At 35.0% G+C, this 72,089-nt stretch overlaps 1 pseudogene across 1 annotated transcript; it reads right to left on the reverse strand.

The window, feature by feature from the left end:
• Nucleotides 1-13,395: 13,395 nt before the first annotated feature.
• Nucleotides 13,396-42,610, reverse strand: LOC309823194 (malate dehydrogenase, mitochondrial-like; annotated as a pseudogene). Its single transcript has 2 exons — nt 42,574-42,610; nt 13,396-14,494 (listed from the first exon to the last, which is right to left on the reverse strand). The product of its transcript is annotated as a malate dehydrogenase, mitochondrial-like (transcript).
• Between the last annotated feature and the right edge of the window lie 29,479 nt (nt 42,611-72,089).

Consider the following 72,089-nt stretch of genomic DNA (forward strand, 5'->3'; position numbering starts at 1 on the left):
AATTAAAATGTGCTTTGTGGAGTAAGGCCTTAAATTAATGCCCAATATTATGAGTTGTCTTGATATTTGGTGAAACCAGGCTGCTATGATGAATTAGAAAGCAATTTAGTTTTTAGAATAAAAATACTTTGAGAATACTGGAGATTTAATTGTCAAGTCTAAAATGGACTAACCATATACAAAAGCTTAAGTTCTCAGCTTTTTGTCTGATCTAACTTTTAATATTGACAGAGTTGGGAAGTATATATTGACTATGTCTAGTTTGCATCTGAGCACCAGTTGAATAATGAAATGTACATAAAATATAAGACATGCTTAATTGAAACTTGTTCACATTTTGCTGGTTTATAGTAGAATGTGTTTCTGGCAGAATTAGGAACATAAAACACACACAGACATTTTGATATATTTTTTATTGATGTCCAGAGGATGAATTCACAATGTATTTTATGTTGCCATAATTTTATGGTATGGGAGACACTTGTTTGCCGTCGCTCTTCTGATGGAAAGCTTCTGAAACAGAGAAACTTCAGTTGCTTTCACAAAAACATAATTCACTTGCCATTAGATTTATCGAGGGAAAGAAGCTGACTATTACATGTGTTCAATTTTTTACTTTCTGGGCTATATTGCTATTACATTTAAATATTTGGAAGGTAGACTTGTAAAACATAGCGTGATAAAATATTTATTCTATTAATTTTTTCCATCAGTTTAATTTGGTAAATGTTGAATCATTTCAATTTTTATTTTTCAAATACAGTATTTTTATTAATATTATAGCAGTGAAAACGTCCAATAAAATTTTCTCTTTTTTATAAAAAATACATAGAAGTGGCATTTTCTTACACAACAGGAACTATTAACAGATTTTTTTTCTTCCAGTTACATAAAGTTTTTCCCAGAGCCCTCTCCATTCAGCAAGAAAAATTCTCAAATTTAGTGATGTTTAAAACTCTTCTTCATATTCCTCAAATTCCTGGAAAGAAAAGGCAGTACAAAACTTTACCAAAGCTATGTATTAGCACATATTTTAAATCTATTTTTGCTCAAGGTCATTGTTTATATGCTAAAACTTTCTTTAGCCTTTAAACAGATGTGCTCAATAGTGCTTTCCACACATTCTGGCTGTAAACATATTTACTAAGTGTTACTTCTTATTTTTCCTCAAATGTTTAAACATTTCCTTTTTTATTTAACCTGGGACCTCTCCATTGATACCAGTCTTAGAAAAGCCTGCATGAGAATATCAAGAGCATTTTTATATAAGTTCTGCCAACTTCATTTTGTAGTCTAGAAGTTATATATCTGGTATTTTAAAGTGGTTGGAAACAGCTGATGCATCTTTTTTTCAAGATGATGCTAAAAGTCCCATGTAATTTAATGGACAGAATGGTTCTTTACAAGTTGTCGTTGTAAAAATATTCATTAAGATTGATGGAGAGTGCTACTCAAACAGAAAAAATGTGTCTGTAAAAGCTTATTGAGATTCAGAGACCCGAATAATGCAACATAAGAGTTTAAAAACTTCAGTGAAACTCAACTGCAGGGGTTCTAGCAGATGCACATTTCAAAAATGGAATTTGCTACAAATATGTTTCTAAGTAACAATTTGGCTGTTGTGGTTTTAAACAAGTGAAAAAGATTTTCACTTTGAAAATGACATTTTCAAAATAGCCCTTAATATGCATAGGCTACGTAGCTAATAAAAATTAAGACGGTCTTGCTTAGCCCATGAGTGTAGCATAGCATGCTATTTAAAATTATTTACACTAAGATACTTTACTTGGGCTATAAAAATGATATTTCAGGTTTTATACGTGCCTAACATGTTTGTGATGAGCTATGGAATCTCTGTATAATACCTGCTAAAATGAAATTGTTACATTTTATCTCCATTTTTGAAAATATAATATGAATTTTGTTTTTCAATGAATATACTTTTATTTATGTTTCAGTCTTTACATGTCCAGTACTCGCTTTTTGAATACACACAAATATTTTAAACCAAATAAGTTGAAACAATAATTAATGTTATATAGAAGACTAAACAGCACATGTTTTATTACTCTGGAGTAAAATTATAAATAGAGTGTTGCTTTGTGTTGAAAACTTTGTTATGAATTAAAATGTTCTTGTTATAAAGATTTTTATGTGTTTGAACAGAAGGGGAACTTCACATGTCAGTTCTGTCAGCCATATTACTGTAAATTTTCTTTTTAAAATATAGATAAGGAAATTAGGTTCAGGGAAGCTTAAAACTTAAAGGCAGAAAACTGTGAAATTTCCCAATATGGCTAAATAATTAAGAATTAAACTAGAATGATATATTGTGAGGAGCTAGAGTTATATTTTTAAAAGTCAATCAGATACTTTTTGCTGTAGATATAATTCTAAGGCCTATATTCCCAATGATAATTTGATGATTTAACAGCCTTTTCTCACCTTATTTTTACAGGAAATGGTGAAGAACATTTAAAAAAATATATTGGAACAGATATCACATCCTAATAAAAAATCTTTCTCCACAGAAAATAAATCATACATGAGGGACATAGAAGATCAAATCATAGTTTAGAATAGAAAACTAAATATCAACAAATTTATATTTTGGAGAAATCTTTCTCTATGTAACCCTCTACCACATTTTTTTAATCTGTAATTACTCCTAACCTTTCAGTGCCTTTTTTAAAAATAAATTCAACACGATTTGTTTATTTAGTTTTCTTATTTAAACCTTTTGCAACTGAAAGTGAGCAACTCAAAAGGCTAATCAAGGAAGTGACATTATGGTGCATTTGTATTTACCCATTTTTAGGTCATTGTATAATTTTAAGTAAACACAAACCAATTCATCTTTTTAAAAATTTCTGTATTAATCAACTTCTTTTCTGCGCATTGAATTAAAGAGAAATAATATGTCATGTTAGTCTCTTAAAACTCTGAGCTTAGTTCTCAACTAAGGCCATTGACTGAGTGATATTAGAAATGAAAAAAAGAAAGAGAATATTAAAAGTATGACACTGAAAACACTTTTATAAGGAGATTTTCTTAGTGTTTCCACCCCAACAGGTATTCCATGGTCCTAATTCTATGCTACTTTTTTCCCTGCCAATGTGTAATTATTGTAAATATTACATGAATATTGAAAAATCTGATCTGTTTAATATCAGCAGAAGCCAATGTATCAAAAATAAAAACACAAAGAGATAATTCAGAAGTGTGCCTATCCCAGATTTAAGCAAGCAAACATCTTCAAAAATAGTGGAAACAACAACAACTCTCCCTGTCTGGCTCTTAACTAGTGCATAACAAAGTGATGAATGTCTTTAAAGTCATACTTTCTTAGGAACAGCTGGCATTCTCATCACTTTGTTCTCTGACTTTATCCTTTATGGTGCTAAGGTCTGTACTTCAGCTCTTAGCCTATTAACCTGACATTATAAACTATATGATTTTTAGTGCAGTCTTTTTTTTTTGTGGTATGCAGGCCTCTCACTGTTGTGACCTCTCCCGTTGCGGAGCACAGGCTCCGGATGCGCAGGCTCAGCGGCCATGGCTCACGGGCCTAGCCGCTCCGCGGCATGTGGGATCTTCCCAGACTGGGGCATGAACCCGTGTCCCTTGCATCGGCAGGCGGACTCTCAACCACTGCGCCACCAGGGAAGGGAAGCCCTTAGCGCAGTCCTTTTAAAGTAAAGCTATTGTCTTAGTCTGTTCATATTGCCATAACAAAATACCACCGTGTGATTTAACTAATAGAAATTAATTTTCTCACAGTTGTAGACGCTGGGAAGTCCAAGATCACTGTTCTGGCAAGGTTCAGGTTCTGCAGAAAACTCTCTTCTTGGCTCACAAAGGTGACAAAGGACTCTGCTGAGTCCTCCTGTGTGCTTGTGGAGAAAGATCTCTGATCTCTCTGCCTCTTTTAAAGGACACTAGTTCTATTGGATTCAGGCCTCAACATTATGACCTCATTTAACCTTAGCTGTCTCTTAAAGGGCCTGTCACCAAATGCAATCACATTGAGGGTTAGGGATTCAACATATGGATTTTAGGGAAGCACAATTCAGTCCATATACCATCCATTTACAATGAAGGAGTGTGTTATACTCAGTAGATTCTTTAGCATCTTCATTTTATCTCAATTTATTTTCCAAAATTTTCCATTTTTAACATTAGTTCAACAAATATTTAAGTAAATACCATGTGATTGGGGATGCAGGAAAACAAAAAACAAAAACAGCTTGACTCTCCTGTTTACTTGAGACTGATACTCCAGTATTATTTATGGTTAGGAACATGTATTTTAGTGTCCAGCGAACATGAGATAGAGTACATATTCCAGCACATGAGTGTGCTTAATTTTGTTAAGCCTGTTCATCCTTTTTAAAACTGAGATTGATGATTGTGTCTATCCATAGAATCATTAAGAGAATTCAGTGTGACTAAGCACAGAATGTGATCAGCATGGCTCCCAGCAGAGAACCCGTGAATCACGGGTAATACCCATCATCACCATTTGCAAGATCACTTATGAGGCTGGCATTCATTCCACTGTGTCATGTTTGCCTCAGTGTTAGCTCCTCTCTTTCTCCACAGCACTGTCATTTTCTCTATTTATAAATGTATACACTGAGCAATATATTTTTTAATCAGTTTGTCCGACCAATATTAAGAATGATAATATCAAAATGTTTATAATGAATAAGGGTAACTCAAAAAGTTTTAATGCATCATTTCCTGTTCAGTAGAATTTTACTTAAATCATTCAAAGAAAGTTGTAATCAATTTTTATTTTTGTCTTTATAGCAACTTATGTTGGTATTTTTTCAAGTATTTGGAAATCATCCCTCATATGTAGTCTGTCATGTTACTCTTAGCTCTTAATCCCTTCCAAACTATAAAGCTTGGTGGAAGTGGCCTGGACACTACCCTTTGCAGAACATAACTCTTAGTCATCTTTCAGTATGGTCGGTTCTTATTTACTCTTCCTTTATTGAAGTTATTAATTAACAATTTATATTTCCTTTCTGCGTATCTGCCCCATTTTCCACAAAGCTCCTTGATTGAAGTGTAAAAAAAAGAAAGAAAACAGACAAAACACTGAGAATATAATTTGAGAATTTGCATTATCTCCGGGTATACTGTTGCTACTTAGAATTTAACACTACATTTGCTTTCCCTGGAGCTGATTCACTGATCATGGCTAGTTTGTTATCTACTATGACACTTAGCTATGTATCTGCCACACTTGCACATCTTATATTTTTGCATTTTAAAAATTATTTTCCTCTCCAGTTTTATTTCCCTCATCTCATCTTTAATGCATTTTGTTCTGTGTCTTTACACTCTTGGAGGTCACGTTAAATCGTTATCATAGCCTTTTAGTTTTAAGCCACTTCCTTTCCCCCTCTTGCGCTTTAATGTTATCTGAAGAGTTAATGAGCACAGTCCATATTCTATCATCTTGATTTCAGTGGTCCTTCTATTAAGTGATTCACAGTTTAACAGTGATCATACACTTCTAGTAAGAATTCAGTTAATGAAATGATCATTCTGGTTATCTTTAATTAACTAGAGCCTGGAATTTAAACACTCATGTTCTTGCCTGAATTCTTCTTAAAAATTTTCTGTGACTCCACACTGTTTAACAAATTAAGTCCAATTTACTTTTTCTAATATTTGTCATTGTTTGTTATTTGATCCCAATATATTTTTCAGGTTTATATTTCACTACAGTTATAACTTGCGAAGATTGGACTGTGGCATGCTTCTATGGAAAGGGGAGAAAACTGGGATAGATGGAACCAAGGGGTTTCTTTTATTCACGCTTGCATTCATTCATCTGCTCAGTATGAAGACAGACCTACTGTGAGCCAGGCATTTTGTAGGTGCTGGAGACACAATAATATAAAGAGATTATCATGCTTTGTTTGGAGATAAATAATTACAAATGCAATTGAATTACCAAAAGTTAATTGGAGGGGAGATGAGTATAAAAGTATAGAAAGAGAAAATGGTGTGGACAAAGGATTAGAGAATTAAGAGAAAATAGCCCCTTTGTAGAAGGGAATTTTTTTGTAAAGGGACTTTTGAATGAATGACGGGGGTATCATGAGATGCTATAAAAAAGTTCAGCTTATAAAATGCTTCCTGAGCTAAAAATTTGGGCTTGAAATAAAAATATCTACATGGATTTTTGTGTCATATACTGAGATTGGTAGTACAAAAAGAAAATTTGTCTGGTGAAGAGATGATTTATTTTAGTTTGCTCAAGTTGAAATAAAGATGCAGTCATTGTTTCAAATGGAAATGCCAAGTAGTTCATATACTGTATAATACTGGTACTTGATCTAGATTAGAGGTAAATTTTGGGACACAAGTTCATAAAGATGGTAATAAAAGCCATGCTAGTGGAGATGGTTCAGTGAGTGTGTTTGAATGTTTTCTCTCATGTCAAAGTCCAGAGGTTGGCAGTACAAGTCTGGAAAGTTCTCTCAGGGTTCCAGAACTCACAATACTTCCCTACTTATTACTCACTGGACTTGGCCACTGTGTTGAACAACGCGATGTACTTTCAGGTGCCCACCACTGAAGGATCTGTTTTCCCAGTTGTTGGTGAGCTGTGAACACACAGTTGTCAACCTCTGAGGGGTTACTTCAGCTGCAAAGAAGTTCCTCACTCAAGGTCTTATGCTTTCCCAGCGTTACCCACAGCCAGTGATTGATCAATACATGAATGTAAAGCTCTGGCCACTTTATCCCGCCATAGGACTATTTTGAAGGGCAAGTCTAGCTCCAAAGATCTCATAAGATTTCTGGAGGTTATTGTGGGACCTCCATCTCAGTTCAACTTTTCCCTGTGTCTAATCCTGTTTCCTTCTCCTAACTTCTAGTGTGTATGACCCAAATGGCACTATTAATAAATATCTTGCATGTTACACTTTATTTCAGTGTCTGCTTTAGGGACTCAACTTGTGAGAGTCTCCATTCACAAGGATTTCTCATGGTCCAGCATGGCATCTCCAGCTATAACCATTATGTACTCATTCCAACCAGCAAAAAGGAAGGGAAAAAAAGGATATGGGTTAGACTCATTCCTTATTCATTTCAGTAGTTGCCAAGGTTATGCATGCTTATATCTTAGTGTCCTGAACTTAGTTTCAAAACTATACCTCTCTGAAAACTAGACTTACAAATATAATTTTTATTTTGGTTGGCCATGTGCCAAGATAGAAGAGTCCCCAGGTAGAACAGTCTCTATAACATCCACCTTACCTCCTTCATTATAAGAAGCTGTCTTAAGCCTTGGCAAATCATCTCAGCAATGTCTGTGAATTCAAGTCTTGAGTATAAAGGATAGATGAAAAATAAGGAGGGTACATTCTTCAAATCACAGCTGAGTCTTATTATTTTTCCACAGAAAAATGTGACAACACCTTATTTGACTAAGCATTTCCTGATGTTGAAGCACCATTTTTTTGTGTGTGTGTACTCATCTCGAAAATAAATTATTTATCTGGGTACAGATTTTTTTTTTTACAAATTACATTAATGAGTTCTATTCTATATACTTTTACTGATTACATGCTATGTCTGAGGTGCTATACTAACCATTAGAATAGGTGAAAAAGTTTTGCTTGAGTGACTTTAGATGACAATGAATTTTGAACTCCTGGGTTTACCATTGTCAAAAAGGAGACAATATTTTTCTTAGAATATGTATTGCTATGCATGATTGTGTCTAACGCCTAAATATGCTATATCCCATCAAGGGTGAAAATTCTAGTTGAAGAGATATTATATAAACATACAAAGAGTTAACTAACAAAGATGACAGCACATAATAGCCCAATTAGTGGCACATAGACACTGAGACTCATGTCTTGATTAAGAACTTGTGAAGATCTGAATTGGCACAGTTGTCTTGCCACAATAAGCCATGTCAAAATATGGCTAGGTCTCTGTTTGCTAAGGCACAATTTTCCTTTCTCATTTGAAATTAAAGCTAAGTATATGCCACCTGCTCTTACTAATCTGTGATTTTAACAAAATATTTTAAACAGTATTTATGTTTTCTGCCATTGTTTCTACCAATTGTAGAGTGGATCCAATCAGTCATGTCACACATACTTATAAAATGATCAATTATTTATCTGTCTATCTATAGTTTATATATATAGTTGTATATATATATATATATATATATATACACATACATATACATATATATTTATGTATATATACATATACATATATACAAAAATATAAAGAATCCTAGACAATTTGTAGAGAGAAATATACATTATTCTCACTTCATTTTGGATATACCTGGTTCTTGATTTTCATTTGATCTCATGATATCCTGCTTATATTCCTACTCTTTCATCCATGGGCAAACACTTGCTAGGTAGCGTTTTTGACAGAAAAGTGCTGTGGCTGGGATATGTCCTCCAAGTTATCCATTCTTGGAGATTTGTGGGTGAAGAAAGTGACTGCTTTTAGAGTTTGAGTTCAGCCTTGTTTACCAAGGATTTGTAGAAGCATGATTTTTTTGACACCATATGCTCCTTTAAGTATGTAAGTTCTTAATTATTAATGGTTTTCCTGACAGTTTCCTTTTCATACATTAAAGTGAAAACACATTAGATACTGTGTTACAGATTATTTTATGCCTTATATGCTGTGGTAGGCTGAATAATGGATCCTCAGAAGATATCCATACCCTAATCCATGGAACCTGTGAATGTTACCATATGGCAAAAAACTTTGCAGGTATTATAAAGTCAAGATCTAAATGCTATCACATGTACCCTTATATAAGAGATATTTGACACAGACTACAGAAGAAGAAAGCCATGTGAAGGAAATAGAGGGAAGCAGAGTCAGAGAGAAAAGGAGCTATGCCACTGACTTTGATGATGGAGGAAGAGTCCATGAGTCAAGAAATATAACTCTAGAAGCTGGAAAAGGAGAGGAAACAAATTCTCCCTTAGTTCCTCCAAAGGGAGCTTGGCCAGGTGGACATCTTGGTTTCAGTCCAGTGAAACTGACTTTAAACTTCTGGCCTCTAGAACTGTAAGATAATAAATTTGTATTGCATTAAGCCATGAAGTTCGTGGTAATTTGTTATACCATGACATAAGAAATTGTATAAAAACTGCATGCTGTATAATAGTTGACCACAGTGAACTTTGTCCTTGAGGGCCATATTATATTTAAAGAATTAATTTTTATTTTGGTTTTAAAGGGTTTTTCTTGTTTGTTATCATAATTTTTCAGACAATACTCAGGTAGAATTTTGATAAAGAATTCTCATACATACTCAAGATAACTATCCTGTATATAGAATAATCCTACATTGAAGAAATAACCAAAATAAATGCTATTGCACACAGACAATGCATCTGTGACTCTGACGCAAAGAATTTAGGTGATATTCCTCTTCATCTCATCTCTTTGATTCTTGTGCAAGATTTGTGTCTAGATGTTTCTAGAACTCCATGGGGGATTCCAGAAACATGTGTTTTTCTAAAGCACCACAATAAGTCTACATTCCATAGAAACTTTAAAAATCACAAGCATACATTTTTCTAGTACTTTTCATGGAATCCATAATTCATAAAGAAATTATATATTACAAGGAGCAGAGTTGTTGTTTATTCATTTTTTCATGATTTTCTTATTTTGTTTTCCCTCAAGAGCTGTGTAGCATATTTTGGACACTCAAGCACGTAAAAAATGGCTTCACAAATTAAAGATTAAAATAAATAGAACTTAAATAGTTAGAGAAATTAAATGAGATTTTTAAAAGTTAACTTTTAAAAATCATAAGAATCCTATGGACACTAAAACATTCATTGCTGATAAATCATTTAATGATAGACTTTACTGCCTTCTCTGAGCTCCAATGTAGATTATGGTAATTACGATTAAAAATCCTTTTCCATTTAACATTTTATGATGACAAAAATCCTTTATTGGCCCATTTGAGAATTCATTCAGTCTTAGATTTTACCATTGTCTGCCTACTTAGCACAATGAAATGAATGTCAAATAATTGTATTACGATAGTGAAATATGAGCCTTATATTTTAACTTTAAAAGATTGAAGTGGGTAAGAACTATATTCATCCTAAAAGTGCTTGAGACATAAAGCTGACCAGTAGATGCCATAGACTTCATTGAAAATGTTTCTCTTCCTGACCCCTTAATACACTTCCTTACATGTCTATGCCATTTTTTTCTTCTCAATACTCTGCTCCCAGTCCTTATTCTCAGCATATTAATTTATTGACTATCTTTCTGCAGCCATCCAGCTCAAAATGTTTTAGCTCCTTATCCCATAATTCCTACTGAAACTTCCTCATCTACTAGATTGTCTGTGATCTCTAATGAAAAGATGGGGTTTCTGATCTCATTTGCTCATGTCACAGAGAACACAATTCATTCACCATCCCTTCCCCAATTCTGTGCTTTAATTCTTTTTCTCCATCTGTTCTCTTCCCCCATCTCTAAATATGTTCTAGCTTGTCCTATGCTAAAAGTTATTTTTTCATTTAATCCTGACCAACTCTTTAAACTCTTTCTTTTCTTTCTCTGAAAACCTCTTGAAAGTACAGAATATCTTGTCGCTTTTGCTAGCTCATCATTCACTCACTACTGAAACTCTTGAAATTTGGTTTATATTTGGATCAGTTCTCATCTCTACAGATACTTCTTATTCCTTGACTGACTCTTCTTCCTGAGTTGTCTTGATATTCTTCTCTGTGCTATATAGAGCTTAATCTCTGACATTAAATTAAATAATATATGAGTTTAAATAAGATAATATGGGGTGGGATAGGGAGGGTGGGATAGGGAGGGTGGGAGGGAGACGCAAGAAGGAGGGGGTATGGGGATATATGTATACGTATTAGCTGATTCACTTTATTATACAGCAGAAACTAACACAACAATGTAAAGCAATTATACTCGAATAACGATGTTAAAAAAAAATAAGATAATATATGTGACAAGAACTCCAGCTACAACCTAAATATAAAAATGAATTATTATAGTACATATTATAATTGTAATAACAATTATTATTATTAATAATGTTATTATTTCTATTTTCTTGGTTTAAATAACCCTCCAGTAGCTGAATTACAAATTTCTATTCTGATTTCTGGGCTAGGATTTAGTCCCACATATTACTTTTTATTTCAGATGTATTTCCACTTGTATAGCACACCTTTCGACAACTCAAACATAGCATATGTAAAACTTTTACTCATCTCCCCCATTTCTTGGGGGAAAAATATGAAACAGCATTTGCTTTTTCTGCCTTCCTCATTTCTACTAATAGAAATCCTCCCAGACACAAAATTGAAATGTGGACTTTTTTTGGACTTAAAAACAAGAACTCTGGATCCAAACTTCATGAGTTTGAATCCTGGCTTTGCTAGTTATCAGTTTTGTGACCTTGAGAAGTGTATTTATTCTTTTTGTACCTTAGTTTCTTCATCTCAAAAGTGTGAATAGTAACATCTCATGTGGCTGTTCTGTAGATTAAATGTATTAAAATACATAATACTTAGGAAAGTGGATAGCACACAGTAAGAATTATATATGAGTTTATTGTTATTATAATACCTTTTCTCCGTTAATTTCATCAGTCATAATTCTAATAATTTTATTAGTAGGATTTATGTTCTTACAAAAATAAAACTGAATTTAAATTCAGAAAATTTGAATCTATTCCCAATTCCAACTCTTTGTCAGTTTTTTGGCGAATCATTTAAATTTAAAGAAAGTTTTATTCTGTATGTTTCAAACAAAAGGTTTTACGTTATAATGCATAGACATTTCAACATTATAACTTGCATTCTTACAAGTTGCATTATAACTTGCATTCTTACAACTTGCATTATAACTTGCATTCTTATATTCTTGCACTCTTTTTAAAATAAATTGTTTTGAATCTATTTTTAAGGCTTATTACCTCACTACTTAGACAAGAAACTGTGTAGTAATACTGCCTAGTTTGGGGCCTTAACTCCATCACTCAAGATTAAGTGACTGCAGGTGAATTATTTTATTAACCTGTGCTTCAGTTCTCCCTTCTACAAAATGGTGCCAGTAGTGGTATCTCTCTTGTAGGGCTGTCAGAAAGATTGATGAGTTAGTTAAACACAACAGTGTCAGGCACACAGTAAATGTGCAATGCAATTCTTATTATTAACACAATTCCATGTTCCTTCTTCTAATCCATTTTCAGTATATGCTAGAAATAGAGGTTCCTTAAATCAATAAATGTGCCTGACAGAAATGAAAACAGGTCAAGATGAAATTTCTACTTTAACTTTTTTCTATATTCATCAATTAAAGATCACCTATATCATTTGATTTTATATTTTAATATGTATAACACTTTCAGTGACTTTTCCAGTAAAATCAGGGTTGACTTAAAAAAAATAAAGCAACTGCATGCATTTAATTTTTAAAGGCAATTCCATTTTGATGACTGCCCTCAACATTTTCAATGTTTTTAAAGTCCTTCTTTTAAAAGAGAACGTGAAGCTTCTAAATAATGTAGAAAACTCTCATAATAAATAATTATTTTTAATATAAATATAACATCAATTCCTTCAAGCCAACTGAAACTATTATAACATCATTTCACAGCAACCCAGTCATTTACTGCTGTAGCAGAATTTTTTATCTGTTTAAGAGGAATATTACATGAGTTATTGATAGTTCAGTATGTTAGAAATATATGATCGGTTTGACCTAAAAGATAAAAAAGGTCACATTTAAATTGCAAAATTATTTTAATAAATCTTTCAACTTTTAATTGATTTCTAAAGTTCCCTCTAAGTCATGCTGTTGTTTTCTTATTTTACAAGCTTGTTATATGTTGTGTGTTATTTAAATTTTATCTCATTCATCATGTATCAGTTAGAACACAAAAAAAGTCTATTGTTTAGGTCATCCTGCATCATTCTCACACAGAGTATTGAGATAATTAAATTAATCTAATTATTTTCTAATCTTTGTTTCATATAAAACTTCTAATTTTTATCTTATTAAATCCAAAAGTCTTCCCAGTATGACTACTAACAATTATTTTCTCTGCCTGGAGTAGTTCAAAACTTTTACATATACTTTTACTTTTTCCTCTTCCCTTGAATTTGTTTTCTCCCACACTCAAAAATTTGAAAGAAAAAATATTTTTTTAATTGGATGAGAACTTGAAAAAGAAAATCAAAGCCTGCTTTTATTGATGCACTGATAGACTGACCCGAGATTTGGAAGGGGTGTTTTGTTCATACAATACTCATCATCAAAGCAAACTGAAAAGACAAAGATGTCTGAAATGGCTTTACACTGACATGACGCCTTAATTCGTTAAGGAAACGGACTGCTCACTAACCACCTTCTCATTTCATGTTTTTTTACAAACTCCTCTCGTTTCTTGATGGAGGCTTTCAGCTCAGAAATGGCCTTGGCAATCACCTTCTCTTCAAACGGGGGAGATTTTGCCGATGCCTAGATTCTTCTCGATGCCCTTTCCCCCCAGCATCGACGGTGTGGAGAAATATAGACGGTCTGTTTTCTTGGGACTTGACGAGGGAACATTCGACAGCTTTTCAGTTCATCGCATCCACGAGGGAGAAGACAAATCGGCGGGCTCCGGCGTACACCGTGGACAGGGTGGCAGGGTTTGTTGTGGCCTTAGCCTTGCCCACCTCCGTGCCAGCCTCCTGGATCCACCCGGTGTGGGTAGTCAGCAGGTCCTGGGGAAAGTCCACTTTGGGGGTGCACTGAGATCAGGGAGATGATCCTCCCAGCATGGCCGCCAATGACAAGAACGTTGACTCGAGCCGGTCCACACCCTTCAGATCGGCAGCAAAAGTGTTGGCTTGGACAATGTCCAGGGTTGTCACCCCAAAGATTTTACTGGGGTTGTAAACTCCATGTTTCTTGAAAACTTCTGCTGTGATTGGGATGGTGGAGTTAACTGGATTTGAAATGACGCAGATCATGGTCTCGGGGCTGTGCGGGCACAGGCAGCAGTCAGGGTGGCCAGGATTGTAGCGTGGGTGTTGAGCAGGTCGTCCCGTGTCATGCCTGCTTTTCTTGGGACTCCCGCGGTAATAGCCACATTGTCGCAGCCCTCCGGGCAGTCTGGCAGCTGCCCAGCTCCGAGGTGGCCTTTCACCATCGCTCTGGTCTCGATGTGGCTCCCATTGGCAGCCACTCCGGGTGTATGAGCAATACCGTGGAGGGTCGGGCGGCTCACCAAGGGGCCGCTCTTCAGGAGAAGCGAAAGCGGCTGCCGGATTCCTCCAAGCCCCCAGCACGGTTGCTTTAGCACTGTTCTGGGCTGAGGTGCCAAAGCTGCGGCGGAGAGCGGCGCCCGCAGGCCAGGCAGTGGCAGGCGGGGCGCGAACCAGCACGGGAAGGAGCCCGCGAGGGACAAAAGAAGAAAGAAAATTTGATATTTCTATTTTTATTTACTACTATATTGCAAAAGGAAAGTCTCTGTAAGGAAACATGTGACTGAACAAACTTTGTCCCTTGTAATCCTTACCTGTTTTGTTTTACCAATGTAGTCCAATAATACTCATGTGTATTTACAGATGCAAAGGTAAGTACAAAGATCAACGTGGTTCAATAAACCCGTGACTGCTTAGAAAATTATTAAGTAATTTGGAGGCATATGTTATATTGCTAATGATTATTTAGTTATTACAGAATTTTAATGTTAAGATTATTAATATTTTTAATATAACTTCTTAACAAATATCTTCAGCAAGGTAGAAAATATTATTCCAGTTTTTCTGCATTAAAAGTAAAGTCATAATTTGTTCCCAATAAAAGGCACCAATGTTCTTTGGAGAAATGGCTGAGTCTATATTTGGGACAAAGTACAAGATAAGCATGTAATATGTTGTTCTAGGAAGCAAGTATGTGTTCAAATTCTGATGTGAAAGTGTGAAAAGGACAAGAAACTAGTGAAAAGGTGTTCCCATGGGCCAAACTTAATACAGATTGTGTATTTAAAAAAAAAAGAAAAACACAGAAAGAAAAATTTGAATAACAAAAGTTTCCATGGATCCATAATGATTTTATTTATTTATTTATTTTTTGCGGTGCGTGGGCCTCTCACTGTTGTGGCCTCTCCCGTGTGGAGCACAGGCTCCGAGGCCATGGCTCACGGGCGTAGCCGCTCCGCGGCATGTGGAATCTTCCTGGACTGGGGCACGAACCCGTGTCCCCTGCATCGGCAGGCAGACTCTCAACCACTGTGCCACCAGGGAAGCCCCATCATGATGTTTTAACAAAGAAGGAAGGAGGGTAAAGAGAAAGCTCTTCTTTACTGGACAATGAAAGCTAATATGCAGTGAAAGAATGAGATAATTGGAAAGATCACTATCTTGCCACCTTTTGTGCCATAATCATCAATGAAGCTAAACGACTGGGTAAAATGTTGTTGGAGAACAGGATATTTATAAGATATTTACCACATCTTAAAGTATCACCTTACAAATTATTGATGGCAAAAAATGAAAGATTTTCTACAATGAAGAAATCTGGTGGACAATACCATATCCAAGTGATTCAACTTAGCACAAAAATAACGAGACACAATTACTTTATGTATTGATACCTACGTATGTGAAGCAATGAAAATACATGTCATCTCTGTAATGCTTTTTGCAATGAAGCTTCATCTAGTTATAATCATGAGGAAAAATCACACTTATCCAGATTGTGTGATATTCCATATTAGAGGCTGATTATACAAGTGGACAATGGTTGACCTGCAAACTGAAGAATGCCACTTGCCGTCTGTTTCTACAAGGATGAAGTCACTAGCCAATAGAGTCGCTGACCTTTAACACACCCTGAAAGGAGTTCAGGGCAGAGATCAGGAATGAGGCACTCGATGCTCTGGGAAAATCTGGCTGAACAGGGCTTCAGATAGATATTTTCAGAAGAAAATTTAAGGAACACAATTTCTTGCATCTTCTTATACCTAGGAAAGCAGTAAAATCACTAATGGAGACATTTGCTCTTCATGACTAGCATAAACCTTCTACTGAGATGTATAATTGATTGCAAGTACCCCCATCACCAAAATCATGTATATACTGACCTCCTTCCTCACCACCTCTTCAGAACAGTCCCTCAGAGCTATCTGAGAGGCTATATCCCGGGCTACAGTCCTCAGTAAGCCACAAAGAAAACTGAATTCACAGCTCTCACATTGTGCTTTTTTTTTTTTTTCAGTTCACAGACCATCTATAAAAGTAGAACTTTCACCCACAATCTGCAACAATGAGCCCAGGAAGTCAAATCATTAACAACAGTATGACTTCCAGTCCAGAAAGTCAACCTACTATCTTTCCACAAGACTTGCAGCATATCAGAATGTTTCTCTAGCAACCAGTCTAGGATAGTTTTATTTTTTTATTTTTTTGCGGTACGCGGGCCTCTCACTGCCGTGGCCTCTCCCATTGCGGAGCACAGGCTCCGGATGCGCAGGCTCAGCGGCCACGGCTCACGGGCCCAGCCGCTCCGCGGCATGTGGGATCTTCCCGGACCGGGGCACGAACCCGTGTCCCCTGCATCGGCAGGCGGACTCTCAACCACTGAGCCACCAGGGATAGCTTTTAAATGCCTTTTCGGTTGGTCTACAGAGGGAGTCTAATGCCTGGAAATTATTAAAGTGGTGAGATAGGGCTTGCCTGGTGGCGCAGTGGTTGAGAGTCCGCCTGCCGATGCAGGGGACACGGGTTCGTGCCCCGGTCCGGGAAGATCCCACATGCCGCGGAGCGGCTGGGCCCGTGAGCCGTGGCCGCTGAGCCTGCGCATCCGGAGCCTGTGCTCCGCAATGGGAGAGGCCACGGCAGTGAGAGGCCCGCGTACCGCAAAAAAAATGTGGTGAGATAAAAATCTAAATAGGGTGGTAGAAGCAGAAATTTAAAAGTATCATAGATGCTTTAGAAAAATATATTAATAGTTCATATGGAGCTATTGATATTTGTGTCAAAGGAAAGTGAATTTCTAAAAATAGCTTCTGGGATTAAACTACATGGAAGAATATGGTAATATGGAAAGAAACAGGATTCTCCATTTCTACTGTGAAAAATTGACTGATACCGCAGTACAGAGTTATGTTTATGTTGAAGGAAGAATTTACTAATGGTAATAGTGAGAACAGTATCAAGGAGTAGTTTTATGTATTTATCACTGAAGATTCTAAAAATTCTTTTTTTTCATTGCTTCTTTCTCTATTTCCTTTCCTCCCTCCTTTCCAGCTTTCCTTCCTGCCTTCCCCTCCCTCCTCTCCCTACCTTCATTTTTGTTGTTCCTTGTTTTCTCCCTTTATCCTTCCTCATTATTTTAAAATTTATTCATTAAAACATAAATATTCATTAAGCATCTATACTGTGAAAGTTTCTGTTTTCTTTCTGGGTCAGTAACAGTCTTATGAGTTAGCTTAACACTGGAATTAGCTATTTGAGTTTCAGATCATGAAGTCAGCTTGTTCAATCTGATAAACTACCACTTCATTTACATAAATGATGAAAATATCAACTTTATTATTAAGACAAATTTGAAATGAATGAATGAATTATTTGGTGCAATAAATAAGCCTACATAATTAAAACTATGACCTAAAGATTATTACAATCATCTGTCAAAAAATAAAGCATGTGTGCATGGTTGTGTGTATGTGTGGATATGTTTGGTGTGTGTGTAGGGTACCAAAGCCAATTATTGTATTATCAGCCAATTCTTCAGAACTAACAGCTGAGACTTGGACTTAATGACATTTTGAACTTATTTCTGCCATTTGGGATATGTTTGCCAATGTTAACTCACATTTTCTTTTTAAACCTGTTTCTTCCATGTAATTCTTCATGACTGTATGAACCATTATTGATATTATTTATTTCCATTTTGCAGGAATGTTTAATGTTTCTTTTCTTTGCTTCTTGAAATCTAATCACTAACCTTGTGAATACCATATGTTTCTCCTTGTCTTTCTCTGGGGTAAAATTCTAACGTCTGTTCTAGGGCATACAGATTTTTCCCATTGTTGCCAAACACATTACAGATATTAAAATTGTGTGTAGTTCATGTTCCAGTGAATTGAATTAGCTTATCAGCTGAATGGTTACCTATTCACTTGTTTTGTGAAGTAGAGCTAAAAAGCTTAGGTGCTCGCAGACTGAAGGTGAATTTAAGGACATGATTTAAGCCTTGCAATAGTACAGAAAATAAGCAGTGTGTAAAAATGTGGCTGAATTTCTTTTGCATGTGATAAATGTTGATTTTGTTGTTGTCCTTGTTCTCTCTGTAGTTCACTCTCTGTCATTTCAAAGCATTTAGGCTATTCTGTGTCCACCATAACTGGGAATGGAAGTTTTCAGCATTAAGGGCCACAAATAACCTTCCCAGGATTTCCATCCCCAGGGTGGCAAAGAAGCCACAGAATGTACCTGTGGCTTTAGGATTGGTATGAAAATAGCAGCAAGAACAATAGAATCTGAATAAAGTCAGCAGATAAGAAAGAGGAATATTTCAATGATAACGTAATGAATGAATGACTGAAGACTAGATGGGATGAAGAAAATCTCAAAATTCCCCTATTGAGATATTACATCAAGGATTAAGTGAACCCAGCAAAATCTCAGCACTGGGTAAAAACCCTAGATTGAGTGAGTTAAAATTTTCAACCTCAGTGCTATGGGCATTCAAAATAGAAATCAAGTTGAATCATCAGGAAAAAATATGTTATTTCTTTTATACAGTTGAATTTGTGTTGACATTCATACCTACAAATGTCAAAAGAGAAAACAAGCAATAGGCCTTTAAGGCTTGTATATTTCTTGCCATATTTTAACTGTGCTTCCACTTTGACATGCTGAGTTACTATTCTTTGAAAAGACACTAACCTGGCATTATTTAAGTTTTTATCAAATGACCAAACTTCCTTCTCACTTATGTACTAAACATTTCTTAAAATATTTCATTGTCACTTGAAATGCAAATTATTTAAGTAGTAACATTTACTATGAAAATTATGTTCTCTGGTTTCATCATACGGACTCATTGTTTAATCCTGGTTTCAATTCGTAATTGTTGTGTGATCTTATTAATCTACCTCTTCTAGTCTGTTTCCACCTCTCTGATATGAGACTAAATATAACACTTCACAGCTATTTTTTTTAATTTAATTTAATTTATTTTTTTATACAGCAGGTTCTTATTAGTTATCTATTTTATACACATCAGTGTATATATGTCAATCCCAATCTCCCAATTCATCACACCACCAGCCCCCACGCTTCCCTCTCCACAACTGTTTTTTAAGAACTGTAAAACTAATCATAATAGTAGTAATGGTATTAAAAATAGTACTGTAGAAATAATAGTAATAGTGGAAATAGTAGCAATAGTATCAAAAGGGGAAAAAAGAAAACAGTTAAAATTTCTGAGCAAGCATTGTGCTAAGCATTTTCTCCATGAACCACGGTAGACATTTTCTAGGGTTTAACTCATTTAATATTCACAGCAACTCTAGAGGTAGGCAGTGTTTTACCCCATCATATAAATTAGAGAATTTAGCTTCAAAAGATTAAGCCACTTCCTTATACTACCCAGATGATGCATGTTGGCTATAATTCACATTTAGAGCTTGCTTTCCCAATCACCATACATGATATAAAGGGAAAAAAGTAGGTCAGGCAACAAACATGAGCTCTTTCCCTGACCTCTACAGTAGTTCTCAAACTTTGGGACATCAGAAATATCTGAAGGACTATATGATGCCAATGATGCTGCTGGTGCCGCGATCACACTTTTGAGAATAGCTGTTCTAGATCAGATATGTGAAGGAACCCATGACGTTATAATGTGGCCTTGCTGAATGAAATGTAGGTGCTACTTATACATAGATAAGTACAGACTGTCACCTAATTTGAGGATATCATTGACAAAATATTTTCTGTTGTCTGAAATTTCATCATTAGAAAATCATTACTTTCCACTATTATATTTTCTCAAGTGGAATTAATATTTTGGAAGATATATAGTATCTATTCATCCAGTTATGATCACTTCAGTGGACAAAAGTGTAATACAAAGATGAATAATATATGACCCTTGGCTTTAAGAGTCTTAAAATCTAGAGAATGAAACTAAATCTATAAGCAAATAATGCAACAAAGCTTATAGACCTTATGCAAAAAGACAACAAGTATATATGGCATCAAAGCAGAGGATAATAATTCTACCTGAGTTGGAGTATGCAGTGGAAAGTTGAAACATTGAAAAGTAGAATAATTGGATAGAGGAGCTGATGTTTCAGCTAAATGTTGAAATCCAAGAATTTATACTAATCAGATAGAGCATAGGAATCAGGTTGGTAAAGCATGGGATGGAGGGCGCATGTTATAGTAGATGACTGAATAGCTAGGCAGGTACCAGATTAAGTATAGTTTTTTATTTATTTATTTTTGCGGTACGCGGGCCTCTCACTTTTGTGGTCTCTCCCGTTGCGGAGCACAGGCTCCGGACGCGCAGGCTCAGTGGCCATGGCTCACGGGCCCAGTCGCTCCGCGGCATGTGGGATCCTCCCGGACCGGGGCACGAACCCGCGTTCCCCGCATCGGCAGGCGGACTCCCAACCACTGCGCCACCAGGGAAGCCCAAGATTAAGTATAGTTTTATGTATCCAACCAAAACATTTGGACTTCATGCTGATCACAATAGTGAATTTCCAAATGTTTTTTGATCAGGTATGAAATATCTGCTTTGTGATTTACAAGGAATAGTCTGATAGTTTGCAGGGTTTACTGACCAGGAAGCAGATCAAGGTTAGTAATATTAATTTTATTAATAAACTAATCCTGAGAAATGAGGAGTTCCTCAAGTAAAGAGGTGGCAATATGCATATACAGAGGGAATAAATTTGACAGGTAGTCAACAAGAGAGAGTAACAGGACTTTTTTGTTTTTATTTTTTTTAATTCTATGTGACTAGTGTAGCTAGAGACTAAATAAAGGATGAATCAGATTTTGGCTAAGAAATTATACAAATCAGTGGTTCTCAAACTTTTGTTTACTAGAATCTTCTGGGAACAACTATTAAGACTTTCGGTACACAGTTCATACCCCTTGCAATTAATCCAGAATCTTTGGTAGCAGCTGTAATTCCCACATGAGCCCAAGGTCCAGCCCAGTTAGGTATTCACCATTATTATAGATAATTGTGCCATTTCCTAGGTAGGAAACAGATATGTAATGTGGATAAGACTGTGCCAAAAAAGAATGTAGAGAGAAAAATAAATTGAAAATATAAGAAAATAAATAACAGTGGAATGAATGACCTGGAGATTTTAGGATGAAGAATGCAGGTGGAGACACTAAAGTTCAAATTTAAAAAAGATATAATTCTTGAAACTAAAGGAAAGGAGGTAATGAACAATTTAGATATAAATACAATCTCACTGAAATAGCAGGGAGCTGGAATGTTCATGCACAATTGCCTCAATTCACTCTGCTAAGGAGTGGCTGTGCTGCCTGCAATGACAGAGGAGAAAGAGAAAATTGGAGTAAAGAACTTGAGGAAAACATTCTCAGCTATTGAACTGTATAACTGGGCATAATTGGTAGTGGGGTGCTGGTAGAAATTAGGAATTTCTAAGTGAGAGAAATCATTTAAAAAGGAGAGATCACCAATGGAAAGTGCCTATTTGCTGTTATTTGCTCTAACCATGAATTCTTTTCTTACTTCTGGAAACCCCTCTGTTTTTTTAAGCATTACATTAAAAAATATAGTGTGCTCATGTTCTCATATGCCTTGTTCTTTTGGTCAAGTTGTATGTCCAGAATTAAGTACCTGACCCCACTGAAACTAGTTACAGCCCTTCCCCAAGGCTTTTGTAATTTGAAATAAGAATAACCAGGAGTCATTTTTTTCTCTGGTTTGAGGTTCTAGCAAATGTGAGACTTGGATTCTGTGAGACTGCTTTCTTCACCGTGTGGGATGGATGGTCTGAAGTCAAAGCTGAAGAAATGCCAAAAAAAGAAAAGCACTAAAAAGAAGACAAGATCGGGAGGAAAGTTATTAAGATGTTCCAGCTCCATTCCTGAACTTCCTGTTTTGTGGTTATCTAATCTTAAATTGGAAGTATACTGTTGTATCCTGGTGTATGTCAAGAAATAATTCCTTTCATTTTGTATTTTCAAAAAGATAGCTATCAAAAATGTGTAAACCTTATAAAACTGTAATGTGGAAACTACACTTCCCAATCCCCTGCAGTAACTTGAGGCCACGTCCACTAGAATATAACTGGAAATGATGTGGGTTTTTTCCAGGCCAAGTGAACCAGGAAGCATGGATGCCTTTTCTACCCTCTCTTTTTCTTTAAACTTAGATGAAGAATACTCTGAAGCCCTTTGAAAATGCAGAAATACAAAAAGAAAATAGCCTAAATCCCTGAACTTTCAAGTGGAAGAAAACAGTTAAGTGAAAGTTACAGCTGCTACAGATATTTACAGGATAGAAAAATAGCCCTGATCGTGTTAAGTTACTGAAATTGTAGAATTTATTTATTATAGTGACTAGTGTTTCTCTATCTGCCTAAATGATGCACTAAGACAATTTGGACTTAACTACATCATAACAAAGAATTTCCAGTGTGGTAGTCATTGTTTTGTTTGCTAAATATTAACAGTCTTTAGGAAACATAACACTCTAAATTATCCCCTTGTAGGACTAAGTGATCAGTTCTGGCCAACAGTTATCAGCAGAATTGACTTATATCACTTCCCTGTAAGAACTTTAATTTGCATTGTGAAACACAATTGAACTTTTTTTTTTCCTATTTCTCCTTTCCTTTGGTAACTCTACCTACATACATATCTGATTCTTTGCAGTTGTAAAACATCACTTTTTCATATATTACTATTTATATTGTGTCTCAGAGCTTTATTTTAGAATGTTTCTTTTGCTATGTCTTTAAATTCATTAATATTTTCTTTTGCAGTGTCTAACCTGATGATAACCCCATCCACTATATTTTTCATCTTGAACATTGTGGTTTTCCATGCTTAAAGCTTTATTGGCACCTTTTCTAATACCTTCCATGTCTCTCTAAAAATTTTCATTCTTTCCTCTAGTTTCTTGAATATCTGAAATAAATTATAATAACTGTTGCTAATGTCCGTGTCTACTAATATAGCATATGTGTCAATTCTGTGTAGGTTTTGATTGATAGATCATTCTTTTCATTGTGGAGAGAATTTTCCTACCTCTTTGTATGCCTGGTCATTTTAAATTGAATACCAGACACTGTGAAGTTTACTTTCCTGGAAGCTGAATTTTTATTTCATACTCCTTTAAATAATATTGTGCTTTGTTCTAAGATGCATTGAAGTTACTTGAAAACAGTCTGATGTTTTTGGGTTTGCTTTTCAACATTGTTAGCTTGGACCAGAGCAGAATTTATCTGAGGTTTCAACTCAATGCCCATGAATTATGTTGGTTTCAACTCCAACGGGTGGGAATTGTCAATATTCTCAGACAGGTGTGAGATCAAATCACTATTTCCTCTGATTCTTTCAGGTTTTTCTTCCTGAGCCTCTTGCAGTTTTTTCATATGTCTGCTGAATAGTCAAATGAGGTGATCTGCAATTTTCTGGAGTTCTCTATCTGTGCGTACCTCTCCCCTCTGGTGTCCTGTTTTGTCACTTCTAGTGCCCCTGCTTCCCTGCACTCTCAGCTCCATCTTCTCAAAATGGGAAATCCATTAAACTCCCACCTGGGATCCCCCATTCTGTGCTGTGATACAGAAAGTCTTAAGTCTTGAACCCGTTACATAATTTGCAGGTCCATTGCAAAAGGAAGGTGCAAGAACCCTTGTTCAAATATTATGAAGAATTTCAAGACAGTGACAGCAGGCGCTACACCAAGTATCAGACTGTGCAGCAGCACCCGTTTCATGGCTGTGAAGCCAGCCCTGCTCAAGGAAGTGATTTAGGACAACACCAGTGCTCTTCTAGTTGTTTCCATATGTCATGGTTTGTTATCCTTCATTGTCCAATGACCAGTGATTTTTTTTTTTTTTTTTTTTTTTTTTTTTTTTTTTTGCGGTACGCGGGCCTCTCACTGCTGTGGCCTCTCCCGTTGCGGAGCACAGGCTCCGGACGCACAGGCTCAGCGGCCATGGCTCACGGGTCCAGCTGCTCCACGGCATGTGGGATTTTCCCGGACCGGGGCACGAACCCGTGTTCCCTGCATCGGCAGGCGAACTCTCAACCACTGCACCACCAGGGAAGCCCTGGCCAGTGGTTTTAAAAACACATTTTCTTTTATTTTATTCTGATTTTTAGTTTTTTCAGATGAAAGGAAATCCTTTCTTTGTTACTCTCCCTTGGTCAAAAGTGAAAGTTCCCCTTACTAATCAATGTTTCAGTTACATAGCGGCCTTTTTACCTTGAAATGACGTTGGTATAACAATTATTTTTCTTGGATCTTAGCAATTCAGTTTATCGAGCAATACTAGATAGTAAATAACATTGTTTTATTTAGTGTTCATTTAAAATCTGATACATATAGCTGGATTACTGTCTTTGGTACAGCTATCAGAATTATTTAAGAAGGGGATTTGTATTTGGTTGTGATAAAATTTGAGATTTCCTGAACAGATGTACTGTTTACTGTTGCTCAAGTACCTGGATAAAAACTAATTGCAGACTTTCTATTTAGATGAACAGATATTCTGGTTGTCTGGTCTTGGAAGCTACCTCTAATTAAATTAATTAGAGCACAAATTAAAAATTTCATTTTCTGCAGGAACTTGATAGGTGACACAAATAAGTTTTGAGGGCTAATATAAGGTATTAATGCAGAGGAGTGTATGGATGACTGAGGAGCGGGCATGCAAAAAATGTGTCATTTTTTTAAAAAAAGCTACAAATGTAGCTGTTGATGTGAAAAATAATCATAAAAATATTGTACAGGCCCAAAGTATATGATATCCATGTGTTTCTTTCTGAGTATGGGTTCTGTTTTATGATCACTGCCTAAAAGCATTGTTATTTGAGTTTTTTTTTTCTTTTAATCAAGGAAAGTTTGTTCAAAAAGAATGATATAGAAACATAAAATAACAAATTATAATAAACTGGAATGACTCTAGTTGAAGCTGTGCAGCTGTGAAGGAAGGTCAGTGCCCACAACTGCCCATACCTCCATCACATATTGATGGTCCCTAGATGAGAGTATATCAAGTTGTTTTCTTAGAAATCAAATGGATAAACCTTTGCACTGGACGGCCAGCTTTTTTTTTTTTTTTAATATGAGGATGGTTAAAGCATTGCATTTATAACTATTCTTTCTAATATAGTAACCACTAACCACATGTGGTTATTAGGTACTTGAAATGTGGCTCATTCAAAATACGATCTGCACACCATATTTTATAGACATAGTAAAAAGAAAAGGTAAAATACATTGATAGTAATTTTAGTATTGATTCCATGTTGAAATGATATCAGCATTAACTTATATATATTATTTATATTAATTTTTCCTTTTTTAATGTTTCTAATGCAGATACTAGAAATTAAAAATTGAATATGTGTCTCCCATTTTGTTTTAATGGACAGTACTAGGTTCAAAACACTTGGGCATTAGAGAACATCAGAGAATAACAATGCATAGAGCATGGTGGCAATGAATTATTTTTGAACTCTCAATTTTTTGAGATTGAACCAGAAGTTTTTTTTTCTTTGTTGTTTTTTTTTTGTTGTTGTTGTTGTTTTGTTTTTTTGCGGTACGCGGGCCTCTCACTGTTGTGACCTCTCCCGTTGCGAAGCATAGGCTCCAGACATGCAGGCTCAGCGGCCATGGCTCACGGGCCCAGCTGCTCCGTGGCATGTGGGGTCTTCCTGGACCGGGGCACGAACCCGTGTCCCCTGCATTGGCAGGCGGACTCTCAACCACTGTGCCACCAGGGAAGCCCCAGAAGTTTTTTAAAGAAGAAAATGCACTAAACCTATTTTTATTATTGAATCCTTTTAAAATTTGTATAAATTAGCATTACGAAAAACATAAGATTTTTCTTTCATCTCTGCTTCTCTTCAGTAGCTTTGCTGTTTTTAATAAAGTCATATTTTTCCATATATATATTTTAAAAAATTTACCTTTATCTAATTTTATCCTTGTTATAACCCTGTGAGATAACAGACATTATCTCCATTTTATCTTTACCTTTCCTTGACTCATTTGCCTCTATTTAGGGAACAGGGCAGCTTAGAACAACGGTTCATCAGTGAATAACTCATAGTTTATTAATTCAACACTTACAGTTAAGAAATCTTTTTTATCTTATTTTCACAAAACCAATACACTTGAAAAATTGGCTGTCTCCAGTATCATTCTTGGAGTTCCACAGGCTACTTATCCATCTAGATGAACTCACTGTGCCTCCTTAAGCTAGCATTTCACCTTGGATATTACATCTGTGGCCCTTTGGAGACAATGCCATTGCAAAGCTACTTCTTAGAAACATGAAAGACAAGAATTTCAGCCCGTGGTAGGCTAGGAAGGAAGGCAGTATTATGAAGTCCAAATTTTCTATCTTTCCTCAAATAATGCCCCATAGCGCAAATAAATTGGCTACAGCTGAACTGAGGTCTATTTCATGGAAATAATATGGAAGTTGCAGCTGTGCACAGTCACCAACTAAACCATCTGAGGTGCGCTCACAATGGCCTGCTGGTGGTAAACCATCAGTGGTGTGACCAAACACTTTCTTAAGTGCTAGATGGCCTTATTTGAACTGTGGAGAGAAAGGGAAGTTCTAGACAGACTATCAGTGTAACAAATAGTTGCCCACTTTGGGCTATCAATGTTGCAGAATATGGAAAAAAATACTTTCAAAATTAACCTTGTGTTTCTTTCTTTCGTGTTTAAACTTTATGGATATGTCTCAATATCATAATTATTTTGAAAGTCTCTGTATAGTTTTCTAATGGTGCTGTGATAAATTACCACAAACTTGGTGGCTTAAAACAACACATATTTATTATCCTGCATTTCTGTAGAAGTCTGACATGGGCCTCATTGTCCTAGAATTAAGGTGTCAGTGCCTACTTCATTTTGTTCTGGAGGCTCTGGACAGAATCTGTTTCCGCATCTTTTCCAGCTTCTAGAGGCCACCTACATTCCCTGGCTCCTAGCCAACTTCCTTCACCCTCAAAGCCAGTGCCTTTATTTTTCTGACCATTTCTCCCCTAGTCATGTCTCCCTTTGATCACAGATGGGAAAAGTTCTCCATTTTTAAGAATTCATGTGACTAAATTGGGTCCAGGCTAATGTAAGCATCTTGAGGACCTTAATCACATTTGCAACATCTGTTTTCCCATAGAGAGTAACAAACAAATTCTCATGATTAGAATGTAAACAATATTTTTTGGAGAGGTGGGGGTAGGGGTGCAGTACTCTGCATGCCACAACCTCTATCGTTCTGAGCATTTCCACAGGACATATGTCTACTAAAGGGAATAATTCTCGTCTTTTCATTTCATAAAGATATTCTGCCGAAGAACACATTGTAAAGGCATTAAAAAATTCCTGCTCATCTATCAGTCAAAAACCTTTTTAAAAGCAGTTTATCTCATTATGACATCTTTAAGTCATTTAACCCTCTATCTAAATCAAAGCTTAGATTTACACATTAACATGGACACATAAGGAAAGTTAAGAAGTAAGACTTACCTTGGGCTTTATACTTTTCCTCTTTTAACCATGGCAAATTTTATAGATCTGACATTTTTACTTTACTTTCACCGACAAGAGAAATTTTTAAAAAATATTTCAAAAGACAAATCCTATTTATGATTCAAAATCTTATTTAAGATTCAAAATAAAGTGATTAGGAAGACTCCTGTACACTTCCTGCTGAGTTTACCATTTTTAAGACAGGGTAAATATTAAGCCGTCATCAATAAAAATTTATTTACTGTTAGAGTTCTCCAGAGAAACAGAACCATTAAGAGATATATCTCTATCTCTATATCTATCTATTTATCTCTCGTCTATATACCTATCTAAAGAAAGATTCATTTTAAGCAATTGGCTCAAGCAATTGTGGCGGCTGGTATATCTGAAATTTGCAGTATTAGCTAGCAGCTTAGAAATTCAGGTAACAGTTGATGTTTCAGTCTTAAATACAAAATCTGTGGGTACACCAGTGGTCTGTAAACTCAGACAAGGTTTGTATGTTGCAGTACTGAGGAAGAATTGCTTCCTCTATTATGGAGGGTAATCTGCTTTACTTTAAGTCAGCTGAGTGTAAATGTTAATAGCATCTGCAACTACTTTTATAAGAAAAGAAAATCTAAACTAGAGTATGATTAAAAAACTGGTTACTATGGCTCACCCAAATTGACAGATAAAGATAACCATCCCATTTATGGAAATTATTATGGAATAAAAGCTTCATCTGAAGGACTCATTATTTTTTTAAGGACATTTTAAAATTAAATCTGTTGATTCAATAATTATAGAGTGCTTACCACATAGATATTTACTATGTAACATTATATATATATATAAATATATATATACACATATATGCACATATATGTTTTTATGCATATATATTTATAGCATTGGCCATGTAAACATGAATGACACACTGACCCTGAGCTCAAAAAGTTGTTGTCTAATGAAAAAGGTAAATATATGTGCAAAGCATCACAGTGTAACATTCTTGGTGCTAAAAGAAGTATGAATTCTGCAGCACGACTGCAGCATGAAAGGAGTGTCCACTGACATAGGCCCAGGTAGCCATGCTTGAAGGAGTGGAAAAAACTGGCTAAGGGACAAAGTAGAAAGGGCATTGCAGGTAGATCATAGACCAAATAACATTAGATTTCACCACCTGTTTGGAGAACTGAACATTTTAGTGTATCTGGAATTCAGGGCAGGATGTTGTTAGGAAGGTAATTGGATTCCTACTGTGAACAGCCTTGATTGTCAGACCATATCTGTCTTGGAGGAACCAAAAGCCCATTAAAGTAGTGGCTGTTGTTTAAGGGTGTACAACAGATTTAACTTAACAGTCCTTAAAAAAGGCCACTTCCCTTTGAAGAAAGATACTAACTCTTACTTGATCCCTCACCAGTGTGTGTCTTCTTTCTAAAGATAGAAAACATGAAGATACTTATTCAGTCGGCCCAAATATTAAGGAGCTGAGAATTGGTTTTAATTATTCTTGTAGCCTTTTAATAAATTTCACAGATGATTCTGAGTTACAACACTACTTTAGAACCAAAGCATTTAAGGACTGTAAGTCGGGGGAGAATTGCTTTTTTTCTCCTGTCTACTTTTATGCTCATTTTAATGGATACAGGGCACAAAATAGAAATGAAATCATTTCCTTGTTAAATATTTCTCCTTAAAATGTTAAATAATTACTAAATATGGAAGTTTTAAAAAATAAATCATGGCTGGTTTCATATGATGCAGACTACTGCATTCTACTGAAGCTGCAGGCACGTGAATGCATGTGCGTAAGAAATTACTTACACTGCGTAAGAAATTACCACAAATTTAGTGTCTTAAAACAACATTTAGTATCTCACAGTTTCTGTAAATCAGAAATCCTGCTACAGAGAAACTGGATTTTCTGTATCAAAAATATATACACACACATATATATATGTGTGTGCATATTTATACATATATTTTCAATGCTTGAAAGCACTGAGATGGAAACCTTATTTGTATGTAAATAGATATTTCTATGTTGAATTGTTGACTATCACAGATTTGCATTAAACATGTGAAAATTCAAAACAAGGTATATAATGATCCCACACATTGCATTTTTGCTACAGTAAATTTGATCATTCTCAAATTCTCTGTAGGAGGGCGTTTCCATCTCTCCAAGTCTTTCCAGGGATGACTTAAATTCGGTAGAATGTTCACATTCACAGGCACACCTGGCAGCAAACAGTTCATGTGCTGTGGCCCCTACAACACAATGTATCACTGCACAACGAGAAAAGCACTGCAGAAGATGATAAACACCCTTTCAAGACTTCGGGATGGAGAGTAGTTAAGACCAGAATTAGATGATTCTGAGACTTATGAGCGTTTTGCCTCAGAGGAAATATTGTGTTGCTAAAGTGAACTTTCATTGGACCGTCAATATCTGCAAAACTATAACCGAAAATCTGAAACTGTTCATACCTTCTCCTAGAGGCACAGCTTCTATGTTGTTTCTACAGTTATAATGCTGTGGGTCAGGATTTCCATCTCATGTCCACTATCCAGTTCTGTAAATCCTAATTTGGGACAGAATTCCAATCTTTATATGAAACATTGATGCAAATTATTTCTCTGTTATAATTTGTATTTAGTGGTCCTTTTTTTGTTCCACTAAGAGAACCCCATTTAATGAAAAATAACAGTGCTATTTTGTGCATCATGTTGTCAGAAAAAAAAAATTGTTTCTTTGTATTCTGATCTTCTTTATTTCCTCTTTCAGGTCCTAACAACACAAAACAAATGCTCCCAACTTATCCATATCATTTTATCTCCATCATCTTTTCCCACCATGGCTTTCTCACTCTTCTGTGCCCCCATCTTCATATATAACTAAGATAGCCAGGTAATACGCATTAAAATGTTTAGAGTATCTGAGTTGAACAGAATATTTCTAAAATTTGTCACCAGTTTTTTGAGTTCCTACCTTAGTCTTTCAGTGTTTTACACAGGAGAATTCATGTTATCCATTCATAAGTAAGCACTTAAAAGTATTGTGTCTGGCTCATGATTAGGTATTAAGCTTGAAATATTTTCTTTAGTAGACAGGTTAGAGCACACATATCTCCTGATAACATATATAATAGGATATACTTAAATAAATGATTAACTAAACAAATGAGCAAGTTGCTTCATAGATCATTTCTTTTCCACTGTATAGAAAAGTGCCTGACTCAGTGCTTGAAAATTGTCTGACTTTTCACCATATGCAGTATGGTTTCATATTATTTTCAATAAGAGTTGGCATAAACTCTATTTACAATATCCCAGTGTCATAGTGGCCATAATAAAGAATATAACCCCTGGGTTCCTTCATTCTGTCATTTATTAATGTATATAACATTAGTAGATTATTACTGTGTGTCAGCCATAGTGCACAGAGTATGAATCAGACATGTACCCTGAATGCAAAAAAGATGCAATATAATAAGAAACTTGATATTGCAATTGCAAGTTCCATTATGTCATTTTGGATATGTTAATCTTTATGCCTGCTCTCCATATGCTTTTGCAATGGAAGCTGCCTACTCCTGCCTCATCCCCACCTTGCATCCTTTCAGTTCCATATGCCTCATTGGTCAAGCTTCATGCTAAATGACCCAGACCTTCCACTTTAGGGTCATAGTGATTCCATCAGGATGTTGATGCATCACCAAAGCATTCAATTTACATCACCTACAGTCTATGCAAAATTGGCTTATAAAGATGATACTACCTTAGGACAATTTCTTGCAAAGAAATTTGAACTAAGACCATGTAAAGACTTTGAGTGGTGAAGTTTCTGAAAGGTAGTAAGATTGAATTAGGCTAGACAAGGTATTATGGGCCATGTTTCCCTGCATTGGAAGAGAACAATACTTCCTATTAGTACCTGAGGTATGTTGGATATTTTGAGGACTGTGACAGGTGATCTGGGGTTAGTTGCCCTGGGAATCTGTTAAGGAAGAGGATCCTCAGTGGTGCCATTATTCAAGTAAACAAGGCTGGGAAGACTTTAACATCTTTGTTTTTTTAATTTGTTAATTTAATTTAATTTTTTTTTGACCGTGCCACACGGCTTGCAGGATCTTAGTTCCACGGCCAGGGATTGAACCCAGGCCATGGCAGTGACAGTGCTGAGTCCTAACCACAGGACCACTGGGGAATACCCTATAATCTTGGTGACTTACTTTGGGAAGAAGTTGAATACCAAAATAATCCAAGCTTGGTGATCATTATTCTGTGTGTGGTTCATACGAGGAGTAAACTGAGACTCTTCCCACCATGCCATTTCTAGGCATGAGTATAAAACACACCATCTATAAATGGGGAACCAAATGAGGGAAAATATTATTTACCATGTGATTAAGTAGTTTATAAATCTACTATCACTCACAAATTTTTGGTTGCTTTAGAATGGGAGCCAGAAATTTCGGTGATGTATTTTGGTGTGTGAGGTATGTAGTCAAAACCATTGTTGGGGATTGAGTTTTCTAATGATGAACACAACAATATCTCCATTCCATAGGTTCTTTCTATAGTGACTTAGAATTTATTTTCTCCCCTTGAAACTGAATGGCTCTTTATGACTGTCTTAGTATATTGCATAATCATGCCATGCCCATCTACCATGGTCATTTGCAATGCTCGCTCTTGAAAAAGCAGAGACTCCACGGAAAGGGTCTGTGTATGGGTATTTGCTGACAGTATAGATGAGGTCCCAGCTGATAGCTAGTGCTAAATAGACATCTATGTGAATTTACCTTTTGAAAGTAGATCCTCCAGCTCTAGTTGAATTGCTTCAGCTGAACCTCTTAAAATAAAGACAAGCTTCCCTCTGAATCTTTCCCAAACCCTGCCCAAACTACAGATACATGTACAAAATAAATGATTTTTGTTCTCTTAGTCCACAAAGTTTTGTGATGTTTTTATGCAGCAATGGATATAACTAGCAACTAATACATTGTGTTATCCTTGATCTTTTTTTATTCCTGTTATAAATGTGAATTGCTATTGCAGTTTTTCTGCCATTATCCCATTACTGTACTTAAGTTTTGTCAGTTGTGGTTGTATTTACTATTTATTCCATTTGATTCACAGGAAATAACATTAGGATGGGGTTATGACTGAACTAGGAAATTAATGAACACAGCTTGGAAATCCTGGATTCTAAAACTGGAAAGTGCCTTTAAATAAGTTTTTTTCCTCACCTCTCGATTTAGCAACAGGTTATGTTTCTGATCAGACTTTTTGTGAGGTGGTTATAAGGATGATTACAGTGGTTATGTAAGATGGTTAGATCACATTTAGCAAACATCTTTATAACTGATGAGTGTCAAGTAAATAGAAACATGAATAATAATTAGAGAATGACACATTTTGGATTGGAGCTCATTTCATCCATACTTCCTTATCATGGAAATTTTTTGATTCATTTTATCTAGGCAGGCTTGGTTTATTCCATGTACTTATAGACCCAGAAGAAATAATGAAGAGAAAGAAATCCAGAAGCTTCTTTGGGACCCATAATATAGATTTTGTGACATGGTTCATACCAAAATTAGCTGGATTATTCAGATTAGCTTTCCAGATTTGAACTAAAAATATGATTTTCTGGTTGCACAAAAAAGCAATTGGAACTGGAGCAGGACATATTGAGTTTTATGCATATTAAATTTATGGGGGATTTACCAAGAAGAGAAAGAGAAATTTTGAGCAAATTGAAAGACAGTAAGAGAGTTTTAGAATGTGAATGCATCATACAGAGCAGGGAGAATAAATAGAAACAATTCATATTCTTTTTTTTTTTTTTTGCAGTACGCGGGCCTCTCACTGTTGTGGCCTCTCCCATTGCGGAGCACAGGCTCCGGACGCACAGGCTCAGCGGCCATGGCTCACAGGCCTAGCCGCTCCGCGGCATGTGGGATCTTCCCGAACCGGGGCACGAACCTGTGTGTCCTGCATCGGCAGGCGGACTCTCAACCACTGCACCACCAGGGAAGCCCCAAAACAATTCATATTCTTAAGTTTACCACAGTACCTTGAAGCCAGAACTTGCTATAGAGCTAACCTCCATGAAGGCTGGCTCTCTGTGAATCATGTATTTAAATCCCCATGAAAACTACCTCTTCCTTACTGCACCATCTGTATTCTTGTAATACTCATTTCTGTCACCATTAACCACAATTTCTTGCAATCAAAAAAGCTAAAGAGAAACAAGAGTATCCTATGGCGAATGGGTTCACAAAGGAGACTGTGATCTATAAATGAGGGGTGGGTGAATCTCATTATGATAATGCTCTCAAAATGAATCTTCAAAGGTGAATAAGTGTCCAATGATGGATGAGGATATTAAAGGAAAAAAAATAGCATAGAAAAGAATATGAAACATTCAGATTTAAAGGTCTATAACTACTTTAGAATAGCTGAAGCAGGAGTCTTAGAAAGGACATAGTAAAAGATAGGTCAGAGGTAAGATCGGAAATCTTAAGATGGAGGTACATATATATCCCACTATGAAGTTTAGATTTGATATTGAAGGTGAGAAAAAAGTTATGAAAGACTTAATGCAGGACATGGCATGCCTGCACTTGCGTTTTAGAATGTTTTAGAAATATAATTTCAAGGAGAGGAAGATTAAACGCTGGAAGTTCAATGTACATATAGCTAGCAATATTAACTTGGATAATGCCTGACTCTGGTAGGGAAAACAGACACAAAAAATATTAAGACCTTATAATCAACTGAATATGATTATTGATCCAATATGAAGTATGTAGGTAATAGAGTCTGCAAAGACTCCAAATGAATTACTTTCCTGGTAATGGACAAAAAGTTTCAGATTGGGAGCCAATAATAGATTCAGTTTTGCCAGGTTACATTTTGTTACATTCAGCCTCTTATCTAGTTTCTTATCTTGGGCACATCCTTGATTTTTCTTTCTCTATTACAACAACTCTACAGAGTAGCAGGTAAAATGATCCCAAATCTACCCATTTCTTGTCACCTTTATCAATGCATCTTAGTGATTAAAAATATCTGCTTGCAAATCAGTACCTTGATGCATGTGTTAATGTTCTACCCTTTGCCATCAAGTCAATATTGTTGGAGCTTATTGCTGAGTGAGAAGACTGATGAAAGATGTCAGGCAGACAATCAGAATTCAGACTGACATGGCTATGCAGGCTAGGTAAGACATTTGGAATGGAATTTATTTTTCATTTGAAAAGAAGTTACTGGAGTTCTTTAACGAGACAAGTCGAGTATGTGATGAAATTTTTAAACAAACACTGATGTTTGGAGAATTGAATATAGGATGGCAAGGATAGAAATAGGAAATTATTCCTCTAATGTAAACAAAGATGGCTGAATTTCTTTTCCTTTACTGAATCAAACTTGTTTCTAGTCTCAAGGCATTATGCTTGCTGTTTCTTTGCCTGGATGGTCTTAGCCCCAGATTTTCATGTGGCTTATCGATAAGATTTCGGGACTGCCACCCCTCTGAGTCCTTGCTTCATCATCCTACCCAAGTAGCTTTTCCTCTTGTTGTTCACTGATTAATAATTCTGCTGTGGTTTTTCAAAACACATAGTAATCTCTGAAATTATATTATTTATATACTTGTTTATATTCTGTATTCTGCCATTAGAGTATCAGGCCCATGAAGACAGGAAATGTATTTTTCTTGTTGACACTGTGTTTTCCATATCCATCATAGTACTTAGAGTGATATGTGTATACAATATATGTTTGTGACTAGATTGGGAAGTGAAAGAAAAATAAGATATACTTTAAAATTTGTGAGTTATTTTCTTAGAGATGACAAGTGAAAGAGACTGTCCAAGAATAAGGGATTGCTTTAACTTTGAAGATAAGGGGGAGAATTTTGACCTGCAATGGTAATTTGTGGGTTGACAGTAAATAAAAGTATTATTTTTGAAGATTGTAGAAAGTAAATTATAAATTTAAAATTAATAAAAAAGGAAAGTTTTTTCTTCTTTGAATAAGTTTCTATTGAGTACCAGGCACTTGCTAGGTACTAATATGCTTAAACTCATTATGCCTCCAAGAGCCATGATATGTTTTCTTTATTAATTCAGAATTATTTCAATAAAATACATATATATTTTTTCCTCTCTCTTTCTACATATATAGCATATATATATATATATATATATATTTAAGCATGAAGAGTTAAATCTGTTAAAATCAATGTACTTACAGAATAGTGAAAAAACTACATGTAAAGCACATAGCATTCATTAAATTCAATATTGACAAATATTTATATCTCTTTGGGCATAACAAATACAGAAGCTATTTGTATTTGGGAAAAAAAAGTTTTTTATATATTGGTCACTAAACTGTGAAGTAACATGTCTTTTTTGTTTTATATTTACCTGCCTTGGATAAGCCCAGATTTGACTAACAATAAAATTGTCCACTGTTAAAATGCCTGCAGAAATATTGTTCATGTTAAATTATAACAAGATACTCATGCTTACAGTGCCAGGCTATCAATAAAACAACTAAAAGTTTATAGCACAGTGGTACATTTTACCCAGTGTTGTTATTGTGACATATTATGATACCTTGTGCTATATTATACTGTAATTCAGACACTAACTTATGTGACTACTATTCTTTATCCAGAAAAAGATAGTATTCTCATTTCCTGCAAAAAGGTGTAATATGCATATTTCAGACTACAAAATATATCTATTTCCATAGTAGTAGTTTCAATTATTTATTGGGATTCTTCATAATATACTAGTAAACATATTTTAAATTAACTTGTGAAAATAAGCAAATACATAAATAGAATAAGCAAAGAGCTTCAAGCTAATGAGATCCTGGAACATGTGAACATATTATTTTAATAAAGCACTGACTGTACAATACTGTCCTAGTTCTCTTTCATCTGTGTTCCTCAGGCTAGTGGGAGAAGGGATTTACAATAGTACAGGTGTGGAAAACCATTTTGCTTTCTCTTTTCCAAACTTTTAAAAAACTTATCCCTTAGAGGTAATTTATTAGGCAAAGTAAATGGGATAATAAGGAGTTGTGGGAACTAAAAATAATTTTTTAAAAGGAACCTATATTATCATTCCTGTATGCTAGGGCTGAAGATGGACACAGCACCACCACCTCTGACCACACACACACACACAAACACACAAGAACAAACACACTTTATATCTTTAAAATATTACAATATTGTAGAAAATAAAATCTATACTTAGGAAAATATAGAGAGTTCAAATATAGTCCTCCTATAAATAGGTATATCCCCAACAACTCTTTTTTAAAATAAATTCTCTAGAAGGTTATAGAAGTTGGGTGAGAAGGTAAAATGAGAGGATGAAACGCTGAACTATCAACCTATGATTAAATGATAGCAGGTTTGACTTTATTTTTTTTACCTTTTGGTCATCAAGGATTCCCTGTGAACCAGGAGTTTCACAGCTAAATAAGACTGATAAACACTGAAGTAGGTTATTTGTGCAGTTCAACAGTAACATTGTAAAAACTCAGGGGAAAAGAAAATGTAGGATATATACAAATGATAAAATGAATCTAAACACCAGTGCTTTGCCTTCATTTAGTATAAATGAATAACCTTGAGTAAAGATGCTAATATATATTTCAAATGATACACTAAGTTTTAATGAGGAAGTACAGTTTTCAAGAGAGTTTCAGGAAATTTAAATCCAGTATATCTAATTCATTAATACATTTAGTTTTTTAAAAATCTTCAGTCTCTGTATTAATATCTTCATTTTAAGAGTAAGAATAATTTTAAGAATAATTTGTTGACTCATAAAACTAAAAAAAACATACTCGATGTTACACATTTAATTAATTGTTGGAAAGAGGCTTTCAAAGCAGTTTAAAAAACACTACATAGCCTATTCTCTTAAACTACACTGCACTGCTATGAAATTTCATAAAAATCTCAAAAACTTGTGTTAAAACATTTTGGAGTATTGCATTCAGTTATATGAATACTTGTATGATTTTTCAAACTTAGAGAGATCGAAGAAATTGCATAAGTGAAATATCTACAGAGGTAGAGAATAAATAATAGAAAATGCTTCATGAATTGAATATTTTACTAGAGTTTTTACTATATCTTCTATTTGTGATTATCCAACATAAAAATGCATGGAAAAGACTTGGAGAGTTTTCATAAGAGAGCAAATACAAGAATGATGGAAAATATGATATGTAAAGAAAGAGTAGAAGAATTGGGAATATCTTGCCTGAAAGGCCTAGACAGATTTAATAACTATACTCAAACATATAAAAGGTTATGCTTATTAGCATGGTTTCCAAGCATCTTTACAGTGGAAGCAACAGAAAATAACAGCTTAAAGAACTTACAGAACAGGATGCAGCATCCCCTGCCTCTCCCTATAACTATAACTCAATCATTAGAGTTGAAATTTTTTACAGTTTCTAGAAATCTTCAGAGAATAGTAAAAATACTAAAGGTAATATATGGGAAAGAATAAAGGGCTATAGATGAGGAAACGTTCTGGTTTTAATTTTATAACTAATTAACTCTGTGACTTTGTTTAAGACATTTCATTGGTCTGAATTTCATATGCCTTGTTTGAAAAAAGATACAGCTGGACTCTAATGCTTTTCAGTTATGCTTGGGTTTCTAGATTTATTGAAGGCCTTGGTAAAGGATCATTTGATACCTCTGCCAAAATCTTAAAAGAGAAATGTGCCTTGATTAAAAAAAAAAAACAACGTATCAAATGAAGGAAGCCTTACTTTTCTGGTAATTAGAGCTCAACAGCTGAGACTCTTTTAAAGTACAGAAGGGTCTACTTCCAAAATATTCCAAAGTATCTAGAAATAACTTGAGATAATTTCATTCCTCAGTTCGCCATTGTAACAACAGCCTCCAGACCAAAATACCCTTCCCATTTCCCTTAGCTTGACTAAACCTTAGAAGGCTTCTTCCTGACTTTAGGCCCTTGACCTCCTTTTGCTTAGAACATTTACTTTAGAAAACCTGTAATTGAAAATTCTTTCTCTTTCCTTTTGAAAGGAAAATGTAAATCTTTTAAGAATCATCTTTCCAGTTTTGCAACCAAGGACTGCCTTTCTTAAGGACCTGGGAGGCATCTTTTTGAAATGTAATCATCAAGGAAGAAAGAGCTACTGCCTTCCAGTCTAATTCCAAGTTGTAAAATTCCTTCCTGCCTTGAAGATAGGAGAAAGTTGACTTTTCCATAGGTAGCATCAATTAAAAAACAGAACAGTCTACTATCCTTCACCCCACATCTTAAAAACTCATCAATCTTTTTTTAGTTTTTCCGAACGGAGGTAAGTTCAGACTGCTTTGTTTTCTCTTCCCTATTGCAATAGTATTTAATAGTCTTCATTATCCGTTTAACTTTTATAGTTTCAATTTTTGCTTGACACTGCCTGGGAACTTACCTAGTTTTTGCCTCAAATCTTGGTTCTACCCTTAGTTATTTGCTCTCAGGCTTTTGCTAGTTTTAATTATTCATATAATCTTATTCTTCACTTTTGATCAATTCTAATAAAGCTGATTATATCCACTAACCTTGCTGAATCTACCTTCGTGGTGCAACAAGGCTATCTTGTATGACCAAGCTGGCATTGTTGCAAACAGTCTTGTCTTGTCTAATTCCTATCTATCTCATGCCAGGTCATAACTGAGCCAGCCATGAAATCTGCCTCTTCATGAATCCAGACTTCCTGCTCCTCTGCTGAACTAGTCTATTCTTATTCCTTCTACATTTCCAGTCACAGATCAGTTCCTGAATTACCATATATACATAAGTTTTCCCACTGTTGCCAAAATCTTGGCTCTCTGTGCACCGATGCCGAACAGAAATATGGATACAGAGTTATGGAGGAGAAAGAAAGAGTGGCTTTATTTCTTTGCCAGGCAAAGGGGGAACACAGTAAGCTAGTGCCTCAAGAACTGTGCCCCTCTTACTGAGGAATAGGGAGAGGTCACATAGTCGGGTAGTGGTCAGAGGTATGTGATAAGGATCAAGGCAGTAACTGTTTTACGTTCTTCTTTCTTCTGCAAAGTTTCAAAAGGATGGGGTTGCTGACAAGATTAGGGTGTGTGAAGGGTCTCAGATGGTCTCCTAAGCTTTTCTGGTCCCTTTAATTTTGCCTCAGGTGGTTTTGTGGCTGCTCCTCCCTTGATTAGGAACAGTTCAAACCTGCCTTTTGGAACTCAGGGAATTTCTTGGAGGTTGGAGTCTTGCCTACAAGAAATGGGGGACAAAAAAACCTCTATGCCCAGAAGCCCCACAGGGCCCTGCTCGGTATCACCACCTTGTTTTCATGCTTTCATATGGCCCTTGTCCTTGTGACACAACTAGTTACTTCATCAACCTTAATTCCACATATTATCTATTTTGTGTTTGTTGTGGTGAACGATGCTTCCATGGTAATGGATGAAGTGCTTCACTTTCTTTTCCCAAATCCATAGCCTCATTTTTGCAAATGTTTTCCTATTTGTTGCAAACATTTTCCTAACTTTTTTTCTTTTTGGTCTACACTCTTCACATTAGTGAGGATTTTCTTAATGAACTAGAAATAGAAATGGAAGGCACAAATTAGCTGGAAGAGATCTTGATCTATAAAAAGTAATCAGTTGAGGCTAGTTATATCATTGGTGGGATATTACTACATTGAGTTGGATTCTATGCTTACTTCCATTGAATATTTCACTGAATCTCTGACCTGGTGAATAAACTAATTCATAATTTTCTTTATGCATTACAACAAGAGCTCTCTCTATCTTTTACTTTTTGTGACCACCCTTACAGTACTTTTTCAACTTTCAGATCTGCTTATTATTCAAGGTGAAATTTCTGAATAGAGGGAGAATAAGGTACACTGATGAGAGAGAAAGAGAGAGAGAGAGACTGAACAAAATATTGTATCTCCTGACAAAATAAATATCTCTGTATCTCTTTTCTGGAAGGGTAGCTACACAGTTTTGGTGTAGACCTCGGGTCTTTGAAGCAAGTACAAGAAGGTAAAACATTTTTATTTTTACTCAGTCATACTGGAGGTCAGCTTTTCTTAGAAAATATAGTGACACAATGTGTCAATCCAAGTCCATATATCAAAATGAGCTCTTTCTTTGACTGTCTCTTATTATGAAGAATTCTGTTAATTTGACAGGTAGAGAGAATAGAATAATAAACCTCTAAATATATATCATTCAGGTTAAAAATGATTAACATTTTTCTAAACTTGTTTCATCTCTTTTCAATTTCTCCCTTCTTCCTTCCTTTTTTTCCCTCTTTTTCTATGATGAAGTATTTCTAAACAAATCTCAGTCCTTCATAGCTTTTCACTCATCATGTGACTATAAAAAGTAGACCATTTTCTTAATCTCAATGCCATTATCATATCTAACAAAATTCCTAAGTATCATTAGTATCTGATTTATACAATGAATTCTTCATAGATTTTATTTAAATTTTCCCAGAGGTTGGCACAAGGTTAGACTTAAAATGAGATTTTTGGAGGTCTAATGAAGGCATTGGCATGCCTGACTTATTTGACAGCCAGAGTGAATCATTTTTTAACATCCACCTTATCTATATGACACAATTATTTTTAGGAATAATAATAAGATGAAACAAGTGTCAATAATGGCCAGAAAAAGGATAGTTTTATTTTATCAAACTTCATATGTATGAAATTATTGCAGAAAAATAAAAACGTATATAAAATAAAGAGAAAAATAATGGATTTTTACCTTTCAATTGCATTATGTATAATTTTTGTAAAGAAGGAAAAACATATGTCTTTCTATTACTCTGTTGCATTAATAAATAACATTACAATTTTTTTTTGTTTTTGACATTTAACTTATACAAATTTGTCAGTGACTTCTTTAAAATTAATCTTCTTCATGTCCAATAGCTATTATAGGTAGATTTCTCTATCTATTTTCTCTCTTTATTGGTCAGTGTGTTTCTTATTAATTTTAATTTTGAAAAAACATTTTAATTTTCAAATTATTCTTTCACATGATGTAACATATACAAATCGTTAAGAAAAGTCTTAAATATAAGTTGTGTAAAGATTCATAAAACCCCTACTTGGGAATCTATTATAGTGTTTTCTTTTCCTGCTGTAACAAATTTTCCATTAAAATATCTTAAAATACAAAAATACATCATAAATTTCAATTATATTTATTAAAAAATTCTAAAGTTATTTTTCTCTACAAAAATTAATAAAAATGGCTAAACATTAACATTGTTGATTCATTCATTCATAATGAGCATCCAGTGTTTGATGAAAGTAATCAAGGAAATAAAATATTTCTCTTTTGAAGTCTTTGGCAGTATAAGATGAGCATCTTTTGTCAGTTCTCCAGGCATTCTTCTTTGAAATTTGAATCTACTTTTGTTTGGAAGGTTCCATTTCCTTACTTTTGTGGTTACATAATTAATGGCCAACTCTGCCATTTCCATGCCCAGATTTTCAAAGAATGATTTCAAAGCTTAGTGTTTCACTGTACATTTTTCAAGGCTGATTCTGGCTGTTTGTGAATATATTTTGCTTCTGATTAACCTCATTTAAAGCTTCACTTAAGGGGGAAAGGTAACTGATAAAAGAAAAATTGCATACAGTTCTTGCAAAAAGAATTGCATAACACTTTTGAGGTTGGAGACAAAATGCACTGAAAGAAGGTAAAATAATTGTGAATTCTTACAAACTTACTCTCAAGATGAGCTTGTGTAGCGAAGTCTCGGAACATTGGGGGATGTCTGAGTAACTAGAAATTCTCCATATTAACTTCCACATAGAAATTCTTTGTATTAATGTTTATTAAAGGACAAATAATAAAAATGTAATAAGATGAAGCTTACAGATATATTACTGAAACTAAATGTTAACCTCAGTAATTGTTTAGAACTTAGGCTAACAAAAGATAGTTTCTGATATTGTCTAGCATTGTTAAATCACGGTGAGAAAACAAAGCTGACAGACTTTCAGTTGGTGTTTTTATGTTTTCATTTTCTCTACAATATACACACACCCACATTGCCTTTACCCAAAGTAGACTGTTCTCATTACCCCACTCTTGGCATACAACTGAATGGTGACACACAAGCCTTCTCTCATTTTTACTGTGGGAAATTGAAAGGTTGAATCAGGACAGCCAGCATCTCTCTCATTAGCCCTTGCAAAATTTCCTGTTGTTTCCAGTCTCTTGTGTGCTGAGTCAACCACTGACACTGAACCCAGATTTGTAAAACAAATCTGTGCACAAATCCTCCAATCGTTTCCTCCTGCCTGTAGAATAATGCCTTAAATTCCTGGTGCAAAATCTTTCCTGTCTGTTCCCTCTCCCCCCACCCAAATCCCCATTCCCCCACCCTCACAATCTCTCCCTCTGTCAGCCATGTGTCCCAGGTTCTGTTACACCTATGAGCCCTTGCACACGTTGCTCTTTTTTTTTTTTTAATTAGAAAAATAATTTTGTGTGAGGAAGTTAGGATAAAATATTTAAAATTTAAGGCTCAGAAAAAAATACCCGTTCATCTGAGAATATTCCTGACATCCATCACACAGAATGCACTTTTCTGGGTCTACAGCTTTAGGGCCAGTCTTATTCCTCTTCAAATCTCTGGTGTGAAGAATATGAACACCATATGTTCAGTAAATGCTTTTGGTTAAAAAAAAAGTATGAACTGGGATTCTGTTGGAGCAAAACACATTTATGTTTGTTACAAAAAGTTTCAAATAGATAGTTTAAACATGAAAACAAGTAACTATGTTTAATTACATCTTCAGAGATGTTTTAAATCCATAAAACTCACCTATTGTGAAAAGTTTATTTGCTATATTCTGATTATAGCAACTAACTTGAGATCTCTTTCAACTTTCTATATCTTACTGTATTATTTATACATATTTTTTACTGGTTTCCTCATCACTTTCTATATGTCTATATTTATAATTATATAAATGAATAATGAGAGAGATTGGGGTGGGGAGAGAGAGAAAGAGAGCAAGTGTCTATTGTGCACAAAATTGTGCCTGTGACTGCAGAATTCATCATGGCTGGAACTGATTCAATGACCAATATCTTAGAAATCTTGAAAATATTGAGATGTGTACGTTTTCATTAATGTTATATTTCTGTCTTCAAAACATGCTTATGTGTAACCCAGTTTTTTAAAAAAACAAATTAGGCCTAATTACAGTGAAAAATGATAAAATGTGGGTTAGTATATTCCTTAGCTACATTCACTGTCAAGTATTCATAAAGAACCCAGTGCATACAATGTACATTGCCAAGTACTATATGCCATATGATATACACCATGTTATATATTTATCACGTGTTAAATTCAGTTATGGAAGACAATGTAACTGTGACCAAGGAGCTCACAGGACAGTGGTGCTGAAGGTCAGTATGCAACTGTTGACATTGTAGTGTTGCTATCAGTTTTCCTGGAAAATTTTTCTAGTATCCTGCTAGTCTTGTATGGAAAAGTATCACTTGATGTGCTCTCATACTGCCTAGGGAACCTCTCCATCACTGCAGTGAACTCATTGTGTTATAGTATCATTATATAACTCACCAGAGTGTGAGTTCCTTGAAGATAGACATAAAAGATAGCCTTATCATCTTCCCTCTCTGATGCCTAGAATCCAGTGCATTGTATATTCCTTATATGATTGTTGAATGCATTTATAACTATATATATATATATATATACTATTTCACATGCATTTTCTTCGAGAAGGTGCAGTGTGTGTATATTTAAATTTCTTTAATCACTGTTATTTTAGCGTTTTCACAAATTCTGGAAAATTTACCATAGTGTAAAGGATTGTGTTTGCCAAAAGAAAGACTGAAAAAAAAAGATTAGTTAAAACTTTACTCTTTGGTTCTCAGGGATTTGAGAAACAGCAATGAAGATGACCATGAGCAGAAAAGGTTTTGTTTTCCTTCTGACCAAACATTGCCATTTCTATTAAGTTAAAATAAATTGTTTATCTGTTTCTCCAGAGGCATTGATGTGGGAAAAAAAACATGGAACAAAAATGGGAATAATTATTTTCAGTTAGCTGTAGTTTATTTTCTTACCTTACAATTAGAATAGTTGTTATAAAGAGTATGTTCAATTGCACACAGCTTCTATAATTTAAAAATTCAAAGTTTCGGGGAGACCTTCAAGATGGCAGAGGAGTAAGACATGGAGATCAACTTCCTCCCCACAAATACGTCAGAAATACATCTATATGTGGAGCAACTCCTACAGAACACCTACTGAATGCTGGCAGAAGACCTCAGACTCCCAAAAGGCAAGAAACTCCCCACATACCTGGGTAGAGCAAAAGATAAAAGAAAAAACAGAAACAAAATAATAGGGATGGGACCTGCATCCCTGGGAGGGAGCTGTGAACGAGGAAAAGTTTCCACACACTAGGAAGCCCCTTCACTGGCAGAGATGGGGGTAGAGGGTGGTGGGGGTCGGGAAGCTTTGGAGCCACAGAGGAAAGCACAGCAACAGGGGTGCAGAGGGCAAAGCGGAGAGATTCCCATACAGAGGATCGGTTCCAACCAGCACTCACCAGATTGAAAGGCTTGTCTGCTCACCCGCCGGGGTGGGTGAGGGCTGGGAGCTGAGGCTCGGGCTTCAGAGGTCAGATCCCAGGGAGAGGACTGAGGTTGGCTGCGTGAACACAGCCTGAAGGGAGCTAGTGCACCACAGCTAGCTGGAGGGACTCCGGGAAAAAGTCTGGAACTGCCTAAGAGGCAAGAGACCATTGTATCAGGGTGTGCAAGGAGAGGGGATTCAGAGCACCACCTAAACGAGCTCTAGAGATGGGTGTGAGCCATGGCTATCAGCACGGACACCAGAGATGGGCATGAAACATTAAGACTGCTGCTGTAGACACTAAGAAGTCTGGGTGCAAGCACAGGTCACTATCCACACCTTCCCTCCCGGAAGGCTGTGCAGCCCATCAATGCCAGGGTCCCATGATCCAGGGACAATTTCCCTGGAGAAGACACAGCAAGCCTCAGGCTGTTGCAATGTCAAGCTGGCCTCTGTCACTGCCGGGTAGCCCTGCATTCTGTACGCCTCCTTCCCCCTGGCCTGAGCGAACCAGAGCCCCCAATCAGCAGCTACATTAACCCCATTCTCAGGCAACCTACACACAGAGGCGGGGCCAAATCCAAAGCTGAACCCCAGGAGCTGTGCGAACAAAGAAGAGAAAGGGAAATTTCTCCCAACAGCTTCAGGAGCAGTGGACTAAATCTCCACAATCAATTTGATGTACCCTGCATCTGTGGAATACCTGAATAGACAACAAATCATCCAAAAATTGAGGCAGTGGACATTGGGAGCAACTGTAAACTTTGGGGTTTGCTTTCTACATCTAATTTGTTTCTGGTTTTATGTTTATCTTAGTTTAGTATTTAGAGTTTATTATGATTGGTAGATTTGCTTATTGATTTGGTTGTTCTCTTCCTCCTTTTTTTATATACAAAGATATATATATATATATTTCCTTTTTCTCTTTTTGTAAGTGTGTATGTTTATGCTTCTTTGTGTGATATTGTATGCATAGCTTTGCTTTTACCATTTGTCCTAGGGTTCTTTCTGTCCATTTTTTTTTGTTATTTTTATTTATTTATTTATTTTAGTATAGATTTTAGTGCTTGTTTTCATTGGTGGATTTGTATTTTGGATTGGTTGCTTTCTTCTTTCTTTTTGTTTTAATTACTTTAACTTTTTTATTTTTAATAATTACTTTTTATTTTAATAACTATTTTATTTAATTTTTTCTTTCTTTCCTACTTTTTTTCTCCCTTTTCTTCTGAGCCGTGTGGCTGACAGGGTCTTGGTGCTCTGGCCGTGTGTCAGGCCTGTGCCTCTGAGGTGGGACAGCTGAGTTCAGGACGTTTGTTCACCTGGGACCTCCCAGCTCCACATAATATCAAATGGAGAAAGTTCTCCCAGAGATCTCCATCTCAACACAAACACCCAGCTCCACTCAATGACCAGGAAGTCTGGACATCCTGTGCCAAGCAACAAGAAAGACAGAAACACAACTCTACCCATCAGCAGAGAGGCTGCCTAAAATCATAATAAGGTCACAGACACCCCAAAACACACCACCAGATGCGTTCCTGCCCACCAGAAAGACAAGGTTCAGGCTCATCCACCAGAACACAGGCAGTAGTCCCCTCCAGCAGGAAGCCTACATGACCCACTGAACCGACTATAGCCACTGGGGATAGACACCAAAAACAACGGGAACTACAAACCTGTAGCTTGCAAAAAGGAAACCCCAAACACAGAAAGTTAAGCAAAAGGAGAAATACACAGTAGATGAAGGAGCAAGGTAAAAACCCACCAAACAAACAAATGAACCAGAAATAGGCAGTCTACCTGAAAAAGAATTCAGAGTAATGATAGTAAAGATGATCCAAAATCTTGGAAATAGAATGGAGGAAATGCAAGAGATGTTTAACAAAGATCTAGAAGAACTAAAGAACAAACAAACAATGATGAACAACACAATAAATGAAAATAAAAATTCTCTAGAAGGAATCAACAGCAGAATAACTGAAGCAGAAGAATGGATAAGTGACATGGAAGATAAAATAGTGGAAATAACTACCACAAAGCAGAATAAAGAAAAAAGAATGAAAGGAATTGAGGACAGTCTCAGAGACTTCTGGGACAATATTAAACACACCAACATTAAAATTATAGGGGTCCCAGGAGACGAAGAAAAAAAAATGAACTGATAAAATATTGGAAGAGATTATAGTTGGAAACTTCTATAATACAGGAAAGGAAATATTTAATCAACTCTAGAAAGTTCAGAGAGACCCATACAGGATAAACCCAAGGAGAAACACACCAAGACACATATTAATCAAACTATCAAAAATTAAATACAAAGAAAATATATTAAAAGCAACAAGGGAAGGCTTCCCTGGTGGTGCAGTAGTTGAGAGTCCACCTGTCGATGCAGGAGACACGGGTTCGTGCCTTGGTCTGGGAATATCCCACATGCCATGGAGTGGCTGGGCCCATGAGCCATGGCCGCTGAGCCTGCACATCTGGAGCCTGTGCTCAGCAACAGGAGAGGCCACAACAGTGAGAGGCCCGCATACCGCAAAAAAAAAAAAAAAAAGGAACAGGGAAAAACAACAAATAACATACAAAGGAAGGCCCATAAGGTTAACAGCTGATCTTTCAGCAGAAACTCTGCAAGCCAGAAGGGAGTGGCAGGACATATTTAAAGTGATGGAGGAGAAAAATCTGCAACCAAGATTACTTTACCCAGCAAGGATCTCATTCAGATTTGACGGAGAAATTAAAACCTTTACAGACAAGCAAAAGCTAAGTGAATTCAGCACTACCAAATCAGCTTTACAACAAATGCTAAAGGAATTTCTCTAGGCAGGAAACACAAGAGAAGGAAAAGACGTACAAAAACAAACACAAAACAATTAAGAAAATGGTATTAGAAACATACATAATGATAATTACCTTAAATAAAAATGTATTAAATTCTCCAACCAAAAGTCATAAACTGGCAGAATGGATACAAACACAAGACCCATATATATGTTGTCTACAAGAGACCCACTTCAGACCTAGGGACACATACAGACTGAAAATGAGGGGATGGAAAAGGAAAAGAAAAGAAAGCTGGAGTAGCAATTCTCATATCAGACAAAATAGACTTTAATATAAAGACTATTACAAGAGACAGAGAAGGACACTACATAATGATCAAGGGATCAAACTAAGAAGAAGATATAACAATTGTAAATATTTAGGCACCCAACATAGGAGCACCTCAATACATAACGCAAATACTGACAGCCTTAAAAGGGGAAATCAACAGTAATACAATCATAGTAGGGGACTTTAACACCCCACTTTTACCAATGGAGAGATGATCCAAAATGAAAATAAATAAGGAAACACAAGCTTTAAATGATACATTAAACAATATGGACTTAATTGATATTTATAGGACATTCCATCCCAAAACAACAGAATACACTTTCTTCTCAAGTGCTCATGGAACATTCTCCAGCATAGATCATATCTTGGGTCATAAATCCATCCTTGGTAAATTTAAGAAAATCGAACTGATATCAAATATCTTTTCCAACCACAACACTATGAGACTACGTATCAATAACAGGAAAAAAAACCTGTAAAAAATAAAAGCACATGGAGGCTAAACAATACACTACTTGAAAAACAAGAGATCACTGAAGAAATGAAAGAGGAAATCAAAAAATACCTAGAAACAAATGACAATGAAAAAACAACGACCCAAAACCTATGGGATGCAGCAAAAACATTTCTAAGAGGGAAGTTTACAGCGACACAATCCTACTTCAAGAAACATGAAACATCTCAAATAAACAACCTAACCTTACACTTAAAGCAATTAGAGAAAGAAGAACAAAAAACCTCAAAGTGAACAGAAGGAAAGAAATTATAAATATCAGATCAGAAAAAAAATGAAGAAGAAAGGAAGGGAACAATAACAAAGATCAATAAAACTAAAAGCTGGTTCTTTGAGAAGATAAACAAAATTGATAAACCATGAGCCAGACTCATCAAGAAAAAAAGGGAGAAGACTCAAATCAGTAGAATTAGAAATAAAAAAGGAGAAATAACAACTGACACTGCAGAAATACAAAGGATCATGAGAGAGTACTACAAGCAACTATATGACAATAACATGGACAACCTGGAAGAAATGGACAAATTCTTAGAAATGCACAACCTTCTAAGACTGAGCCAGGAAGAAATAGAAAATATAAACTGACCTATCACAAGCACTGAAATTGAAACTGTGATTAAAATCTTCCAGCAAACAAAAGCCCAGGACCAGATGGCTTCACAGGCGAATTCTATCACACATTTAGAGAAGAGATAACACCTATCCTTCTCAAACTTTTCCAAAATATAGCAGAGGGTGGAACACTCCCAAGCTCATTCTACAAGGCCACAATCACTGTGATACCTAATCCAGGCAAAGATGTCACAAAGAAAGAAAACTATAGACCAATATCACTGATGAAAATTGACACAAAAATCCTCAACAAAATACTAGCAAACAGAATCCAACAGCACATTAAAAGGATCATACACCATGATCAAATGGGGTTTATCTCAGGAATGCAAGGATTCTTCAATATATGCAAATCAATCAATGTAATACACCATATTAACAAATTGAAGTTGAAAAACCATATGATCATCTCAACTGATGTAGAAAAAGCTTTTGACAAAATTCAACACCCATTTACAATAAAAAGCTCCAGAAAGAAGGCATAGAGGGAACATACCTCAACATAATAAAGAACATATATGACAAACCCACAGCCCACATCATTCTCAATGGTGAAAAATTTAAAACATTTCCTCTAAGATCAGGAACAAGACAAGTTTGTCCACTCTCACCAGTATTTTCAGCATAGTTTTGGAAGTTTTAGCCACAGCAATCAGACAAGAAAAAGAAATAAAAGGAATCCAAATAGAAAAAGAAGTAAAGCTGTCACTGTTTGCCAATGACATGATACTATACATAGAGAATACTAAAAGTGCTACCAGAAAACTACTAGAGCTAATCAGTGAATTTGGTAAAGTAGCAAGATACAAAATTAATGCACAGAAATCTCTTGCATACCTCTACACTGATGATGAAAAATCTGAAAGATAAATTAAGGAAACATTCCCATTTAGCATTGCAACAAAAAGAATAAAAAAACCTAGGAATAAAACTACCTAAGGAGACAAAAGACTTGTATGCAGAAAACTATAAGACACTGAGGAAAGAAATTAAAGGTGATACAAACAAATGGAGAGATATACCATGTTCTTGGATTGGAAGAATCAACATTTTGAAAATGACTATACTAACCAAAGCAATCTACAGATTCAATGCAATCTCTATCAAAGTACCAATGACATTTTTTCACAGAACTAGAACAAAAAAATTCACAATTTGTATGGAAACACATAAGACCTCCAATAACCAAAGCAATCTTGAGAAAAACGGAGCTGGAGGGTTCAGGCTCCCTGACTTCAGAGTATACTACAAAGTTACAGTAATCAAGACAGTATGGTACAGGCACAAAAACAGAAATATAGATCAATGGAACAGGGTAGAAAGCCCAGAGATAAACCCACCCACATACGGTCACCTTGTTTTTGATAAAGGAGGCAAGAATAAACAGTGGAGAAAAGACAGCCTCTTCAATAAGTTGTCCTTGGAAAACTGGACAGCTACATGTAAAAGAATGAAATTAGAACACTCCCTAACACCATACACAAAAATAAACTCAAAATGGATTAAAGACCTAAATGTAAGGCCAGACACTATAAAACTCTTAGAGGAAAACATAGGCAGAACTCTCTATGACATAAATCAGAGCAAGATCCTTTTTGAATCCCCTCCTAGAGAAAAGGGAATAAAACCAAAAATAAACAAATGGGACCTAATGAAACTTCAAAGCTTTTGCACAACAAAGGAATCCATAAACAAGACAAAAGGCAACCCTCAGAATGGGAGAAAAGATTTGCAAACAAAGCAACTGACAAAGGATTAATCTCCAAAATTTACAAGCAGCTCATGCAGCTCAATATCAAAAAACAAACAGCCCAGTCCAAAAATGGGCAGAAGACCTAAATAGACATTTCTCCTAAGAAGATATACAGATTGCCAACAAACACATGAAAGGATGCTCAATATCACTAATCATTAGAGAAATGCAAATCAAAACTTCAATGAGGTATCACCTCATACTGGGCAGAATGGCCATCATCAAAAAATCTACAAAGAATAAGTGCTGGAAAGGGTATGGAGAAAAGGGAAACCTCTTGCAATGTTGTTGGGAATATAAATTGATACAGCCACTATGGAGAACAGTATGGAGGTGCCTTAAAAACTAAAAATAGAACTATCATATGACCCAGACATCCCACTACTGGGAATATACCCTGAGAAAACCATAATTCAAAAAGAGACATGTACCACAATCTTCATTGCAGCGCTATTTACATTAGCCAGGACATGGAAGCAACCTAAGTGTCCATCGACAGATTAATGGATAAAGAAGATGTGGCACATATACACAATGGAATATTAATTCAACCATAAATTGAAACGAAATCGAGTAATTTGTAAGGAGGTGGATGGACCTAGAGTCTGTCATACAGAGTGAAGTAAGTCAGAAAGAGAAAAATAAATACCATATGCTAACACATATATTTGGAATCTAAAAAAAAAAAAAATGATTCTGAAGAACCTAGGGGCAGGACAGGAATAAAGATGCAGAGATAGAGAATGGACTTGAGGACACAGGGAGGGGGAAGGGTAAGCTGGGATGATGTGAGAGAGTGGCATGTACTTATATATACTACCAAGTGTAAAATAGATAGCTAGTGGGAAGCAGCTGCATAGCACAGGGAGATCAGCTTGGTGCTTTGTTACCACGTAGAGTGGCCGGGTACAGAGTGTGGGAGGGAGACGCAAAAGGGAAGAGATATGGGGACATATGTATATGTACAGCTGATTCACTTTGCTATAAAGCAGAAACTAACACACCATTGTAAAGCAATTATACTCCAATAAAGATGTTAAAGAATTAAATAATAAATAAATAAAATAAAAATTCAAAGTTTCATCACCTATGAAATATAATTGACAAATGCACTGTATTGTAGCGGCAATATTTATACTTTTATAAGGATAAAAAGTAATTTATAATCATGGAATGGAGAAAATATAGGCAAAACCATAAAAAAGTTACTCATAAGCCAAAAGTTATATATTATACTAACTTTTACATAGATGCGTAGATAGATAGATGGAAAGATAGATGATATAGAGATATAGATACATTTCTTTTTCTTTACTTACAATATCTATTTGTTTTACTCTGAACACTTCTAACACATTTCACGCAGTGAGCTTTAGGCTACAGCTGTGCAGTGTTTTATGTTTCATTTTGATATTAAACCAATAGTCATTGCTTTCAATATTTTTAGTGTAAACTAAGTAAAATATGCTACATTTTAATTTTCAGCAAATTGATTTTTATAATTATCCTTTAAATTAAAAATGGTTTTAGTTATCCTGTATCTCTTAATAATTTATAGATCATGATCTCTCCTGAGATATTGAAAACTATTGATTTTTTCCTCACCAATTAGCAGAGATACACATAGATAATATCTTTCGCATGCATTGTCGATATATCCATGCACACATTGAAATCCATTAATGAATCCCTGAAAGTCTTTGGAAATGAAGGAAGGGAAAAATTCTGATTTCATACTCCATGATATCTTATTTTAACTCCAGAAAAATGTATTAACTACATAACTTATCTGTAATATCTTTCCTTTATTACTATTTAATGGTTTTGGAGAGATAGGTTACAGTGTTTAAATAGTATTCTCCAATTCTTAATTGATTCGATATATACGTAATATTTCCCATGTTCCAATAGGTTAAATTAGCATCACATTATACACTCATATATGTATATGTATAGACATGAAAATAAACATGCACACTATATATACCATGCTATGTTGTGTTAATGGTTATACTTACATTAAAAGTTATTATGACCTCCAATCTTGGTAACAGATAATAACAGGAAACAATGAAATTTTCCTGATGAGACAGTTTGGTCTTAGAAGTGTTTTAGAAAACAAGAAAAGTGTAAAGTTTCACTAGGCCCCTCAAATAAAAATGATGTAAACCCACAGATGACAGTTTAATGGGTTTAGGCAGGAGGATGGGACTATATAATATCAAGATAGATGGTGCTGAATCCCATGGATAGATTCAGTTACTGGTTCTACAGATCAATAATGGCAATCATGATGATGATTTACTATTAGGGAAACATATTTTGGTGGTATCTAGGGCTTGCCTGACAATGCATATTCAGAAGACAGATTGACTGCCCTGAAATGTTAACCTTGTCATTGATGATTTTAGAGTTTTTTCGAAATGCACTAAAAAAGACTACTTTTTTTCTTTTTAAAATTATTTGGCTGAATAAAAATATGTAGTTATATCAATTTTATCTGAAGATTTTAGTATGTTTCAAAATATGACACAAAGGTTAAACTGCATTTCAATCAGAAGGTCTAATATTAATCTTTATTCTTTTAAATGCAAACTCACTGTGGATTAGGAAACAAAATAGTTTCACCTCTATTTAGCACATTCCGAAAAGAAAAACTTACATTGAAGGATTCTTGTTATAGTAAAATTGAAAAATGATATATTGTGTTGTATTCAGAGAGGGTGTCAGGATTGCATGAAGCTGGACCACTGCATCTGTTAGGAAAACAATCATTGACATCTTTGCTATAAGAAAAATCGCACTTTTTGTTATGGAGATTGGCAAAAATGCAATTAATCAAAAGTCAATTTCAAGGTATTTGAGAGTTCCTCTTTGCTCATCTAAAATAACAATAGCATATTCAGAATTTTATTCCCTCAAGGTGTTAATTTTTTTAACTATTATTTATTTTTGGTATGTCTTTAAATATTACATACAATTATAATGTTACATAAAACAATAACATGAATAATAGTTTAAGTCATCTGCATAGGAGAACTCCTATCATTAGGCACTACAATTAAGTTTTCTTATGTCTGTTGCTCTTCTCACACAGTGACACAAAGAGATGAGGTTGAACATATCTATCAGGGAGGACTTGTGTTTTTTTTTTCTCAAAAGCACTAGCAAGGGTCAATCTCTGAGTCTAAGTCCTGGAATCTCTATCAGCAAGCCATTTCTTTATCCATGCCTTTGTTTCCATATCTGCAAAATGCCAGCCAATATAAGTAAGAAAAACAAATGCAAACTTCCAATGTCATCTCAGTGACCAATGTCAAATTACAAATAAAATACTAAAATGTTTATTTCATGTATTGGGTTCAATTTGGCATGATTTTAATAATTTTATTTTTCCTAATGAAAATAGTAGTGTACTATCTTATTTTATTATTGTTTTATTATTTTTATATTAATACAAACAATTTTACTTTTTAGACAAGAATATTATGTTATACATTACCAATATATGCAAACTTCATTTTATGTAAGGATTCAGGTTTAGAGCAGTATATTCCCTATTATTCCCTCATTTACGATATTCCTTGATCTACAAAACATATATTTCATGGATTCTACACAACACTTTTTTTCAACTGTTCTTTGCTGCTTTGATGATTTCTCTGTCTTGCTAACTAAGTTTAATCCTATGATCAGTCTTGATAATCATCCTTTGCCTACATCCCCAGAGCACTTTCCCTTTCTGGTTTCACATACACATTTTGAAAAACCTAATTAAATTTACCTCCCTGACTATTCCATGCCTATATTGCATGCAGCTGATTGTGGTCAGAAAGTATATTTTCAATCCCCTTCATCTACCCATTCTCTCCCTGTCTCTCATTCCTCTCTCTCCTCTCTCCCACTATTTTCCAAGTACTTATTTGCTTTCAACATTATATATAATTTGTATACTGTGATTACTATTTATTTCTTAGCTACCTCCTTTCCTAGAATGTACATCCTTACAAGAGCTGGGATCTTTGGTGTTTTGTTCACAGATATATGTCAAGTGTCTAATATATTAAACACTCAAAGGTATCTGTTGAAAGAATCAATACTATGTGTCACTTAAAATTTAGGTTCTCGTCTTCAAATTATCCATATTATATGGGTTTTACAGAAAACTGTTTTATTTTTGACCTACTGAGATTACTAAAATCACATCTACTCTGTGTGTGTATGTGTATATTTGTATGTGTTTTGCAGATAAAATGTTGATTCACTTTTCTTTCTCATTCCCAGTCTCCATCCTGGCTAGATATATTGCTATTGAAAACTTTCACAGAATAATTATAATGGGCTCTGGACAGGTTGTCTTCCTTTTGACACCTCCTTGCTGCTGGGTCACATGCTTTCCAAGAGATGCATAGTTTCTGCAGGAGACAAAAGCAGAGTTGCTCCAAGCATATGTGGGCAAAATATGTTTACTGAGTTGTGGTTTTTACCATTTTTCTATAAAACACTTTTTAATTAAATTGCAGCTTTCAAGGTCAATCAATTTAATATTGTAATTGCTTCAATCTCATTAAATTGAAAAATCTCACTGCATCTTTTCTTACTTAAAAAACTGATTGTTTTCTGGACTCATAAAACTTTTGATTAATAATATGGTGAGAGGACAGTGGCTTATTATTCTCACTTTGGAGATGAGGAAACTGAGGCCCTGAAAGATTACAGAACTTGTCCAAAGTCACGAATATGAAGTACTTTGTACTTTGAAATGGTTCCTGATACTTTTATTTTCAGAAGCTAATATAAAACATTTCATGCATGCAGGAAATTATACCTTCATGTCTCTTTTGGGAAAGGAAAAATTACAATTGAAAGTATTTCTCATTCAGATAGCCTTGATTCTATTTGACATTTTAACTGTACTATCTTTATCCCATATAATGAATGGATTAAGTAATTACATTACTCTATACATTCTGTTAGCATAGGCAGACATTCGAATTTGGGAAACCAATTTGGCTGGTAAATTAGAAGAAGTTAGTTGGAATAGCCTGAGGAAAATGAAAAATGTGATTTCTTTTACTCTAAGTCACAGGTTACAAAATTAGAAGTCTACATTGTTCTTTGTTTTATTTTGTTTAGTTTTTTTTTAGAAATTTATTTATTTATTTATTTTTGGCTATGTTGGGTCTTTGCTGCTGCACGGGCTTTCTTCTAGTTGCGGTGAGTGGGACCTGCTCTTTGTTGTGGTGCACAGGCTTCTCACTGCGCTGGCTTCTCTTGTTGTGGAGCATGGGCTATAGGCATGCAGTCTTCAGTAGTTGTGGCACACAGGCTCAGTAGTTGTGGCACACGGGCTTAGTTGCTCTGGCATGTGGGATCTTCCCAGACCAGGGTTCGAACCCGTGTCCCCTGCATTGGCAGGTGGATTTTTAACCATTGCACCACCAGGGAAGCCCTGTTCTTTGTTTAAAAAAAAATCCTATCTCATTCACATGATAATACATACTACTACATTTTATACAAATTCACTGACGAATATCATATTTTTCCTCTTGTTACCTGATATTACAATTCTCTCCCTTTAATGCAGTTAATAAGATGGTTGAGGTTCTGTAGTTCTTTATCATGTTCTTCTTTATTATAACACACCATCACTTCAGAGTGGAAGCTAGATGAATTTCACCTTTTGGATTTTTTACACCTGAATATGCACATCACATGGTAATAGAGTAGCCCACTGTGTCTGTTGGCTCTGTGGCCACAGCTGTGATGATCAGAGTCTCTGCTTATAAAAGATACTGATTATTTGTTAAGGCATTCGTTTGTAAAATGGAAACTGAAGCAAACAGAGGTGGGTTTTTTTTTGAGATGTTTTAAAGTACCTGCATAAATATAAATGATACTTATACTTCCAATAATAGTCATTGTGTCCTTAAAAAACTCGATGTCATGGGCTTATGTAAGATTCTCTTCTGTCCTTTGAAAAATCTTTACAGCTTCATCATTTTTGTTTCTTATTACATCAAATGAGGGGAACATAGTCAATGAAAGCTCAGATATGTGTGTGACACACAATGGGAGAGCTAGAAGTGTCCATATTAAAAAAATATATTTATATTAGCTACTTTGGAATATATAAAGAATATAACTATAGGAAAACACCTCCAGGGCCTAGTAATAGCTATCGTTGAGTGAGCATTAACTATGCGTTTCACTAATAACTCACTCTGTCCTCACACCATCTGTATTAGGAATTGACAATTAGAGAAGTTTAACACTGTGACATGGCTGAAATCTGCAACAAGGAAGTGTGAATCCAAAACCCATTTCCTAACGGCTTGTGTTGACTGGATTTAGACTATAAACTGAAATAGAGACTAAATAAATAATATTGCAAGCTCAACAAGTATTTCCATAATTACTCTGTCTACTTTATTCAAAGACTTTTGTCTGAATTTCACGTGTTTATGACAATTCCAGAAATAAAATGATGCTTAATGTCAATCATTCAGGGAGTTGAATTATTGCATGCACGTAATTGTTTTTAAGTATTACAAAAAGCATAAATAATTGTATTAGTAGTGTACTCTAACACATTTTTTTACTAGTCAAGCATAAAATATTACAGATGAATTAACCAAATTGAAAAAAAAAAACTTTAGTGTGTAATATGCTTTAAAAAGTCCATTCTTGTCCAAAATTTATGTAAAAATCCATTGGAAAATATTGAACATTTGGTAATCTCAACAGATCAATTAACCAAATTACTTTAAGAATTAGTTGTTTAGCTATTTTAGGAGTTACTTCAAACACAGATTTGTTTAGAACAAGTTTATAAATTAAATCTGTTTCTAAAATATGAAGTCCAGGGAAGTAAGCCAAGATCAGGATCTTGAAACTAATCAAGTCAAGTACACTAATAATAAGAACTCCCATACTAGCTAAACTGAATTATTCAGATGTAATTAGTAGTGTCTGAAATTACAAATTCCATAGAGCAGTAGCAATATGATATTATGTTCAAGTGGCTGGAAGGCTCCACTGCATCTCTGCACTCTGTGGTTATTGCATTCTTAATACTTGGATAACATTTTTGTTAGGGCAAGCCATTGCTCTACCTTGAAGGAGAGAATAGAATTGAATTCTTTATACCACATGTAAACAACTTCAAGTACATGTGTAATTGTAAGTGGGCTAATTGCATCATCTAAACATTTTTAAAAGACTTACTCTTATGTACATTGTACATTTTTTAATGCATTCATTTTCAAAGTGTATAAGAATCAGATCCCTCTTCCTCCATCCTTGTGATTCTCACTAAGTATTTCTGGGGTGTGAATCAGGAGTTTGCATTCTGAAATAGCATCCAGATGATTACAGGTGAATCAGGTATTGTACTCTGAGAAACATTGATAGTATCTGTGATTTCCAACACACATAAAGGTAAATATAAGTTTCTGGGATGCATTGGTATTGAGAATGACTTAGTTAGATTGGATAATTTGTTAAGATAAGCCTATCATGATATTTGGAGTGGCTGAATTGATTGAAGACTTAGTAGTCTGTTGAGGAAAGTTATTTAGCTTGATCTTGATTTTTATCTGTGATACATACATATATATTAAAAATAAGAATATTTGGTGATTTGGGTCTAATTAATGTGTATTCACAAAGATTGGAATGATAAAAGGAGAGAATCTGCCTTACCTCTGGACTAAGTGAGTAAGGGGAAAGTTATAAGAAAAATGGAAGAGTTGGCAAAGAAGCTTGTCCCTAAGCAGAACTTTATCCATTAGGCTAAGCCTGCAAGGGAATAACTGAAACTGGGAAACTCAGAGGAAACTGAATCTCAAGACAGACTTATGCCCCAAATAATGGTATGGTCCTAGAGATTTTGCTTACATAAACATGGCTCAAGGGAAGAGAATAGACATTGTTACTGGGTTTCCATAAAGTGGGTTCTTAGATAACTTCACAGATTTTCTGCACATCCTAGCAGCATGACTACATAGGGTATAAAATAATTTTCTATGTAAAGCAAAGTAAAACTGGGGAGGGTATGGGCTTCCCTGGTGGTGTAGTGGTTGAGAGTCTGCCTGCCAATGCAGGGGACACAGGTTCGAGCACTGGGCCGGGAAGACCCCTCATGCCACAGAGCAACTAAGCCCGTGTGCCACAACTACTGAGCTTGTGCTCTAGAGCCCCTTAGCCACAACTACTGAGACCGTGTGCCACAACTACTGAAACCCGTGCACCTGGAGCCCATGCTCTGCAACAAGTCACTGCAATGAGAAGCCCACGCACTGCAACGAAGAGTAACCCCCACTCACCACAACTAGAGAAAGCCCATGAGCAGCAACGAAGACCCAACACAGCCCAAAATAAATAAATAATAAATAAATAAATAAATTATTTTTAAAAAATCCCAAAAAACTGGGGAGGGTAAAAAGACCAACACAACCCTGCTGAATTTTCGAATTTTCTGCAGTTCTAGAGTGCCTCACAACTAGGAGAGAAAGTAGAAAGGGAGAAAAAGAGAGAAAGAGAGGGAATTTAATGGTAGAAGTTGAGGGTGCTTCTGAGACTGACACTGATTTGTATCCGAAGATCAGATATAAAAAGGAACTTCTCAGATGATGCTTGGACAATGAAAGATAAAGAGAGGTAGTAAATATATCTTTTTAATACTTTGTACTGCCCCAATTCATTTAGTCTTCTTTAGTCTTATTCAAAATGCAGAGGCTCAAGAGCCACAAATTTAAAAATTTGTAGTGTTCACTACTTGGTAAAGTTGGGCTTCAAAACAAAAATTAATTCATCTATAGAAGAATAAGGTAATAATACTTATTAAACACCTTAATTATATCTGGAAAAGATTCAAAATTTTTTCTGGGAAAACTCATATAGAATGAGCAAATGTATTAAAGAATGGTATTGACAGTGTGTTATGATTACAAATACACTTTTCATTTCTTTATTATTTCAAAAAATATTCATTGACTTCTTAGTATTTGTCAAAAACTGCTATAGGTTCTGGGAGATATGAATGAAAAAGCCAAGTCAAATCATGCTCTCTGAGAGCTTACAATATAGTGGAGAAAATGCAGAGAAAAAAGAAACAAACAAAAAATCAGATGGTTACAAAAGCTATGAAGATAATTTAAAACAAGATGACATTTTAGAGAGTATCAGATATACTATTCTAGGATGGTAAGGGAAAGCCTCTCTGCTATAATTGTTAGCTTTTGCTTCATAAACCACCCCCAAATTTAGTGGATTAAAACCACAACCATATTTTTTTTCCCTCAAATCTATGATATGTCTGTCTGCTGTTTTTTTGGTCTGCAATTTCCCATGTGTTTGCAGTTAGCTGGAGAGTTGGCTGGGGGATGGCTTATCTTGAATGGTCTTTCTCACATGTTTGGAGATTTGTGGGCTATTGCCCAAGGTAACAGGGGATACTGGTCACATGCTTCACATCATCCAATAAGCTAGTCTGATTTTGTTTACATGAATGTGATAGACTAGTCAAAATGATTTCAATTGTCACAAGACAGAGTTGCCAAGTGCAATTAATTGGAAAGCTCTACTTGTATCACATTTGTTATTATTGCATTAGCAAGTCCCACAGCCAAATCTAGCATCAGAGTGGGAAGGCACTACCAAAGAAAATGTAAAAAAGAGAGGGGAAGCTTTGTGCTGTTTTGTTTTGTTTTGGGCATGTATCAAGGTAGCAGGATAGGAGACTCTTAATTTTCCCTCTTCCTACAGACCTGCTGAATATACAACTACACATTGATCAATCTTCTCTGAGAGAAATCCAGAAACTAACTGAAAGACTCCTACATGTCAGATGACTAGAAAACACCCACATGGAAGCAGGTAGGAAAGGCTGAGATAGTTTGGCCATAAATCCCACTCCTGGCACAGAGTCTTACAGTTAGGAGAGAACCCCAAACTCCCAGTTTCTCCCTGAAGAATAAAGAGTTTGGGCAACACACATAGAGCCCAAACTTTTAAGGCTCTCACCTGAGGTATGGGTGCCCAAACCATCCAGCTCTGAAAGCCAATGAGTTTTGCATCCATGAGTCCCACAGGACTGAAATGTTTAAGGCTGAAACGTTCCACATGATAATAAGAGTTAAGGAGTGAAATGGCTTTTCATCACTGACATACAATTAAAGTCCCAATATTGGACAGGCAGCCCACATGGAGTTTGGTATTCCAGAATAAGGACAATTGAAGTGAGAAAGTAAGTAAGCATCTTAGTTCTCACCAAATGAAGATATAGGATCAAAAAGCTGATCAAAAGTGTTCTCTGGGTGTTTTTGAGTAATCATGCTACTATTTCACCTCGTGGAATCAACATATAAGATATAAAAGGGTGCCTTGGCAGTTATAACTGGCTTATGTGTTTCATTTGGTGAGAAATGTTTAAGGTACGATTCAGAATGCTGGAAATACTTATAATGATAATCCTTCTACATCTTAAAGTTAGATGGCAAGAACTTTTCTATTCCATTATGTGATGTGCAGTAAAATTTTGCACAGTGCTTTAATGGCAATTGATGTCATAAAGGAAACAATGGGAATATGTTAATTGGTTTGAGAATTTTTTTTCTAAGTAACCACACTCATTTCCATTTTGGAGTGAAGCTCCAAAGCTAAATTCAAGTTTACTATATTCAGTTATATCCTAAGTGACCTTATTTAATGCATGGTTATAATTACACTGAATAATCAATGAAGAAACAGGAAACTTCAAAGGCTAATGCATAGAATACTTTATGGTATTTAAGATAAAATATGACTAATTTTTCATTTTTTTATTTATGCTTTTTGAAAAACTAATTCCCATCTTTCACCTTGCATGAACCATTACTGGGACACGTGCTATTCTCTTGACCATATAGATTAGTTCTATTAAAACTCTATTGCTCACAAAGATAGATTTGCACTTTTCATCCATCACTTATCACTATTGACTTTTAAAATAAATTTGCTCTGACACAGGGTGTTTGCACACTTCATCAAAATAGGAATCTGGGTCAAAATGATATCTCATAGTATTTTCTGTTAGAGCAATTCATGGTCTCTGATCATATCTCCTATCCTATTGTGGTAATCTAATATTAACAATAAAATTTTAAGTATTACCAGCTTTCATGTGTACTCAAAGTCTCCCTAGACAAACTATGGTATTTGGGTCATTTCTAAAAAAATCTTTCCAAAAAATATAAGCCAAGAAAATTATAAATTTAAGAATTTACTCAAAATTCTCCAGAAAATATTTGTTCTTTGCTACTCAAGCAATAGATCTAAAGGACAGTTGTTTGCATTATAATGTTTACTGAATAGAAGAAAGTTAATTTCTTGACTAATGCAAGTATTTTATAAATCTGTGCAAATGAGTGATGTAGAAAACAGACAAGAATTTTTCAGTGCATATTTCAGAAAACACTAAATCCACAAAATATTTTGTAAACATTCCTGTTAAAATAAAGATATAAAAGGAAGTTTAAAACGAACAAACAAAAAGACCATCTATTTATCAGATTACAAGTACCATGTGAAAATCCAGGGTTTGATTCACTAGGCTTTTAGCTATGACTTCAGGATATTTGGTTTTCAGCTATTCTTCTGGTTCCCCAGGACCATCAAGTTTCTGGCACCATTTGTCTTGCTTTCATATCCATTATGACTGTTTCTTCTCCTTTCTCCACTTTCCCCAATCTAGTCATTCATTTAATTTGTACTAACTGAGTGCTTACTTTTTGCCACTGTGCTAAGTACCATGCTAGATATTACTAATTCTGGTTAGACATCATTTCTTTGCAAATGCATTTTCCTCAATTGCCTGGACATGGCAGCTTCTACTATACTTACACTCAAAAGTCATGGAAAGAAGTCTCTAATCATCTTCTGATCATAACTGCATAGCACAGAACTTGAGAACTCAGTTTGAAAATAGAAAACACTGGTATAGAATCCTTATGTTGTCTTGTGACGTGTCAACATGGCTATGCTGAAATACATTCACTATGATTTCCTTTCCTGTATGTTTCTGTTTAGGGTGGGTTATAGGAGAAACTTCTGTGAGAGATTCGAGGATGGCTGTGAAGCAGCAGCCATTTTGTAGCCCTCACACCTTGTTGCTGATGGCCTGACTCCTCTTTTTTATAAAAGGCTGTAGCTGGGCCTGCAGTTGCTTCACCTTTCCTTTGTTCCTTTTTTGGCTTCACTAACTCCTAAGTTGGGTATGTGTTAGCTCTGTGACAAAGCCCAGCTTCTGTAGAACACCTAAGCCACTGAGGACAGAGGCAACGACAAGTGACACAGGTTTCAGCTTCTCCTCATGGGCTATATAGCTTGTGCTTTGGGTTCTTGCTCTCACCCTGACATGACATCTATCCTCCCCTCCTTGCTGCCTGTCGCTGTGTACCTCAAGATCCAGCATCAGACACAAGAAAACAGATTTATAAATACTGCTTAACCAGTTCTGGATAAGGTCAAACCACTGAAATTACTGCAAAGGTCAAATCTCTGAAACAAATCTCTCTGTCTCTGTCTTTCTCTCACAGATACAAGCATTCAAACATTGCTGCTGGGAATATAAGCTTTTATAACTCTTAAGAAAGATAATGTTTTAATATACGTTAAAACAATATATGGATTTAGGAATTTCAATTTTTATAATGAAAAAAATATCTCAAACTATATGAAAATACACATGCACCAAATTATTTATTGCTGCATTATTTATAAGTGCAAGATACTGGAGGAAAATGTAATCACAAACATAGGATATTGGCTGAAAAATCTATGGTACAATTGCACACTGGAGTCTATACAGTTATTAGAAAAACTGAAGAAGCTCTATATTAACTAATGTGAAATAATTTCACTTAATAATATTAGGTCAGAAAAAAAACAGCAACAGATTGTATATTGTATGCTACCATTTGCATAAGAAAGAAGGGGAAATAGGAAATTTATATGTTTTTACTTTTAAAAATCAAAACCTAAGAATGATGGTTCTAAAACATCTCAGATCTCCCTTCTTTTGGTATAACTCTGACATTTGGATACAAATTAAGGTTTTATATAGTCAATAAAATAAAATAAATGATGCTGGGAAAAAAAACGTTAAAATGGAAAACAAATTAACCTAACTGTATTTCAAATGAATAGCACAACCAGAGTGATGAGTGGGACAAAGAAACAACCCAAGTAACTTGTAAACATATTACCATTGTATTTTGCCTATAATGCCTTCAGTATAAAGACAAAAATATTTTTTAAAAGGTTCTGAAATCTATTTAGCAAGATTTCTGTATTGGTATGGATTAGTAAATTTGAAACCGCTTTCTACATATTCTGGGATTGACAAATGAGATTATGCATTGTGGACAATTACAGCAAGGTATTTCACTGTTGAAAAAGGGAGTAACAGTAATGGAAAGGGGTGGGGGATAGTAGAATAGATCTTCCAATGTGGAATTGAAAGGGGAAGTATCAGCTTGTTATAGCTAATTACAGGACAATGATTCTCAGATTTCCACACGAAAAGAGTAACTCATACTCAATTTTGAATATTTTGCTAATAAAATTTGTGGAACAATGTTAGGTCAGAAAAAAAAACATTCTAAGAATGTTCTAACTACTGGGATTCATTTTTCTTTTCTAGCATTTCCATTTCTCAAAATAAAAATTGATTAAAAATTATATAAAAAATGAATTAAGCTTTCTCAGAGTATGTGGACATTGGAAAAAGAAACTTCAAGTTTGTGACTATTTTGTCTTTTTTTATGAAGAGAGCTCTTAGAGTGATGTTTCTTTCCAATTTATTACAACCATCCTTATAGACTGACAGCAAGGATGCTGCTGAAACCTTAAATTTGAGGGTTAATATTAAATCACCATTCTTATATTTCTCTTCCTCATTAGTTCAATAATGCAAAAGACCTAATGTAATGTCAAAGGAATTGCATTTATAAAACTGGAAATATCTTGTGGCTGCTTGTCAGGATCAACTCCCCAACCCATTTTTTAAAAATACTACTGAAAAAAATTTGGATTGAATCAGTGAGTAACTATAGGAGATTTTATGAGTCAAGTTAGCAAGTAGTTTGGGAAAAAAAAATGTATGGATAATTGGTTAATAGAATGAAATATAATAAATATAAGATTATGTAACACAAGTTCCTTCTTGTCCCATATTTAAAAATCGAACATATATAAGATTGTTTAAAACACATATGTGATGGATTTGAAGCCTCTACTCTATCATAGCTTACTAGATATAACATTGGTGTTTAATACACACTGAAGAATTTGAAATCAACTTTGCAGTCATATTTTATTGATTTTAATGTTTAATTTTCATTTCTTAGTTGGGTGATGTTCAGTGTGGTGCCTCCAGTCTGAAGCAGTTGTCTGAAACCTGTTTTGGGACATTTAAAAGACATCCAGTGAACCTCACATCATCCTGCAGTTTCACCATTTATTTTTGGTAATATGCTTAATTTCTCACAAATGCCTTGCTTAGTACTATAACAATCAAAAATTAACCTATTATTTCCTAAAAGCAGATTTCTTTGATTAACAGTCTGCCACATTAACACCTATACAACTTTTAACTAATTAAACAAGATATTATAGGTTTACTGAGTTACTAAACCAGGAGATGTTTATTGAAATAATAAGCTGAACAAAAGTTCATTTAATTATGACCGGAATGTTGTTTAATCAAGGAACAGACAGACCTGGAGTCACTTAAAGTCATAAAATCTGTCTAATTTCTATAATTTGAAATGTTCAGTTTTAGGTAAATTGCAAATATACACATTAAAATATGCTCAACATCATTAATTTTTAATGAAAGGAAAATTAAAATCACAATGCGATACCATGACATGCCCATTCAAATGGCTAATATTAAAAAAGGCTGTTCATGTCAAGCACTGAAGAGGATGCAGAGCTATTTGAACTCTTTCAATCACTGCTGGTTGAATAGAAAATTATACAACCACTTTGGGAAATGTTTGCTGGGTTGTTCTTTTTTAAAAGTCAAGCATATACCAACCGTATGACCCATCCATTCTGCTCCTAGGCATTTACCCAAGAGAATAAAAGGAAATATATATCCCTACAAAAAAATGTACATTTATTCATAGCAGAAATATTTGTACTAGACAAAATTAATCTAAATGTCTACTACCAGGTGAATAAATTGTGGTATACCTAAAAAATGAAATATTAGCAATAAAAATGAGTGAACCATTGATACGAACCATTGATACAAGAATACCATGGATGAACCTCCAAATAATTCTGTGGAATAAAAGAGACCGGACCTCTCCTCCCCACAAAAGAATAGATGCTATATGATTTCATTCATATAAAATTCAAGAAAATGCAAACTAATCTCTAGTATAATAGGTTAGTGGTTATTTAGGGATGGCAAGGTGGGGTGAAGATAAGAAGGAGGAAAGGATTACAAAGTAGCATGAAGACATTTTGGGAGGTGATGATATGTTGACTATCTTGATTATGCTATGGTCTTACAGAAGCATGCGTCTGTCAAGCTTATTAAATTTTACACTTTCAATTTGTGTAGTTTATTTTATGTCAATTATATCTCAAGAAAGCTCTTAAAAACAAGACAATTAGATTGTCTCCATCACCTCCTGCTGAGGCTTGTTGCAGGTGAGAACCTACAGTTTTAGAAGTAGATTAGGGGTCTTTCTGCTCTCTTCTATCTGATATTTTACTTTCAATAAAAGATTTTCATCCTTCTCAGAGTTGGTCTGAGAGAAGAGAGGAAGGGAAAGAAAAATCAAAAGACTTTACCAAATAGGTATCATCTTAAAGTGTTTTGGGGCTTTTGTGGTCTGTGATCACATGTCCCATATAGGGCCCCTTCAGCTTCAACTCTCTCAATGTAGACCAGGCCCAGCTTTCATCTGCACGCTCCCGAACCCCTTTCTACTTTGGCATCTGAAGATAGACTCCTAGGACATCTCACTCTCTGGCAGAATTCATCAGAAACTGGAAAACTTTTAAAGAGGTCACTGGAATTCACACCCCTTTGACTGGCTTGAGAGAAAAGTACAGTTCATTCCCAGACAGAGTCCTGCTCCAGCCAGACCCTCACCCTCATCTTTGTCAGACATCAGCTCCCTCGATCTCAATGGCAGGAGACACATAGTAAGCTTTCAAGTGGTACTGCATCCTGAGGACTTGGGATAGTGGCCTGCATTCTACTCCTTGCTGGAGATTGAAATTTTAGTGCAGGTCTTTTCGATTATACTTTCTTCACAAAATTCTACAGACAAATCTGACCCTTTTATATATTAGATATGGGTGAATCCTCTAACTAGTTCTCAATCATCTACCATAAAATGTCTGCTTAGAGTTATATCTTACAAGCTACTTTGGAATGTAACATCGAGAGGGGATATATGTATACGTATAGCTGATTCACTTTGTTGTACAGTAGAAACTAACACATTGTAAAGCAACTATATTCCAATAAAAATAAAAAAAGTAAGTTAGGAAACTTTCCTTTAACAACCTGTTACAGATTTACTGAGTCAGGAGATATTATTGAATATGTCTTTTGTGTAAGAAACTGTACCAGATTCTATAAAAAATAAATTGTAATAAACATATTATATCCTCAAATACCTTTTTTATAGACTTTAATACAGAACATAGGTATATGGGCACATGAGTATAATTCAGACAGACAGTGGTGTGCCAGAAAAGAGATTAAAATGTACAATGAGAAATTAAAGTTACAAAATAATGCTTTATTCTGGTTTGTAGGATTTGGGACAGTGGAAAGTGTTGGGAAAATCTATATGAGTAAAAGATGATTAAAACTAGAGAGTATGATACTTTATAAGAAAAATAGCCTTTCATCACTGGTGATTTCTATTTAATATAATAATTCAATTTTAAAACCTCAGACTTCATGACTTTGGTGTTATCCAAATATCTATTAGTATGTTTCTGAATATATTTGAAATGAGCAAATTGAAATATTTATGTGCACATTAAATTCTAAAAATATAATAAATCACAAAGTTTCATGTACAGTTTATTAGTGAATAGATTACCTCCTATGTTTCCTGGCTACTTTCATATTGATCAGAGACTTAATAGCCAGATAGAAATGATACTTACACTTTGTAATTGCCTTTAATAATGAGGGGTTTTTTTGGGGGGGTATTCTATGAACAACATAGCAATATCTTATTTTGCTTAAAAATATGTTATGAAAAGTAGACTTTCTAGAGATGATAAAATACAAAAAGGAAAAGGCAACATAATATAATAAATCTTATATAATAAAAGTTTCTCTTGTTTAGATATGATTATCTGAGGATACTTATGAAATGGAAATATGTAAATCAAGCTTGAGATACCAGATATTTTAGGGTAAGAATTTTTTGGTACCAATTATAAGCTGGGATAAGGTGGTGGCAGAATAAATGATCTCCCAGAGCCCTCACTTTGAGGACAGTAGAATACATACCATTCATAGGGAAAAAAAGAAACTATTAAATATGTACATGTGTGTGTACTTGTGCATGTTTTTGTATATCTGTGTATACACATTCTTTCATGCCCCAACCAGAGTCAGTGGTAGTTTTCTTGGATCCTCACTACTTCTTTTTGTACCATTCACTGTAACTTCCCTTGGAACACAGCAACATTGTTATGTAAATTATTTTTAACATCTTTATTGAAGTATACTTGCTTTACAATGTGTTAGTTTCTGCTGTATAACAAAGTGAATCAGTTATATGTATACATATATCCCCATATCCCCTCCCTCTTGTGTCTCCCTCCCACTCTCCCTATCCTACCCCTCTAGGTGGTCACAAAGCACTGAGCTGATCTCCCTGTGTGATGCAGCTGCTTCCCACTAGCTATCTATTTTACATTTGGTAGTGTATATATGCCAATGCTACTCTCTCGTTTCGTCCCAGCCTACCCTTTCCCCTTGATTTTGGTCTCAATGCCATTATCCAATGTCTAAATCTTTTACTTTTTTCTAAACCTAGTGCAGTCTTTTTATTTCAAAAGAAAACAGACAAGCAGCAAAATTAAATTCACAGATTTAGTGACAGTAAAGAGATGACCATGATGAATATTTAGACCTATGTAAGTACCATAAGCTGGTTATGGCCCATATAGCAAATTTACTTGAGAATAATTGTATCAAAACTATCAATATCATTGCCATGTTAATTTAGGCATTTAAAAGTTTAATTATATTTTAACCAAATAATAACATGATAAATGAATTTGTTGACATTTGCAATAGTATGCAAAATATGATGTAGCATTTTGTTTTAAATTATTTATAAAGTATTCTCAATTAGTTGGAACTTAAATAATTTTAAATTTCTGATCTTTCCAAAGAATAGCATATTTTTATTGTTATTCATGGTTTAAAAACACTTTCATATTTTTAAAATTAATTTTTAACTGGAGTATAGTTACATTCCAATGTTGTATTAGTTTCTACTGTACAGCAAAGTGAATCTGCTATATGTATACATATATGCCCTCTTTTTTGGATTTGCTTCCCACTTAGGTCACCACAGAGCACTGAGTAGAGTTCCTTGTGCTGTACAGTAGGTTCTCATTAGTTATCTATTTTATACATTGTACCTTTTTTTTTTTTTTAGTTCTTCTTTATAATTAAATAGAGACTGGATTTTCCATATTTTTAAGAGAATGCTAAGAAGCTCAGAGGAAAAAAAGAGATCATTATTTAATGGTCTTCTGACTCCATGACTTTCGATTTTTCTACAATATTCTAGACATGTTATGACAATATTCAGATATAAGAGATATGACTATTTTGAATAAGTGGTCACAGAATAAAAATTAAAGCCAAAAAACAAAAGAAAAAGCAAAAAATTAAACTCAAAACATAGATTAGTCTAAACAACTATACGTAGTACAAAATTAATAAGAAAATTACATTCATTAAAAGGAAATTAATTATTAGTATGGGATTAAAATGTATGGTAATAAAATAACCTCATGAAACTACAAATGAAATAAAATAGACCCGGAAGGTCCACGTTGACCATAAGCTTGAAAGAATGTACTCAATAGTCAAACATACTGTATGATGTAGTAGGATTTTTTTTTTTTTGAATTTTAAACATCTTTAATTTCTAGAGAAAAGGGTAAAAGAGATAATTGAGAAATGAGGGAAAATAAGATGTTCTTGTTATGGGATTTTTTTTTTTATTCCTGGAATTTTCTCATTTAGAATAAAGTTCTCCAGTAGGATTTATTCAAGAAGTATAAATGTTGCCAACTTTCCCAAGAAATTCAAAGTCAAATTGCTGAATAAAGTCTAATAAATAAACATGAGCAATATAGATTCAATTAAGCGCTAAATTGTGTAGCTCTGAGATCCTAGCATAGAGAGAGAAAAATGAGTACTAGGACCTAGAAGGCAGAAGCTGACTTAGTTATTAAAGATCAGTAGTAGCGGGAATAGAAGAAAAAAATAAAAAGTGAGGTGATTCATGAATAAATACACGAAAATGGGAAACTATGCAACACAGTGAAGAAATAGATATGACTACAGAAAATTTATTTAGAGTAGTATATTAGTCTGTTCAGGTTGCCGTAACAAAATACCACAGGCCGGGTGGCTTAAACAACAGAAACTAATTTTCTCACAGTTCTAGAGGCAAGAAGTTCAAGATTAAGGTGCTGGAACATTTGGCTCCTGGTGAGACTTCTCTTCCTGATTTATAGATCACCACCTTCTCCCTGTGTCCTCACATGATGTTTTCTCTGTACAGAAGGGGAAAGAGAGTTTTGGTGTCTCTTACTCTTTTTATAAGGGTATCAGTACTATCAGATTAGGGACTCACCCTTATGATCTTATTTAACCTTAATTACCTCCTTAAAAGCCAATCTCCAAATACAGTCACATTGGGAGTGTGGTCTCAATATATAAATTTTGGGAGGATACAATTCAATCCATAATGGGAAGCATAGGTATTAAGGCCAACTGGATAATAGGTTTGTACCAATACATTAGAGCTTAAATTTGTGGGCAGGTTTTGCACTCTGACCCTGTATGCAGCTTCAGAATGTTTACTCAGAGTTTGTGAAGGAGCAAGAAATTCCCATGAATCCAACCCACTGATGATGGGGCAAATGGTCTGTTTATAAATAAAAATGAAATTTATCTGTTGCTGGGTAGAATTTTTTCATAACATCCCTTAGGTATTCTAGAAAATACATTAGGATTATTTCCTATGAGCCTTTTCATTAGGCTCCAAAGTTTCCATTTCTGCTGAGGACAAGGGAGTTTTGGAAAATTACAGTTAAAAGTAAAGAAGCCTTTAAAAAAAAAAAAAAAAAAAAACTTTTGAAACAGTCTCCTTTAGGGAAATGCCCTGTCTTCCAGGGATTCTTCTGCTCCTCAGTATGCCTGATGTGTGGAAGACTGCTTATGTGTCCACATGATGACAAGGTCTTAAGCCTAAGCTTTGTATGAGATCCTTCTCCTGTCTTCTGGGTCCTTACTGGATTGTACATTGATACTCTTTAGCATTGGGTGTCTTTCTGCCATTTATGG

Source organism: Grampus griseus, assembly GCF_964374135.1.
Source record: "Grampus griseus genome assembly, chromosome: 5".
Classification (NCBI taxonomy): Eukaryota; Metazoa; Chordata; class Mammalia; order Artiodactyla; family Delphinidae; genus Grampus; species Grampus griseus.